The 60,948-nt window shown below is 35.9% G+C and overlaps 2 protein-coding genes across 3 annotated transcripts; one reads left to right on the top strand and one right to left on the bottom strand.

Annotated features, from left to right (window-relative positions):
- Positions 1 to 4,330: 4,330 nt before the first annotated feature.
- LOC131927501 (haloacid dehalogenase-like hydrolase domain-containing 5) lies at positions 4,331 to 33,119 on the top strand. The gene is made up of 10 exons (XM_059283183.1): positions 4,331 to 4,346; positions 6,573 to 6,669; positions 20,870 to 20,916; positions 27,148 to 27,342; positions 27,465 to 27,577; positions 28,912 to 29,002; positions 29,197 to 29,242; positions 29,331 to 29,554; positions 30,103 to 30,245; positions 30,963 to 33,119. The coding sequence occupies exons 2-10, from the start codon at positions 6,585 to 6,587 to the stop codon at positions 31,303 to 31,305; spliced, it is 1,287 nt and encodes a 428-aa protein (XP_059139166.1). The 5' UTR covers positions 4,331 to 4,346; positions 6,573 to 6,584; the 3' UTR covers positions 31,306 to 33,119.
- An 8,563-nt stretch (positions 33,120 to 41,682) lies between these two features.
- LOC131927505 (RNA-binding protein spenito) lies at positions 41,683 to 51,718 on the bottom strand. 2 transcript variants are annotated; one of them, XM_059283187.1, is made up of 4 exons: positions 48,197 to 51,718; positions 47,250 to 47,300; positions 45,376 to 45,499; positions 41,683 to 44,573 (listed from the first exon to the last, which is right to left on the bottom strand). In XM_059283187.1, exon 1 carries the CDS (start codon positions 51,613 to 51,615, stop codon positions 49,363 to 49,365), a length of 2,253 nt encoding a protein of 750 aa, XP_059139170.1. In that variant the 5' UTR covers positions 51,616 to 51,718; the 3' UTR covers positions 41,683 to 44,573; positions 45,376 to 45,499; positions 47,250 to 47,300; positions 48,197 to 49,362. The 2 variants fall into 2 exon arrangements, with proteins under 2 accessions (XP_059139170.1, XP_059139169.1); XM_059283186.1 differs by lacking the exon at positions 45,376 to 45,499.
- Positions 51,719 to 60,948: the final 9,230 nt, after the last annotated feature.

Genomic DNA, 60,948 nt, shown 5'->3' with positions numbered 1-60,948 from the left:
TATATACGTAGTATAGAGAAAGTATTGTAATCGTGCAAAAAAAATCGAGATTTTTACAAATCTCGACGTTTTACACCTCACTGATACGGAAAAACATAATTTTGCAATCTTGTCCGTATGTCTGTGTGTCTGTGTGTGTGTCTGTGTGTGTGTGTGTGTGTGTAAACACGATTACTTGAGTACCGTTACAGCTAGGTTGATGAAATTTCATATATAAGTATTTTATCAAAATCGTAGATCCGTATCACCTTTTGAGCGATTTCCGATAACCGGAAGTGGTACTTTTTCTACTTTGAATTTTTCAAAAGCCTATAACTTGAGTACTATTTCAGATAGATAAATGAAATTTCACATGTAAGTAAAAGATCTAATTCTCTACATTCTGTTAAATTTTGAGTAATTTCCGTTGACGGGAAGTACTAATTTACGCTATTTCCGATTTCTCAAAAACGCATCTAAATTTATAAAGTACTAATAATATTGCGCACCATTATGAACATCTTTATTCGGCGTTCACTTGGTGTGCAATACTTTTTTCTATGAGATTCTATTTTATTTTAAAAAGTTTATGTATTTAAAATGGATTAAAAATAATAACTATATCCCGAGTTCCCATCCCCTGTTGTTTTATATAAGAATATTCGAGAAAGTTTAGGGAGATCACTCCCGGTTTATTTATCCTTTATATGTGCTATGTATTTCCAAGTAATCTACATTATTTATTTGTAGTCAAATAAGTAATACTAATATGGTTAACTAAATAACAGATGTGCTATAGTACGCAAATATGTCAGTACATCTGTTTGACCATAAGTCTGAACAGCGCTTGTGATCAAACGTCTGAACAGCGCTTGTGATCAAACGTCTGAACAGCGCTTGTGATCAAACACCCCTTGACAAACCACCTGTTATCACAGACCCTGCGCTGAGAAAACACATGTGGTCAAACACCCTATGGTCAATGCCCTATGGTCAATGCCCTATGGTCAATGCCCTATGGTCAAAGCCCCTATGGTCAAAGCCCCTCTGTGTTCAAAGGCCCGTTATGGTCAAAGCCCCTCTGTGGTCAAATTACCTATGATCAACCCCCTATGGTCAAAGCACATGTGGTCAAAGATTCGCGCACCGCTTTTATGTAATAATGCACTAAACAATGTAAAATAAATTTATACGCTACTATTTTAGTATATAACTATAAAGAAAAGCGTTTAGGAAGAGACCCACGCTTTCCTTTATAGTAATTTTTTCCACTTTTTAGTACATTATTACATAAAAGCTTATTATTAAAACATTTTTTTATGAAATTTTTCCCCAGTACTTTACATTTTTACTTTCTCACTGATACGGAAAAACATAATTTTGCAATCTTGTCCGTATGTCTGTGTGTCTGTGTGTGTGTCTGTGTGTGTGTGTGTGTGTGTAAACACGATTACTTGAGTACCGTTACAGCTAGGTTGATGAAATTTCATATATAAGTATTTTATCAAAATCGTAGATCCGTATCAACTTTTGAGCGATTTCCGATAACCGGAAGTGGTACTTTTTCTACTTTGAATTTTTCAAAAGCCTATAACTTGAGTACTATTTCAGATAGATAAATGAAATTTCACATGTAAGTAAAAGATCTAATTCTCTACATTCTGTTAAATTTTGAGTAATTTCCGTTGACGGGAAGTACTAATTTACGCTATTTCCGATTTCTCAAAAACGCATCTAAATTTATAAAGTACTAATAATATTGCGCACCATTATGAACATCTTTATTCGGCGTTCGCTTGGTGTGCAATACTTTTTTCTATGAGATTCTATTTTATTTTAAAAAGTTTATGTATTTAAAATGGATTAAAAATCATAACTATATCCCGAGTTCCCATCCCCTGTTGTTTAATATAAGAATATTCGAGAAAGTTTAGGGGAGATCACTCCCGGTATATTTAAATTTTACAATAGAGTTGCATGACTAAAAACCATTGCGCAACTAACGAACGTGATAACGCGTGTATAATAGTGCGGAATAGTTGGGTAAGACTGCCTACTAATTTGGTCAAAATTTTAATTAATTCATAAAAAATTAATTAGGCAACCAATTAAGTCAAATTTAATGTCATGTTGCATTGTTTTCATGTTTTCACGTACCAGCGATGAACCGAATCTATCACTATCAGTCAGAAGTGCATAAAATTTCGCTCGGGCTTTTCGATCTAGACTGACGACAGAGACAGTGAGTTAAATAGAAGCTAAAAATAGGGGGAAAACGCGCATTCAGGAAAGTATTTATATAGCTTCAATACTACGTTTATTATTTTTCGTTAAGTTTGCCGAGGGCTTTATGGAAACTAATAGCGCTAACTTATAGATCGATACGTTTTTATTTTTAACAATTATGCCGATGTTTCTTTAATAGTTTCAATGCGATGGTAGATAGATTTAACGGGTCAGTATATTATCGTTTGGATACAGGATAAAGGCCATTTAGGCGACCTCAATTCCGCCATTTTAGATCTCATAATTTAAATATTCTGTGCTGCGTTCAAAGCCGGTGTTATTTAGTTGCTTATTATACACTTCTGTATTTACCTATTTGGTATTTGTGTAACATTCTGAAATAATAAACGGGTATGCGGATATGATAAAATTAGATATTTCCATAATTTAAATTATCATGTTTTATATAATTTTCGCCATTTTTGTTCTTCTTAAGTTTATATTAAGCGCAGCATTCAGCGATGGGGCTATTTAGTCTCTTATTTATTCATCTTTTTAGTTTTTATTTATCATTTTGAATAATAATAAACCGGGAGTGATCTCCCCAAAACTTTCTCAAATATTCTTGTATAAAATAACAGGGGATGGGAACTCGGGCTATAGACATGATGTTTAATCCATTTTAAATACTTAAAGTTTTAAAAATAGAATAAAATCTCGTAGACAAAAGAATTGCACACCAAGTGAACGCCGAATAAAGATGTTCATAATGGTGCGCAATATTATTAGTACTTTATAAATTTAGATGCGTTTTTGAGAAATCGGAAATAGCGTAAATTAGTACTTCCCGTCAACCGAAATTACTCAAAATTTAACAGAATGTAGAAAATTAGATCTTTTACTTACATGTGAAATTTCATTTATCTATCTGAAATAGTACTCAAGTTATAGGCTTTTGAAAAATTCAAAGTAGGAAAAGTACCACTTCCGGTTATCAGAAATCGCTCAAAAGTTGATACGGATCTACGATTTTGATAAAATACTTATATATGAAATATATATAAATATATACTCCGCCTCCAGGTCTGTCTTGGGCGCCCTCTCTTCCGCTTTCCCTGGGGGTTCCACTCAAGCGCTTGGCGTGTAACATTTGTGTGAGCCTTTCGCAGTGTGTGACCCACCCAGCGCCACTTCCTCCTCCTTATTTGCACGCCTATAGGCTCCTGCCTAGCTTTCCTCCATAGTTCCAAGTTCGGCACTTTGTCCTGCCATCTCAATTTCAGTATCTGTCTAAGGCATCTTTTCATGAAGGTCTGTATCTTTGCTGTGCTTGCCTTGGATACTCTACATGTCTCTGCTCCATACAGCAGTACTGCCTTGACATTAGATAAATATCCTAATTTTTGTGGTAATGGAGATGGCCGAACTTTTCCATATGGGTCGCAGGACTGTGAAGGCGCAGCGGGCTCTATTAACTCTAGCGCGTTTTGGAGTTAGGTTTAGGGTTAAATATATTTTCTATATTTGCATATATGTATATATTAATTGGAAATTTAATGTATCCCGAAACCCAGGCTGAATAAATGATGCTGAATAAACACACAAGTCCCTGTCTTTTACAGATAGGTTTTTCACAAAAGCTAGCGCACAGCTTGGTCGAGAAGATATATATATATATATATATATATATATATATATATATATATATATATATATATATATATATAACAAGGAGAAATTTTGAGACGCTTTTGTCAACACCAATTAATAAGATGGTTTAGTAAATTTCAATTTTTGTCAAAACCAATTCTAAGAATGGTTTTATCAAAACCAGGACGGGTTTTTTTAGAACCAATTCCATTGCTTGAGTCATCATATTTGAGTTCACCACCCATTGAAAACAATTATTAATAGAACACTACTGTGACGTGCTAAGTTCCGGAACCCCCACCAAGGTTCGCTAATCGTCCATTCGCTTATCATGCCCAGTCTGTATGCACGTGATGTCATCCTTTCGAGGTCAAGTCAGTTTAACCTAAATAAACGACCGATAAAACAGACAGCGGGGCCTATCAGCTGGAACACAGACAGTAGAGCTCAAGGAATTACCTGTCGTCTGCCAGAAGTGCTAACTTGACCAGGTACCATGTTTGTTTGTTGCACAGATACAATTTCATATCATATTGCCTTGGGACATTGTGACATTCTTCTTTGATTCTATGATATTGTAGTTTTACAGAAAATAAACTAATTTGCACAAATTATTTGTTTGATTTAATAAGCTTCAAACTAAATACATTCAAGTCCAATACAGAAGTGTATGGTAAAGTCACGTGGTAATTATCTAACCCTTATCTAATGTTACTAATCTAATCCTCACCTAAAGGTCGTAATCTATTCCTTACCTTAAGGTAGTAATTTCACCATTGGCTTACGATAATCTGCTAAACCTACCCAGACGGCAATAGTCAAACTCTTAGCGTACGGTTTAAACATAACCGTATCGTAATCAGTTATTTTAGAAGGTCAGTGTGGCATTCATTAGTTAATTAAACACTAACCCAAAACTTGTATCGATCTAACGCAACGAATTAGGTTATTTTTAGTATCGTTTACGTCGATTATCATCACCATTGTCACTTAACCCGTTAGCTGGATCACTGGGATACCACAGTTTACGTCTCCACCACCATCCAACTTTGTTCACTACCTCTCTGATTAGTTCATTTCATTTATGTATTCATTTATTCAATTACGATAACAATAGTAGGCACGAAGGCCTTTTTTCACATTGGCCGTTTTAAAATAAACAAAAAAAAAACAATTTAATAACAGCATTTTAAAAAAAGCAATGGCAGAGTAACGACATAGCAGTAACATAGCACTAAAAATGTGGGATAGCTATAATACAAAATGAGATAAAATAATATTATAATAGATGAATGAGAAATGTTTCAATGAGTCAGTTAGAGAGGTCATTAAATAATTGTTGTTTTAGTTTAGTTTTGAATATATTTTCATATCTAGATAGTTTTATTTTATTAGGAAGATTGTTCCACAAATTAGAACCAGAGTAGGCGAAGCTATGCTTTTGGAAAAAAGTTGTATGTGGGATCGTTAAATTAAGACGACGATTTAATTTTATGTTAAAAGAAAATAGGTCTTATAAGTAAGAGGAGGCTGTTTCGTGGAACATTTTATATTTAAAAATGTATTTAGTATATATTATCTTTTTATTTAATTGAAGTATATTAGTTGTAATAAAAGAATCAAGACTACTAGACAAGCCAGTAACCAGTTTTATAGCCTTTTTTTGTAATGTCCTTAATCTCACCCATCCAGCCCCGTCCCATCCTTGATGTCATCCATCCAGTGGCGGCCCTTCCTTTCCCTTATCCCCATTCTTGCAGTATTGTTTTGGATAGCAATAAGCTGTTTCATCTTATGACATGCCCAAACCAACACACACACAAATTTCTAGATTTGACTTTTGACTATGCTCAGTATACTCTCCACGGGACCAGTCGCATTAGTTTCCCTGTACGTCGAGATTCTTTACATTTCTTGTAATACAACCTTTCAGCGGGTGACAATGAAGCATTCTATTTTTATTAGTTGCCCCTTAGTTCACTATGTCTGTCTTTCTCTTAGTTTGTGGCAAATCTTATATCTAAATTTTGCAGTAATTTCTTTAACCTTTCCAGATTCTTCGTAAAAATAAAGTTAAAGAAAGCTTTATTTCATAAGAAAAGGGTATATTAGTGTTAGTTTTGGAGTTAGGTTTAGGATTACATCCTAGTGACAGGTCTAGAGAGTGCGCTGTAGCTAACGGATGGTCGGACACCTGGGATCCCAAAAGTAGGGGTAGATAATTTTTTTTCGAAATTCATAGCAAACGCTACTGATCGAGGTCTAAAGCAAATATTTTAGTCGTATGCGATGTCGACTTCATTCAGAACAAGTTGAATGCATAAAGAAAGTAATGCTTATTTTGTTTTTAAATACCAAAATATCGACTTACTGTGTCAACTTTTTTTTTAATCAGAAATACTAAACCGTAGAAAATAAAGCAAATATAAAAAAAAATTAATTATTCAACGTTTAAATACACTGAAATTCAAAACATTTAAATTCATAAATTGCACTCATATTACTTTTCAAAATTAGACGTCTTGTTATGTGCATAAGTAAACCATTTTCTATACCTACATGTGATGAAAAAGTATTTCTATTGTAAATCTAAAACCGTCGTTACCAAACTCAAATTGGCAAGGCAAACTGACGCTGTCAATTGTAAGAACAAAAACAATCCAAAACGTACTATTGTTATTGTTTGTATATTTGTTTTATGTATGTATCATCACCAGAATCTTGTTGACATGGAAACTAGCCGTTCTTGTGAGAACTTCATCAAACTTGAGGTCAATCATCTAACCTCTTGGTCAAGCAACGAGTCATCTTTAGGTGAGTTCAGGGGTGCTCATGAACTTAGAGCCACGTTTAGAGCTGTTTACCTCGGATGGTTAGGATTTTTAGAGCTGTTTACCTCGGATGGTTACGATTTTTAGAGCTGTTTTACCTCGGATGGTTAAGATTTTTAGAGCTGTTTTACCTCGGATAGTTAAGATTTTTAGAGCTCTTTACCTCGGATGGTTAAGATTTTTAGAGCTGTTTTTCTCTGATGGTTAGGATTTAGTATGATTTGTGTCAAACGTGTTCAGGCATTTAGATACCAATCTCCAAGTACATGCCTTATATTCGACTACCATGTACATGCCTTATATTCCACTACCATATATAGACCTTATATTCCACTACCATATATAGGCCTTATATTCCACTAACATATATAGGCCTTATATTCCACTACCATATATAGGCCTTATATTCATCTACCATGTATATGCCTTATATTCCACTACCATATATAAACCTTATATAATATAAGGTTTATATATGGTAGTGGAATATAAGGCATATACATGATAGTGGAATATAAGTTATATTCCACTATCATGTATATTCCTTATATTCCACTACCATATATAGGCCTTATATCCCACTACCATGTATATACCTTATATTCCACTACCATGTATAGGCCTTATATTCCACTACCATGTATATAACTTATATTCCACTACCATATATAGGCCTTATATACCACCACCAGGTACTAGCATATCCTAAATACCCAAGGCTGAAATGCTCCTTTAACGTTTTTAGCTTTGAACTATCGTTTATTTGTTCATAAAATTTCTGTTCTTTATGTTTCTTTTTGTGTATTTGTATAGCTATAGGTAGATCCGGGGAATGAAAATCGAACTTAGCCCCCCCCCCCCCTCACTGACAGAAACTTATCTCCCAAGAGTTGGAATTGTTTGCTTTGTTGAATTTTTTAAAAATGGGTTTCTGTGCTTTTAATTCAGCAATACAAAAATAAAAATGTGACTGTGACCTTACAATGTGGATGTGACAGTGGCGTAGGCAGGGGGTGGGGGTTAAGGGGGTTTTAAGGGGGTTACAGGCTCTGTAAAAAAATGTATTGTCATAATTCCGATAATACCACTGTTACTTATTTAAATCTATTTCTAAATCAGTATATATATATATATATATATATATATATATATATATATATATATATATATATATATATATATATATATATATATATATGTATAATTGTATATGAATGTTTAGAACAGTCGTCTAAAAACGGACGCTGCGTTCAATCTGAAATGGTTTATCCCCCCACCCCACCTCACCGCCACAATTGTGTAGAGCGACATTAATGTCACACCTAGGTATACGCTGGGTAGGATAATTCACCGAAAGTGGCTGGACAGTTGTGAATGAAGTTGACCCCCCCCCCCCCCCCCCCCCCCCAAAAAAAACCCAACCCGAACTTATCTGTTAAGTACCAAAGTACCATGCCGCCAGAAACATAGCTTTTGAAACAAGTAAAACTCTGTGAATATTGTTTTTGCAATTACCAGTAAAAAGGTGTGTGATCAATAGACTGATCTAACCCATACCTTATCATTATGTTAAAAAAAATTATCTTTAAAGAACACAGTATCTAATTATAAAAAATGAGTGATCGGAAGTGCAAGGCCAATAATTTAGTTATATATCAGCTATTTTTTTTTTTTGCCTCAGACACGTAATTTATAGCGTCAGTTGTGTGTTCGCTTTAGTATTACAGTTTTCATCATCGGCTTGTGAGGACTGATACAGATTTACAATAGTAATATTTATTTCTTACTTGTAGCCTGCTTTCATTCATTTAAGATGGTTTACTTAAACATAGATCTAATATAAAACGTCTAAATATAAAGAAAAAATTAAAATTAAAAACCAACCTGAAACTGAAAATGCAAATGTGTAATTAAATGATGATTCAAGGGATTTTTTTTTCCTCGGCGTGCGTGGTGTGCTGAGGGGAAGGGGGGTGGGGTGGAATTTGGGTTTTTAAGTAGAGCTGAAAAAAAATTGGGATTACCGAGAATTAAAATTATACAAATTTTAAGCAATCGGAAAAGTTATGTTATTACAATGAGACACATCAAAGCAAACATTCTTCCCTTTCAAACATCCATATCTATACAGTCCTCAAACAGTTTTTTTTTTATTTTATTATTAATTCAATTGTTTTAAACATTTAAATCAGTAATAATAATATATTTGATAGATTTTACACAGCATCAAAGACATGAACAATGAACATCAGCGTATATAATAATCTTTTTTTTTTTTTTTTTTTTTTTTTTTTTTTTTTTTTTAGCATATATTTATAATAATCGAAGGGAGAGAATAAAATGGCATTAAATTCGAAAAGTGTTTTAAATAGAAATATTTGATTTTATACCACCTCTGATTTCAAAAAAGTTCACTATGCTGTTATTTTAGCATTTATGATAACAATATATATATATATATATATATATATATATATATATATATATATATATATATATATATATATATATATATATGTCGGCCTACAAAGGCCTATTTTTTTAATATATGCCACATACGTTTGTATTGTATAAGCTCTAATCACTGCAGATTTTATAGTATCGATGTTTATCTAAAGTATGTTAAGAATATAGTTGATGTAGCACTGTTTTCTCTATAGTAAATACGTTTACGTCATGGTGGCATCCCCACCCTTTTGTAATAATTGTCAATTTTACGTAAAAGACTATTTAACTTTAATTAATCATTAGTGGAACTGGCAAAAGAATATTTTTCTTGTTTACATTTTGCTATTTTTTGCCTAGGTGTCGGGGTTAGGGTTAGGGTTGTCACGCCCACGCCCTCGCTACGCCTCTGATTAGTGTAGTTGTAGGCCTACATTCGTAGTAATAGTAGTAGGCCTAGATTAGTAGTAGTAGTAGTAGTAGTAATAGTAATAGTAGTAATAATAGTAGTAGTCGTAATAGTAGGCCTGCATTAGTAATAATAGTAGTAAGCCTAGATTAGTAGTAACTGAACGCCTAATTTTGTAGAAGTAGTGGGCCTACTTTAGTAGTATGCCCACGCTAGTGGTAGTAGTAGTAGTAATAGTAGTAGTAGTAGTAGTAGTAGTAGTAGTAGAAGTAGTAGTAGTCCTACTTTAGTAGTAGTTGAAAGTCAACTTAAAGATATGTATCATTGAGGACTTCAAATAGTCTGGTCATATGTGATTGAAGGATGTATCTATAGCCTGCTAAGAATGTTATTTCTACTATTCCATTGCCCCCCCCCCCCCTCCTAACTCTCCTTTCCCAAGGATAAAATCTTTAAAAATAACAATCAGCTACACTGGGATCTCACGTGATCAGCATGATTTTTGCCCTAGGAGTGAACTCCCTTAGATCAGCATGGGTGCCGAACCAATCGCCGTCACGCTGTCTCGTTTAATTCATAGGATTAAATCTGGTCGTTTGAATCTAGGTCACATAAGGAGCTGATCACGTGAAGAGTATGTGAACCATGCGCAGACAAAGAATGAGTTCCCTACGTGGGTATTGGCAGACAATTTCCACCGCAGTGGCGTGCAGAGGGGGGGGGCGGAGGGGGCCCAGGCCCCGGGCAGCCACATCAAGGGGGCATCCAAAGGGGGTAAAAAAATGATTTTTTTTTTTAATTTATATTTTTTTTTTTTTTTTTTTTTTTTTTTTTTTTTAGGAAATCTGTCTACTAAGGTTTGTCTACCTAGGCAGAATTATCACAATATGCCGAATTCACCGAAATGTGTATATACAATCAACACATGGCACTGCTATAGTCATCGTACTGTCCGTGTCGTACAACCTTCAGGGAGAAAGGGGCATCGGTGAAGGGTAGTGGTGTAGTAGTCATTGATATTCCCCGAATAAATATATGCAGTCTTTCAATTAATAGAGTATCTGATACTTGTGTAGGTAGGGGCATCTTTTAGAGAACACGCCCATAATCATTTTATACACTTGTGGTCATCCATAGAGTATTAAAGCCCATGATTATAATTTACACACTGTAGGGGCATCTTTTAGAGAACACGCCCATAATCATTTTATACTTTGTGGTCATCCATAGAGTATTAAAGCCCATGATTATAATTTACACACTGTAGGGGCATCTTTAATGTAATTTGCTTATATTCATCATAATACTTTTGAAGGGCATCCAAACACTAATTATGCCCGCATACATTTTATATATCATCAGGGCATCTTTAAAGTAATTTACTTGTATTCACGTTTGTATTTATATAATTATAGCAATTATGCCCATATTCGTTTATATATTATCGGATATTTATTATGCTTATATTCATTATTGAATGTCTGAAGGGCATCCCTACAGTAATTATGTCCTTGTTCGCTTCATATTTTATCGGGCATCTTTATTATGTTTCTATTCATTGCATAATGTTTGTAGGGCATCCTTATTTATTATGATGGACGTAACGGCATTCGTAGACTGATTAAGCACACAGCCTATTGTTTTTTTTTATTCTAATGATATTCTTTATTCATGGCCATTTGGATTTTTGTGTATGGTTAAATACAAACTTTCAAGTCCGTACTGTTTTGATACACTGGGCCGGGCCGAGTTAACTTCATTCTAAAGTTGTCCTTAAGTCTCACACTTCTTAATTAGGAGTCATCCATTTATGACGTCCACAATGGGTGGGGGGGGGGTCCGAAAAAAATTGACTTTTGTGGACGCGTGTGGACAGGGGGAGGGGGGGGGGTTGGCCCAATGTGGACGTCCACACATTAAATCTAACATTATTTTTGGTAGGCGGGGTTATCCCAGTTCAGTTGTGAGACGGGAGAGGGGTGGAGAGGGGGGGGGGCATAGCACGCTGTCCTTGTTCAGGTGTGGGACAGGAGGGGGGGGGGGTTAATACACACTAGCATCAACGTTGGACTCAGCAATATAACAGTGTCAATGCGACTACAAGTGTGCGAAATAATGGCTAGTCAAAACACCGCGAAATATGCTAAATTAAATGATTTGTATCAAAAGGCGTATCCTTCCAAATTGAAATATCAACTTCAAAAAGAGGTTAATAGCCTATGGCTTAATTTAAAGAGGCAGCCAGAAGAACAATTTAATTTACAGCTAAATTAAGGGTCTGACATAGCATAGTAGATTTTTAAACACAGTCCGATGTAGAAGCAGGGGCGTAGCGAGGGGGGGGGGGCGGGGTGTGCGGACCGCACAGGGTGACACCATTTAGGGGGGTGACACCAAGGCAAAAAAATAGCAATATATATATATATACTTGAGGGGGGGGGTGCAAATCGAAAGTTTGAGGGGGGGGGGGGTTGCAAATCGAAAACTTGAGGGGGGGGGGGGTGCAAATCGAAAGTTTGAGGGGGGGGGGTGCAAATCGAAAACTTGAAAGTTTGTCCCCGGGAAGGGTCGCGACGCCTCCGGGGGGGGTGACACCATTAAGTGCCGCACCGGGTGACACCCGACCTCCCAACGCCACTGTGTAGAAGTGTTGTTTTTTTAGGGCTGGCAGCTTTAGCCAAACAATGTACACTTCTGTTATATTCAAGGTTCAGATACTTTGAGAGTATCTAGCATCACCCATCTCTTTAAAGAGTTGACGTTTTGACCAAGTGGTTTAGAGAAAAAATCTGAAACATCTCTAGTTCAATGCACACTCTCACCTGTATTGGTTACACTATAGGAATTCCTAAACAGGCCAAGAGAGAAACATCCCATTAATAAAGGCGTGTCTGACGCCCTAATTGTAGACACGGACAACGTTTTTGTCCCTTCGGTCCCGGGTGGTAATACAATACCGGATGAGACTCTTTTGTAGTGCATCACAGCCCCCCCCCTCCCCACCACGACACGTCCGCAATTGTCTCCCCCCTTTCCAACCCCCTCCCCCCCCCCCCCCAAGTTCCAACCATTTACTCCATTTGGATTTAGCTGGCTGTAGTCAACGTTTTCATCTCAATTAAGATAAGTACAATTTTTTAAATAAAGTATATATATATATATATATATATATATATATATATATATATATATATATATATATATATATATATATATATATATATATATATATATATATATATATATATATATATATGTATTTATGGGGGGCATCTTCCGCTTGAGTTTGCCCCGGGCATCTACATAGGTCTGCACGCCACTGTTCCACCGTGAATGGATACCAACCAGTTGTCGAGTCCTGTCGCCCTTTTTTTGTTGCCATGGATGAAAATCGTGGGATTTGTTTATTAGGCCTATTTATTTTTGGCGATTTTGCCTTCATAACGGCCGCAAAGTTTTTTTGTTTTTGTTTTTCAAATCCGTACTTTTAAATCTTAAAAGTAGGCCTATTTTTTTTATTTTTTTTATTTCTCTGTTGTCACTTTTCTTATTAAATAGGTCACTACATTAATAAAGCATGAGTTATCTCCCCTAAAATTTCTCGAATATTCTAGACTTCGAGGTATGGCAATTTGAGATATAGAAATGATTTTAAATCAATTTTTAAATATTTTTTTTTTAATAGAATAGAATCTCGTAGATAATAAACCGGGAGTGATTTCCCCTAAACCTTCTCGAATATTCTTGTATAACACTACGGGGAATGGGAATTCGGGATATAGACGATATTTAAAATCTATTTTTAATTACTTTAACTTTTTTTTTAAATTTCAAAAAACATTTTAATAACAAGCTTTTATGTACTAACTAGACTACCCGTCATCCGTTGGATAACTGTGGGGTTCGGGGGTCATCCATAAAAAAACATCACGTCTGTCACTTATCGTCACAAAAAACCAGACCCCACATTCAAAAAGAGGATTTTTATCTTTTAAAAACACCGAAAACACCGATTTCGGACTATCCCTTCATATACTGACGTCACAGGTGACCTACTCAACTCTACTTCACCTGCCCAGTGCCCTGTCAAGTCTCAGACAACGTGTTTTTATCGTTTAAAAAAAACGATTCCAGTCAGCCGGGCATGTCTCTGACCACACTATCCCTTCATATGCTTAGGACAAAGAAACAGATTAACTCTACTTCACCTGCCCTGTATCCCGCCAAGTTCAGATAGGCAACTTTATCATTCACATCTAAAAAATAAAATAAAAATTGAAAAAAAAAATTATCATTGACGTATTGGTCTAGAACCTGTGCCATCCGCATGCAAGCCAATTACATTAACAACTTAGCTATTTGACTCGTGACGTCACAGATGAATTTTTATACTATACTTTAATACTTTGAGTCTCCTTATGCAACTTGATCTTGATCTAAGTCTAGTAGTAGTAACTTTCAAAAATTTTATCTTAAATTAGCTAACCAAAGATTTATATAAAATAATGAAGGTCTGAAATTATCTAGATCTAGATAGAATTATCTAGATTCTACGATTCGTTTACTTAAGTCTTAATTTAAGTCTAGTATTTGCGTAACTCTTGCGAGATCTAGAAGTTCTAGATCTAGAATCAAGATCTAATCATTAGACCTATTCTAGCTAGATAGATCTAAATAGATAAATCACAAAGATTTATATCAACTATTTAAGGACTAAAAAATGTATTCTGATTATAAAATGGATTGTATTTTTATCTAATTAATCTTTGCAGTGGCGGAACTAGAAAAAAGGGCCACCCAGCAAAGAAATTTTTTGGGCCCCATATATATATATATATATATATATATATATATATATATATATATATATATATATATATATATATATATATATATATATATATATATATATATATATATATATATGCGCGTTTCACTGAAGGAATATCTGCCGAAATGCGGGGACCCCCACCCGCGCGCAGCGCGTTGCTCTAAGGTGATAGATATCTATATCCAAACCGCAGTGAAGCACGAGTATAAGTTAGTCTATAATATAATCCTCCAGTGTCGTCTCGCACTCATTTCGCACTTCCGTCTTTCCGTCATCGATATAGCCACTTTGTCTTCGCTAATAGAGCTGGAGTATGTGGCCATCCATCGGGAAGTCTCTCCCTATGAGCGTACGCCCGGATAAACGTGTTGTTTGGTGGCGGTTTAAATTACGCCGCGGGTCTGGGGGACTAGGGCCATCTGCGGACTTTGTGACAGTGTTGGCTCAATTATTTTTTTACCGTAGTTTAATTTTCGTGAATATCCATATTCAAACCAAAATGCCACCAAAGTGCGCTGAAGTAATATCCATATCCACACCGCAGCGAAGCACGGGTATAAGCTAGTTCTTTCAGACGTTTTGAGCAGGGTTTCTTTCAGACACTTTTTTTGCACATTGATAGATTAGTGGTATTGTTTTTTTGTTTTTTTTTATGATGATGTAAGCTTGGTAACTGTAGAGAATCGAACGCTACACCCAGTTGTATTAATAACCGACTATAGATAAACATCGTTACTATTAACTAAGCACACTTTAAATCTATCTTCCGGGGGTATGGGTGACACCAACCTTAAAATTTACAGAGACAAAAAGGATGTAGCTAATTTTTTTACTAAGCAAATTAAAAAGCAGTTTCTTCTCGTAATCTAATATATAAAGCTTAATTCTGTGTGTAACATGTAATAAGTTTGTCGTGGACATACTTCCATGGATTTAAGTGTTAGATTATTATCGTGCTCATAGTCTAAATTTATGAGTTAAAAAATTACTATTGAAAGTGTTGGGAAATAATTTTCATTTTTCAAACTGATAGTAATAATTGTCGGCATGTTCATTAAACACAATTTTTAAAAAATATCATCTTTTACAAAAATTCTAATTATGTCTGTAAATTATTTATACTTAGTCCTTTAGCACTTACTTCTCTTTGATAAATTAGGAAAACACAATTACTTCCCTTTATAAAACATTGCATTAGTGGAAAAGAATTTACTTTTTATTACTTTGTTTTGGTGTTGGGAAAAAAATAATTACATAATTAGCGGGGATTGATCAAGTGCAAATGTTGTAGGTATTTTACGGTTAAGCTTGGAGTATTATAATTGTTCATTTGGTTTGGTTTGGCACCTACGTTCGTTTAAGTGAGTGCAAAAGACTATGAATAAGTTGGGGTACTATAGTCGTTTATTAAGCTGAAACAGGCGATTCTGCCCCGGGCTAGACTGTGAGTACTTTGCGTTTATGTTCGCGTTTGTGTTTTCATTGTGTTTAGGTTGGGTTTGCGTTAGTGGTTGCGTTTTGATTTGATTCGTTTTTGTTCTTTCTTTTTTCGTTTTCGTTTGTGTTTTTTTTTCTTTGGGTTTGTGTTTGTATTTGTGTTTGTGGTTGGTTTTGCGTTTGGATTTGGTTTGTTTTCGTTTGCTTTTTTGTTTGTGTTTTTTTCTTTGGGTTTGTGTTTGTGGTTGGTTTTGCGTTTGGATTTGGTTTGTTTTCGTTTTCTTTTTCTTTTTCGTTTGTTTTTTTCTTTGTGTTCGTATTGGTGTTTGTGCTTGTGGTTGGGTTTGTTGTTAGGTTTTTGTTTTCGTTTGTATTTGTAATTGTGTTAGCGTTATGTTTGCGTTTTGTTGTTTTGGTTTTGGTTGGTTGTGGTTTGGGTGGGCAATGCCGGGTTTATGATGATTACTAAACACACAGGTAATGGTCTTTAACAGAAAGGTTTATCACAGAAGCCAGAGCAGGTCCTGGCCGGGACGGCTAGTTATTACTAAAATAACGCGTACCAAAAAAAATGACACGCCTATAAAAAGGAATTTATAAGCGTGGGTCGCTTACTAAATATTAGTAAAAGTATCCAATACATAATATAGGGACCTACAGTTTTCTTTAAAGTTATGTAAGTGGTTGTGGACTAGCCGTACCTGCCAGGCCCTGCACTTGGCCTGAAAAACCTATCTGTAAAGGACCATGACTTGTGTGTTTAGTAATCAACATATACTCGGCATTACCCGGGTTTAGGAAATATTATTACTTTTCAAATTAACCCTAACCACAACCAACCAAAACAAAAACAAAAATGCAAACATAATACAAACGCAAACACAAATACAAATACAAACCCAAAAACAAACACAAAGAAAACACAAACGCAATAAAAAAAGCAAACGAAAACAAACCCAAATCCAAACGCAAACACAAACCTAACAACAAACGCAAACACAAAGAAAACACAAAGGCAAACAAAAAAGCAAACACAAACGCAAATACAAATAGAAACACAAACGCGAACTTAAACACAAACAATAACTCAAAATAATGCAAATAAACGCAAACATCAACACAAACTTAAATGCAAACATAAACGCAAAGTGCTCACAGTCTAGCCCGTGGCGCCATATAAGAATTCCAATCGTGCTCATTTTTAGCCCTCATCAAGGGCTTTGAGTAGGACCAACAGTTTGTCCATAAGGCCTAGTCATCTATAGAGGTGCATGCCAAAAATTAGCAAGATGTACAGAGGTTTAGTACCCAAAAATTAGTATTGAAATTACGCTGTTTTTGACATAAAATACAAAGATTATATATGGGGAAATACGATTGGTCAGTTTTTACCACTTGCAGAATTTTCCAGGATATGACGAGTTCTTTCTGACACCCCTAGGTGTTTTTCTACCACCTCACAAAATATGAAGGGGGGGTCGTTCGGCAAAAGTTTTTTTTCGAAATATAGCTCATATAAGGCGCCGGTCAGTCGAGGTCAGTTTTGACCCCCTCTATGTGGACTTTACGGCCAACCGGCACAGGCCCCCGTGTTCTATTGCCCCAAGGCAGGAGCCTGTCAAATTTCAAGGCGCCTGCTGCGCTGGTAAGTGACCACAACGTTGAGTTCATGTTATTTCCCCACTCCCCCACGGCGATTGGTTTAAACTGTGCTCAGATATAATACTAACGATTTTTATCTATAATCGGTTATGAATACAGCTCGACCACTTTGCTTTATATATATATATATATATATATATATATATATATATATATATATATATATATATATATATATTCCCCCCTCCCATTCATGGATTAACACATAGGTTATTACGATTCTCAACCAAGCCGTTTACCTCAGGCATATTTTGCAACGATGAGTTAATGTAACTTCCCCTTCCCCCCCCCCCCCCTCCCCCCCCCCTTCCCCCCACCCCACCCCCCACGGCGATTGCTTTAAACTTTGCTCAGATAATACTAACGATTTTGATCTATAATCGGTTATAAATACAGCTTGATGTAGCGTGTTTTCTCTATCATTAGCACGTTTAGTTCATGGCGTAACCCCCTCTTTCCACCCCCCCCCCCCATCCACCCTTGTCGGGATTTGTCAACTTTGCTCTTAAAAGACTTTTTAACTCACTCAAATTAAAATCACTTAATTAAGTGGAATTATTATTTTTCTGTATATATTTTTGCTATTTGTTTGCCTTGGTGTCCCCCGGTGCGGTCTGCACCCCCCCCCCCCCACCCCCTCGCTAAGGCTCTGGAACAACTATTGAAAAAATCTATAAAGAAAAGCGTGGGTCGCTATAATATGTATCGAATACGTTTACTAGAAATTAAGAAGCTATTCTTTGTAGTTATTTAAACCGAAGTGTATTATTATATATTTAAAGAAAATTATTTATTTTCTCCTTTTTAGCTTCTTATAAAACGTTTCTTATGTATTTTTATTAAATTTTCTAGATTAATATAATTTATTTAATTTTTCATTTCGTCCGGGCGGAGGGTGGTAGACTTGCCTGTGTTACCCTAACCCTAGTATCAGACGTCATCAAGGTTTTCTGCCGAACACTAACCGAAGTAGATACGTCCAGAATCCAGTCAATGAGCTTTACCCAGTAGTCGATACATGCACACGTCACGTGATCTGTGTCATTGTTACTATTTTTACCTGTAGTAACAGTCGGGTCAAGGAACACAATACTGTGAACTTTGACCTCTGATAATCCGAATATTATCACACTAATTCACACTAATTCACACTAATTCGCAGTCTGATACGCTAGATCATTTTTTACTGTGATTATATCTAGACATTAACTTCCTTCTTGATGTAGTCATTGACAGAGTTTCTTCCAGGCGGAGACCCCCCCCAAGAAAGTCTACCCCCCCCCTTCCCCCCCCCTCAGTGTTTCTTCCAGACTTTTTTCTCCGGGGGGGCACTTGAAATCTTCGGGGGGGGGGGGGGGGGGGCGGTAAACTTTCTTCGGGGGGGCGGACACTGTTAAAAGTATATATTTTCTATATAAATTATATAAATTTCATTTCGTTCGGGGGGGCGGTAAAAATTTTTCGGGGGGGCGAATGTACTTGTAATTGTTTTTAATGGTGTGAGGAATACTAAAACTACATGTTTTATTACTACTTACATAAACCTCAGTGCAACTATTATTTTCACGTACAATTATGGTGAGAGTTGCTTTGAGGACAATAACAATTTTATTTCTGGGAAAGTGACATACAATGTACACTGACCACCAAAATCCTAACGGGAAACTGTCGCGTACATCTGGGCATCTATGGGGGGGGGGGGGGGGAGGAGTATAGTTCTCCAATCTAAAATCCCACTGAATACACCCCTGTAGATCTAACATTTCTATGGAGGTTTTTTTTGTTGTTGTTTTTTAATCAACCAGTACGTACCAGATTTATTAGTGTTTTTAAAACGCGCTTTGTATTCCGTAGTCCACAACATACTGTAGGCCCGTATTAGTTAAAAGACAAAAGTATAGTGTAAACAAACTTGATGTGTTTTTGTTTTTTGACCCCGTCGCTATTTTGGGTAGTAATGATGTGATAGTGCTAAAATAACTACAACAAAAGAATGTGGAAATGTCAAGGACACAAAGCAGCGCGTGGTGTACGCCGCCACAAGGCCATCTTTTTCGCGTAGCGTGTGCATGCTAGGCTGGCGTGATCATTGAGTGCCGTCTTGTTTCCCTTCCCTCCCCCCCCCTCCCCCCCCCCCCTCCAACCTCTTTTTACATTGCGTTTAAACATTGTTACAAACTATATCAAGAACAAAGAATGCTCTCGTCAGTCTAATCAAACTATAAGATAAAAACAATGTATCAAATTAATAATAATATTATTCAAATTATTGTTTCATAGTTAGCATAATTTTATGTAAGGCATTTGGGTTTTTTTTTTTTTATTTATTTCTTATCTATTAGGTATCAAAAGAGTAGGCTATGTACCGATTAAAAGTAATTATATTTATTTTCAAAATGCGTAACTATATGTTTTATAGGCCTAAATGAACTAAATGTATATATGAAACAAAACATCTTTTTTTGTTTTTTTTACCAGTACTAAAATTTGTTGTAAACAGCTGAGTGTATTCAATGTTTATGTGAATCAGCTGATTTTCCCAGCTGTTGTATGTGTACACTTAGCACTTGCCGTTTTGTTCCTCTCTGCGAAGTTGATTATCTAACCTCACATTTAGGACAGGTTGTTTTAAAAACTAAATCAGTTCGTCATGATTTAGCCTTCACCGAAATTATCTGCGATATACTATCTTGACCAATAAAATATTTTTAAAAACTAAAATGAAGGTTCAAAAGCAGGTCAGCCGGGAAACTTTAGACCGACTTAGAAGCCTAGCGCAGCACTTGCTGTGAACTTTGTGCGCATGACTGTTAGCCCTGGCTTCCTTAACAGCCAATAAAAAAAGGTATGCAAATGTAGAACACATAAACAGCCGCAAAAAAAATCAGTATAAAACCAGCCCTCTTCTTCGATGTTTAGACACAAATATTAATGCTAACCTTTCCAAAATAATTTGAAGCTTCATAGAATTTATATCAATCTATTGTGAATTAAATTGAGTGAAAATAAATGTGTTTCAAAAATATTTTCTTTGAAATTCACAATCATATATAGATCTGATCTAGATTAGATCTAGAAAATCTTGTATAGATCTAACCTTACCGTTGATTTCTAGTAGTTTATTAGTCCAAGTAGCTTTCTTGGCGATTGGAGAGATATTTTTAAAATTAATATTTAGTTTCTAAAAGACTTGTAATTATTCTACTTATACAGTGTATCAAAAATACGCATTATAAAATGAGACATATTAGATCTAGGTTCCAAAATGCAGGGAGTGAAGAATCGGATGGATATTCCCACCGGTAAGATCATCTTAATGCAGGGTCTGCAGGTTACTCCCCACAATTTTATCTGGCGTGTCTTGATCTTCCTAAAAAATGGTAACAATTTTTTTTCCAGATAACTCTGATGTATCAATGGGATCAGATTTCAATGAAAATACAACAGTAAGTAGACCTATTGTGTTCTTAATTTTTTTCTAACTTTGAGCAATTTTCCGGAGTGGGAAGTGGGGTTTGTTGTAATTTGCAGTGAGTAAGGCCCATCCCCTGTCATTGAAATTTCCCCACGTGAAGTTAAACCCCGCCCACCCTCGTTGTAAACAACCTGTCACGTGAGTTCGTAAGTTTCCTGTCTTGAAAATGTTACTCCTTACTACAGTCCTACTAATTAAAATTAAATACGACAATAGACTTCTATAGATCTAGATCTAGTAGATCAAATCTAGTATATAGAATCTTGAATCTAGATCTAGGCCTACCATATAGTCTACTAGTAGGGTAAAACTCCATTTTAGCGTATTTTATTCCCTGCTTCACGTTCACCTCCAGTTGAGCGTATTTTATTATATTATTATAAATACTAGATCTAGATTAGATCTTCTAGATCTAGACTCTAGATCTAAATAGTAAATAGTACGAGCCGACCCGCAGCGTATCATACGCCGCTATTTAGTTGTTTTATTTTCTACTTTTCAGTAATTCATAATTTGTAAATTCGACAGTACCAATGCTGCCACTGAAAATATTTGCTTTAAAACACTAACCCCCCCCCCCCCACACTTTCCCCTAACCCCGACCCTACAGCCCCCCCCCCCCCCCCCCCGTGAAAGCAGCCTCCTCTTAGTTATTTCTTAGTTACCTCCCTGTAAGTTTAAAATCGAACAAAATTATCTGCCCCTAATAGAAACCCGGCTGTACGGCTCTTTGATTTGTAAACATTTAGCTTTGTAAAAAATTTAGAGTGAACACCGCTCACCAGACAATGTTGGGGTGGGTTGGGGGGTGATATTGATAGAGAGAAAGAGAGGGGACTGCAAGGAGGCGCTTGCAGCTTGTTTTCTAACTGATCCCAGAAGAGAATTATATATATAGATAAAACACAACCATAACACACGAAAACGTTAGGAATCATTAGGCTTATTAATAGATCTATATTTGTTTATGAATTTTTGTTTTTATATTTGATATTTTACTGTTGTCAAAACCTTTAGAAAAATCCAAATTTGGAATATTGAATGTGCTATGACTATGCATGTATATTTGTGACAAATGATGATAATTGTTAAATTAAAGTCAACCGGGCAGGGATTTTTTTCACCCTATTCAATTCGAACTGTCCTAATGCTATTTTATGGTTTTTTTTTTTACCTTTTCACATTCATCAAAAAAAAAGTAGATTCTATATCTAGCTCTAATCCTAGTGTTTTTCTAATGTGTTTGTGTGCTTTGGTTGTGTTGATAATAAAAATAGCTCAACCAGATGTGAATGTGAAGCGGCGAATAAAATACAATAAAATATGCTAAAATGGAGTTTTACCCTTAACTTTACTAGATCTAGATCTATATAATATAGTATATACTATTACTATATATATATATAGTCTAGATCCTAGTGGTAATCTATCGTTTTAGGTACATAAAATCGCCCGCAGCTGGTAATGTGCGAAAAAGTTACCTCATCGAAAAAGTTACTCATCGTCAAGGCTTTAATAGAAGGTATATTGTGATATATTTGTGTCAAATATTATAGATAAATGAATAATAAACATAAATCAATGGCTAAATATATCAAACATTTTTTTATAGGCAAGTTAAACAGCAGTGTTTGCGAGCAGGATTTGCTATATAAAAAGCGGTCATCTGAAAGTTAGAGTGGCTTCCCCTGAATCTTGCGCTATAAGTTTACAGTAAAAAGAAAAAAAACAAGATGGCTGCTATAGTAAATGAGCAATGTTGCATCTGTTGGAAACATCGCTAGTCTTCATTTATTACTGAAAAGTTTTAATTCAATTGTTTAAAAACAGGTACATAAATGAAACAGGGGAACATTTTTGTATTTTTCAAAAAATAAATCCTCCTCAAAATGTTAAATAATTATTAAAATTTAAGGAGTCACCTGTTTTTCACATTACTAATCGCGGGCGATTTTACGTACCTAAAACGATAGATTACCGATCTAGTATATACTACTACTAATAATAACTATTAATTAGTAACTAGATCTACCTACTTCACTAAATCTAGATCTAGAACTATAGGTGATAACTAGACTACTGTACTACTAGATCTAAATCTAGATTTGACTAATGCCAAGGCTGTACTATAATAATAATATGTTCAAGTTAAAGAAGTGTTTAACTTTAACAAAATATCAAGGAGTGTTTAATCAGCTACGTTTTTTACACTTACAACGGACTGAAGAACAAAGATAACAGTGACAGAAAAAATAGTCTTGATTTAGGACTCATACTCATTAGATCTAGATCTGCAAGCACCTTTGATTACAAAAGGGGTTGTTTGCAAACTTTAAAAACACAAAAATTACGAAGTTTTCAATCAGATCTAGATCTAATAACATTTTCATCAAAGAACGCTTTTTGGGCTAGACAGGTTTCTCAAGATTTAAAACAGGTTCAACATCATCTAGACTAGATATAGATTTTTTAATATTTTAAAAATAGATTCTGCTGTCCAGTGGCGTAGCGAGGTCGGGTGTCACCCAGTGCGGCACTTAATGGTGTCACCCTTCCCCCAGAGGCGTAGTGACCCTTCCCGGGGACAAACTTTCAAATTTTCGTTCGATTTGCACCTCTTCTCCCCCCCCCCCCCTCAAACTTTCGATTTGCACCCCCTCCCCTCAAGTTTTTCTCTATACATTTTGCTATTTTTTGCCTTGGTGTCACCCCCCTAAATGGTGTCACCCGGTGCGGTCCGCACTCCCCCCCCCCCCCCCCCTCGCTACGCCCCTGCTGCTGTCTAATTCTGCTGTAGAATAATAATAAATTCTATATAAACCTAGATTGAACACTTTTTACAAGAGTTTACTTAGTCCGCAACGTCTACGTATGTTTGTTTGTTGGTTGGTTTGTGGCAAATCTTGTAGCTCAATTTTGACCCACTTCTAATATATTATTATGTAGCAATTTCATTCAAACTTTCTAGACACATTCCACTTTGATGACAATACAAGTCCATCAATTTTTTAATTTAATTAGATGTTTAGGGGTTGGCATGGTCGAGTTGCTAAACCAAAAAGTCTCAAGTTCGAATCCTCTGGCAGATAAGGCTCGTTAGCTGGGGACAGCCACTCTTCTAGGAGAGACAACTCCAAAATCAAATAACTGCTGCCTTGTAGTTTGTTCTTGGTTGTTCTTCTATGGAAGCAAATCCAAAAAGAAAAGCAGGCCTCAGTGGCACATAACCAGTTGACATGTATACTTAATTGTGTTGGAGGGGATACCTTCCAACACTAAAATTAAGAACGAAGAAGAAGAAAGAATATGTTTAATTAGTCATTCAAAATTAATACAACGGTTTTCAAAACTAAGTGGAGATAACAAAACTAAATCTCTCGACAGATTAATAAATTTAATAACAGAAGGGAAGATAATTAGCTGATGCGATCAATCTTAAATTCTGGTGAGCTGTGAATGTTTACAATTGTAGAAACGGTAGATCTAGTGAAGGCTATTAGGGTTAGATAATAAAGTTTAAAAAAAATTTGAAACCAAGTGGAGGTAACAAGATTAAGAGCTTGTTACCTGTGAAATATGGTCAAGGACAGCTGCTTTCACAGGGCAGATCTTTTAGATATCGCAAGTTACTGACAGTGTTTTAAAACACGTTTTTAGTTGTGTCTACTTTATAAATTAGAAATCACTAAAAACGAGAAAATAAAACTAATATAGAACCTTTGCAGCAACAAGCTTTTAAATGCACTGAATATCTATATATATATATATATATAATTCTCTTCGTAGAGACATTAGAAAACACAACGCAGCTTATCCAAAACCCCCACCCCTACATGGTCTGGTGAGCTATGGTTCACCCCGAATGTTTACAATCGTAGAGCCGGGTTAGTGACGGCTATTAGGGGCAGATAGTTTAGTATTAAACGATTTGAAATGAAGGGGAGGTAACAATTTCTGATTGATCTTTTCTTTGTGAACGGCTGCTTTTACTGGGGGGGGGGGGGGGTGTAGTGTTGGATTCACAAATTATGAATTGCTGATAAGCAGAAAATAAAACAACAAGATGGCGGCGTATACTACGTCGCGGGTCAGCTCGTATGAAAATAGAACTTATCTGCTTTCGTTCATAAAAGCTTTGGTCACTCCTGAGATCTTTTACATATTTTTGCGACAAAAAGCTTTAATTAAAGTAAGCAGATAAGTTTTATTTTCTCATTGTCGGTACATTTAAAAGCTTGTTGTATTTTTATATTCGGTTTTTTTTTAAACAATTCTACGCCTGGGTTTGGGAGCTAGATCTTTAACTCAGTTAATATGAATAGTAGATCTATTGCATTTCTCTCCTGGTGTTGGACTAGATTCATATTTTTGTACATTGACTGAATGATTAGGTTAGTGAAAAAAGTGAAATTTTAGCATCATTTTGTAAAATAGGCCTAGCTATGAAGAAATAAATTTCACAACCGCCAGATCCTATGATAAGCTGGTATAAAAACTAAATATTTCTCATTCTAGTCACTCGAATGAAGTAGCCTTTTTTCTAGAGCTACATGATTAGTTAGGGGGAAAGTAAGTAAACTGAGGATATGACTAAATAAAACTCCCAGACAGTCCATGGAGTTATCCACTTCTCTAGTCCTGGCTTATATAGGGATAATATGGTCAACACTATGTCCAGTTGTCTTCATTTTCCCAGATTAAAGTTAGGTACCCATCACAGTTGGATGAACCTTGTGACGTACGGTAGAGTTGTGTGCCCAAAACACACTTTTTAGTCTTTAGTTAATAATCATGCTCTGTGCTGCTCAACCACATTATTTAGCTGAATGTGAATAGGATATATGCACAGAAACCATGATACTATTGTCATCCCTCAGTTATTGTAATTTATAAGTACCAGAATCGGCCACAATAAGTGAAAAACCACAAAGTAGTGTTACCCTCTCATTTTTGAACATTGGTGCATTTGTTGTGTAAAAATGTATGAATGATATAAACATGTGTGTAATATACGTAGATGTAACTAAAGTTTATTTCTGCTGGCTTGCCACAATTCAACTTTGAATTTTTTTGTGAACATTTTTGAATAGTTGGTGATGTACTTAAGCCAGGATAAATGAGCAGCAAATTAGCCAGGGATGGCTATAGTGCTATTTGGTGAATATTCTGATTGCTGTGGTAGAAATTCATTTCTGTAATATATTCAAGTTTGTATATTATACAAAATTGTGGACAAATAGCTTGTATTCAAATAGCTTGTATTCAAATAGCTTGTATTCAAATAGCTTGTATTCAAATAGCTTGTATTCAAATAGCTTGTATTCAAATAGCTTGTATTTATTCATGGGAACTTTTCTTCATTGCACTTGGTGGCTTTCACAGCTAGAAATCACCATAGATTATCTATTAAAGATTGTGTATTGCTTTAATTGACTTAAGAGATTTTCTATGGTTTTAATTAGAAACTGGTACCCATCTGTTCATTGGGAATTGGTACCCGTCTGTTCATTGGGAAGTGGTACCCGTCTGTTAATTGGGAATTGGTACCCGTCTGTTAATTGGGAATTGGTACCCGTCTGTTAATTGGGAATTGGTACCCGTCTGTTAATTGGGAATTGGTACCCGTCTGTTAATTGAAAACCAATAACAAGTGTTTTCCGGGGTGCTTGCATAGAGATTCCTTGTGAAATATTCCGATCACAAACATTGTACCACTTGCTAAAATGTCCTCATCTCAATCATTTTACCACTCATATGAAATATCCTCATCTCAATCATTTTACCACTCATATGAAATATCCTCATCTCAATCATTTTACCACTCATATGAAATATCCTCATCTCAATCATTTTACCACTCATATGAAATATCCTCATCTCAATCATTTTACCACTCATATGAAATATCCTCATCTCAATCATTTTACCACTCATATGAAATATCCTCATCTCAATCATTTTACCACTCATATGAAATATCCTCATCTCAATCATTTTACCACTCATATGAAATGTCCTCATCTCAATCAGCGTATCACATCCCTTTTTACCACTGAGAAAGAGCTATTTAAAAATAGCTTTTAAGATAAGTCTAAATTCTTCATGCAATGAATATCAATTTTTTTTTTAAAAATCCGTGATTTATTTTCCACCAAAAAAATGTGAGCTAGACTTGATATATAAAATGTTTGACATATTTTAGGTGAGTTTTGGAATTCTCTTTGATGTGGATGGTGTTCTTGCCAGGGGAAGCGCACCCCTAGATCCTGCCAAAAAAGCAATGGAGAAGCTGAAAGATTCTAATGGAAACCTGAAAGTTCCAGTTGCCTTTGTAACCAATGCCTGTAACAGAAGTGCTGATAAAGCAAGACAAATCAGCAAATGGTTTGATATCAATGTAAGTACTTGAAACAATATTTACTACTTTTATTCAGTGTTTCTTTCAGGTATCAATCCTGCTAATTTTGAAATAATACTGTTACATTTGTATGGAATTAATATTATCCAATCTATTTTTAGGTGACACCTGAGCAAGTGATTCATGCTCCAACCCCAGCTAAACTTCTCAGTGAATTTCATGGAAAACATACTTTAGTCATTGGCCAGGAACATAAGCGAGAAATAGCAGAAGAGTATCCTTTTAAACTTATCTAGCAATAGGTATTTTAACCCGTCACAGTCCGGGAATAAAAATTATGTTACTTCCCATATATTCTGAAGAGAACGCATTTTTCAACCATGGCACTTTTTTTTTAAAACATTCACATTAAAAAATTAAAATTAGAACTAAAAGCGTTTTACACGATAATTGTCCAAGTTTACTATGTATAATATAATAGCTTAATCATTTACTTTAATAAATAAAAATAGCATTATTACCAGAAAACATAAACAAAATACATTCTCTAATATTTCAATGGAAATTTATTTTAAACGCTAAACATAAAAATCAAGCTACTGGAACTTAATTTTTTTTCATTGTAGATGTTACATTATGAATAAAGTCTGATTCAATAGAAGGAAAAGCCATTTTAATTAGTTTCAGTTTCACTCATCAAACTGCCTTTAGTTTAGAGAGAAAAAAATTATTAACATTGTAGAAAATGAACTGCTAGTTATAGAAGAAAAAAACAATCCAAATCAAAGCATTATTGCCCACATCTGCTGTTGCCAGTGTTGTTTACTGCTGGTAAAGAAATGTACTATACCTAGTTCAAGCATCTAATGACACATCAGACTGTGTTACTACTGGTAAAGAAATGTACTATACCTAGTTCAAGCATGTAATGACGCATCAGACTGTGTTACTACTGGTAAAGAAATGTACTATACCTAGTTCAAGCATGTAATGACGCATCAGACTGTGCCTCAAAAGAAAATTCTCAGGCGAATATGAATACTTATAGAACACTAAAACATCACTTAGCAGGTTATTTAAGCCTAATGAATGTCTAATAGGCGGAGTAGTTTCTTTAACTGAAACTAAACACCCAATTTGTTTTAATACCCTAACCCAACTCCTAGCAATAATGACTTTATACTCTATTCCTACACAATCATTGCTTTATTTATATACTGACCGAATGCTGGGAAGATATGTATTAAATTTTATTTATTTTAAAGACTTATTTGTTAAATATTAGCTAAATGGTGGTTCTTAACCATTTTTGAAAATCCGAGCCCAATCAGTTTCACATGTGCAGTCACCAAACCCTTCTTACTAGTTCAATCGTCAGCATTGACAAAATCTGATCATGAGTCGAGGTGTATGTCTTGAACTCCACAAAACCTCTGAGACTGACTCGCGAAAACCCCTGAGACTGACTCGCCAAAACCCCTGAGACTGACTCGCCAAAACCCCTGAGACTGACTCGCCAAAATCCCTGGGTTCCATAGAACCACTGAGTTAAATGCTAATTTCCTTCTGCTGGAAAAAAAAGTATTTTTTCCTTTAACTGTAAAATAGTCTTGGTTTCAAAAATGTTTGTACAATTGAAGATGTAAAAAAGGCCTACCCACTGTTAGACATGGTTGATCATGAAAACAGGGGCAGAGTGGTAAGTATTTTTCTTTGCAATCATCAATTTGTATGAGTATGACAGTTGCGGTTTACTAATATATAAAATGTATAAAGACTTTTCACTTAATTGGTAGTGAGCATTATTTTGAACACATAGTGAAACTGAAAAAAGTCATATAAAATTGTAAGTGTGCCAAACCTTACAAATACTACAAACTTTTTACTCTACAGGCAAGAGGGGATTACATTGAAAATCCTGACTTCCCCAGAGTCGATGGTGAGGCTTCTTAGATTTTAAAAAATTATAGTCTATGTTTTTATTGATGTTTTTGATGAATATTATTATTTATTTTAAAATGTTGCAGTCATTCTACTGATTGGAGAGCCTTGTCGCTGGGAAACTGACCTTCAGTTGATCATTGACCTTCTATTGACAGAGGGCAAACCACTACATGCCCCTGAAGATCCTCATAATGTTCCACAAATTCCACTCATAGCATGCAACATGGACCTTGTCTTCATGGCTGAGGCTTGCATGCCTCGCTTTGGCCATGGTGCCTTCCTTCTTTGTCTTGAAGCACTTTACAAGGTAAATTATTGTCCAACAAGATATTTGACTAAATCTCTGTTCAAGTGCAAGATTGAAGGAATGGAGAAATTAGTGGAATAATTTCTTATAGATATTTTAATCTTCTACTGAAATAAGCATTATGCATGTAAATTGGTTAGGGTAAACAGCAGTATGCATGTAAATTGGTTAGGGTAAACGGCAGTATGCATGTAAATTGGTTAGGGTAAATAGCAGTATGCATGTAAATTGGTTAGGGTAAACAGCAGTATGCATGTAAATTGGTTATAGTGTAAACAGATAACAACTGAAGTTGGGGAAATATTTTTCTCCGTTATTGTTAATTAAATTTTATTTAGTTTTATAGCTTGATTTCAAAGCTTTTAGTTTTAGACTGTTTATTGCTGGGTTTTTTTTTCTGAATTTGGTTATTTCTTAATATCCTGGAAGTTGAAAATATTTTTTTCAACATGTACAATTTAATTTAGTAGATCTAATGGGGACTACTACTATAGTTGATTGTTTAAAATCTTTCCTAGTTTAATGGAGCCATTGCATTACTTTTTCAGAAAATTACAGGCAAGGATCTTCTTTACAAAAATCTGGTAGGCAAACCCTGTGAAATAACTTATAGATTTGCTGAACATATGGTGTCTAAAATAGCGCAACAAATGGGAATCAGCAAGCCTATCAAGCGCCTATACTTTTTTGGGTATGTTGTAAACAATGAAATAATGATATTAATCAAATTAATGTTTTCCGTTCTCATTAGACCAAATGATAATGAGCATACATTTTTTTTTAAATATTCAAAATCTAAAAATATCAGTATGAATTTTCTGAGCAACAATTCTCCAAAAGGTAACTGCCTAATTTTCCAAAAAATATTAAGGATCATTATGTTGTCGTTTTTTTTTAATATATTAGAATTTTCAATTTTTGCAAGCGATAATTGATATTAACAAAGTCAACAAAAGTATTTATATTTCTAAAACTGCCTAATTTCTTTTGACTTCTGATTTTAAATTCAATTATTGGACTTGAGTGAATACATTGTTTAAGTATACACTAAGAATAAAAGGAAAGCTCTTTCTATTCAATGAGTGCCTATACCATACCATTATTTTTTCAAACTTCCACCATAACAGCTTGGCTAGAGAAGTCTTTTCAACCTCCAGTAGAAATAATAGTCTTTTCAGCCATCACTAGTACTAAAATTAAACCTGTACTATTAGTAGTTTTTCTAATCCTTTTCTAAATTTGTTCTAGTCATTTCTAATGTTTTTCAAATCCTTTTCTAAAACTTTTCTTATCCATTTCTAAACCATTTCTAACCCTTTCTAAAGTTTTTCAAATCCTTTTCTGAAGTTTTTCTAACACTTTCTTATTCCTTTTAAAAAATGTCTTTCCTTTCTTTTTCTCATATCAGGGACAACCCAAATGTGGACATAGTGGGGGCTAACTTGTATGACCGCTTCATTAAGAGAAAAGATAGCAACGCCAATGCTGTAGATGTTCCAGTTTCTAGATTGATCCCACAGAGTGACGAGCTTCACAAGCAGACAGTGGAGGACTGTTTTAGTATGTTGGTTGGTACAGGTGTCTACAAACACACAGCAGATGAGGAGACAACTGTCAAGTCCACTGATGTTTACCATGGCCACAGAGATATTGCACATGAACCAGAGCTCAGCAAGCCACACAAATTTGTTCATGATGTCAATGATGGCATTGATTATATTTTTAGGAAAGAAGGCATTGAGGTTAATTGAGTTGCTTAATATCAGGCTGTAAATATGAGTTAAGTGTGTGTTGCTGTTGCTCAGTGAATAAGGGCATACTGTCTCCTGGCTGTCCTGTAAATATTGTGTAATTAGCTGGTATGTGCTCTATAGTGAGCTGTCTTCGTGTCAGCTACTTGGGCTGTGCTCTATAGTGAGCTGTCTTCATGTCAGCTACTTGGGCTGTGCTCTATAGTGAGCTGTCTTCATGTCAGCTACTTGGGCTGTGCTCTATAGTGAGCTGTCTTCATGTCAGCTACTTGGGCTGTGCTCTATAGTGAGCTGTCTTCATGTCAGCTACTTGGGCTGTGCTCTATAGTGAGCTGTCTTCATGTCAGCTACTTGGGCTGTGCTCTATAGTGAGCTGTCTTCATGTCAGCTACTTGGGCTGTGCTCTATAGTGAGCGGTCTTCATGTCAGCTACTTGGGCTGTGCTCTATAGTGAGCTGTCTTCATGTCAGCTACTTGGGCTGTGCTCTATAGTGAGCTGTCTTCATGTCAGCTACTTGGGCTGTGCTCTATAGTGAGCTGTCTTCATGTCAGCTACTTAGGCTGTGCTCTATAGTGAGCTGTCTTCATGTCAGCTACTTGGGCTGTGCTCTATAGTGAGCTGTCTTCATGTCAGCTACTTGGGCTGTGCTCTATAGTGATTTGTCTTCATGTCAGCTACTTGGGCTGTGCTCTATAGTGAGCTGTCTTCATGTCAGCTACTTGAGCTGTGCTCTATAGTGAGCTGTCTTCATGTCAGCTACTTGGGCTGTGCTCTATAGTGAGCTGTCTTCATGTCAGCTACTTGGGCTGTGCTCTATAGTGAGCTGTCTTCATGTCAGCTACTTGGGCTGTGCTCTATAGTGAGCTGTCTTCATGTCAGCTACTTGGGCTGTGCTCTATAGTGAGCTGTCTTCATGTCAGCTGTCTTCATTTCAGCTACTGGAGCTGTGCTCTATAGTGAGCTGTCTTCGTGTCAGCTACTGGAGCTGTGCTCTATAGTGAGCTGTCTTCATGTCAGCTGTCTTCATGTCAGCTACTTGGGCTGTGCTCTATAGTGAGCTGTCTTCGTGTCAGCTACTGGGGCTGAACCATTGAGCTGTTATGTTAGAGCTATTGTATGATAAAAAGTTGAGTTTTTCAAAAGATCTAAATAATTTTTTACTTTGTAACTTTGTTCATATGAAAATAATGGCATATCTAAGACAAGCAATTCAGCTTGCCAATCATGTACAACGAAAAAGTGTGCAAGTTGGTTGTGTACTTTTCACCCCTTTTGTAAAGTTCATAAGTCTTTCATTTTTTACAAACTATTCCTAAAAAATATTACATTTTTATACTAATCATTAGCCCTTATTTTGTCAATTTTTTTTATTGTGTATTTATTTGCATTCATATATCATTAGAGCCTATAAGTATAAAGATCTTCTCAACAAAAATGTCAGTTTAAGACCACTAAAGTTATGCATTCCATTTATTGGATTTACACCTAGGCTCTGTCTTTTTAAATTATAATTATATAAATGTATATATGTCAAACAGCTACTTTAATGTATAACCTTGTGAAATTTGTCATAAATGGCTACAAATTGTTCTCTCCACGAGGCTCTTCTTGTAAATTTTGAGAATCAAATTTTTTATTTGATGCTATGCTTTTGTGAGAAATTAAAAGTTAATGATAATTAAGAAGTTTTTTTGTATCAAAAATCAATGTTCCTTGTGTCAAAGAGTTGCTAATAGTAACGTGGAGATCTGTTGGACTGATATGCTGCTGTGGATTAACCTATACATTCTATGCTGCAGGCCAGGCCATTCTACTGCATTAATAATGTTTGTTAGGTCAATTCTGCTAATTAAAAACTTGTAGTCAAAATTTGCTAAAGCATACTATACGATGGTACAAGACTTAATAGTGATAGACACTATACTATCAATAAGATGCTGTTTGTGTTTAAGCTAGTTTTATACAAGTCTAACCCCTCCTATTTCCATCTATTTATTTCAATTGTGTTACGCTTTTTAAAAACTAATTAATTAATATTATAATAATATTAACAATTATAACATTTGTAAATACTAAATAGATCTAGAATCTAGTACTACTAGTAGCCTCCTCGGGTTCACTGCCTCAATCTCTGTGTACTTTATTTCTCGGTTTTTACCAAAATAAATAATAAAACGAGAGATAAAGTGCAAAGTCTGGAAAATGTCTAGAAAAGTAAATGTTAGACTTTTAGAAGTCTGGAAAATCACTAGTTTTTGGACTGGCTTTTTTAAAAGTCTGGAAAATGTTAGACATAAAACTTTTCCATGATGTTAGTTAGTCTAGTCCAGAGGTCTCCAAACTTTTCAGCCTGAGGGCCGCATTAACTATCAAATATCAGTTCGGGGGCCAGAGTTTCTTCCATGCATCTCTTTGGGGTGGCGGTGTCCCCGTGACACCCCCCCCCCCACCGAAATATAATTTATATAGAAATATATACATATTCATTTTAAATGCCACCCACCCTGTACTTGTTCCAAAAACAAGAAACAGCTGTCCAGCGACTCATCCATTGCAATTGAAAAATTGCGAAACTTGTTAGCAGTTTTCACTATTTCAGTCACAATTTTTTGATCAATTTCTCAACACGGAAGGCAATGGTGTTTGCGCCCAAAGCTACATTTTCAAATTGGTTTGAATTTTCTGGGCAAGTTCCTCAGCCACCTTTAACAAACATTTTTTTTCGTGAACCAAAAGATTTCCGCGGGCCGTAGTTTGGAGACCCCTGGTCTAGTCTACTCTAAACTCTAATCTACATCGTGTCAACTTAGGGGTCATCCATAAATGACGTCACGCTTTTTTGACGATTTTACCTCCCCCTCCCCCCCCCCCCCCCCCCCCCCGTCACACATCGTCACAAAAAGCCAGACCCCCACCCCTAAAATGACGGCACACCTCAACCTACAACCCTTCTCAAAATTGCAGTTGAATTTTTCTTAAAACATCGACATTTTTCCAAAATCTTGTCTGAACTCAGTCAATATAGAATATTTTAATCAATTCCTATTGCAATTTATTAAAAACAGTTTTTTAGCAATTTCCATTCTGGAGAATTGCATTTATTAACCCGTCATTTCTGAATGTATGAATGAATGGATGGATGGATGGATGTGTGTCCGCAGCTTTAAGGGCAGGTTAAACCCCCCCCCCCCCCCCCAAATACATATTTAAGTCAGAAATGTTGATTTTTGAAAATCTATTGTTTCTGAAAGTACATTCAATTCTGAACATTTTTGTATAATCATTTTGCAAAATTTCGTATTTCTAGTATTTTTTATAATTTTTTTAATTAATGAGACTGACGTAATTCACCTATATTAAGCAACATTTAGCAACATAAAAATTAAAAACTAACTAAAGTAGATGTTCTTATTGCTGAGTAAGAGGCTCCAGATGCAATTTATGTAACTGGGAGGTTTTAAAAATTACTTCTTTGGTATAGTTTTCGCTTTTTCACGTTTTTTTTTTCAAATTTAGTATATTTTTAACTATTTAGCGATTTTCTCAAAATGGTACTTTTCAACAAAATTGTACCAGTTAAATCACTATAACTCAAAAACTACTTGAGATATTTAGCTGAAATTTTGCACACATGTTTACTAAACACTGCTTGTAAAGTTGAACTAAAAGAATTTCTATTTCTTTGAAACTTCTCATTTTATAAAAAAAAAAAGCTAAGTCTACTCCCTACTTTTTGGAAAAAATTTAGGTCTCACTTTTAAAAAATTTGACTAAAATCCATTTTTTATTATTTTCTAATTGTTTTAGTTCAACTTTTTTGTAATTGCGTATATTACACTATATTAAAGATTTGTGTTATTCTGACAAACAGAAGCTTTGTTATTTTGATTTCAATGAGAGCTAATTTTGAGCTATTTTACCCCAAAAATGACACTTTTTAGAAAATATTTCCACAAAACCATAACTTTTTAGTGATTTTTTTTGCATTTTTTTCATATACTATGCTAGTTACAACTTCCTTATCACTCAAAAAAGTCCTAACACCTAAATTTCAATTTGGGGTTTTAACCTGCCCTTAAGTCGTATCTCCTCCTCAACGAAGCAATATCGAGGACTAGTTCCAAAAGCAATTATGTTAAGCAATTTACGAGGATGAACATAGGCCAAAAAAATTCCGGGTTTCTTTCATAGATTTCCCGGAAAAGCCAAAAAACCTCGAAGAATGCAGTTTTTGGTCCATAACTCGGCAACCAGACCACTTAGCGACTTGAAACATGTACCTATCGATTCCTGCGATAATTTAGAACAATATTGCCGAAGAAAGTTTTCAAAAATATCCTTTCGTTCGGTCACAAAAAATTTTTGAATTAATTAAAATTTGGACCGAATTAGTAGGCATTTTTATCCAACCACACCACACGCGTCATCACGTTCAATAACTGCGCCATCACGTTCAATGGCTGCGACTTCACGTTCGGTAGCTAGGCGCGAAATGGTTTTTAGTCATGTAACTCTATTGTAAATAAAACATGTAAAATACTGGGAAAAAAATTTAATAAAAAACGTTTTAATAACTAACCAATGGTTTTACTAACCCTGCTCTTGATTTACGCTACGACAGAGCTATTTTTAGATAACATAAGGAAATTGCGCTAAAATTGTCACTAGACTTTTTAATTACCTTGTTTATAAAACGCGAAATAACGTCTTAAATTAGTTTTTAACATTGCTTTTTTATAATGCAAAAGTGTGACGTCGTACCATCTGAACCCCCACCCCCTCATCACACACCGTCACAAAATTACGGACCTCACCCCTTCGAGTTTGTCGTCATTTATGGACGACCCTTTACCGGTGAATGGACTAAGGCTATCTAAAATTGTTTTTTATTGAAAGAGTGATCGCACATCGACGCTGTGTATCTCTCGATTTTAGTACACACTATCTATCTATATACTACTAAAACTCAACTTTGTTTACATGTTTGAATATTTATTTGTTTGCCTGATCGAAAATTGTGATATGTTCGACTCTATCTGGAGAGCTGTAAAATAGTATGTAGGTAGAGAATAATTTTTTAATGCAGACAGACTGTTAATCACAAATTTATTTAAAGACGTTAATTAATTTATTGATTTATTCATAGTTAAATTAACCGTATTTTTTTAAAAATGTTAATACTTTGAATAAACTTTGTGGGGATAGTGACGTCCCTTGATGTGTTTACTTTTTGGTTCAATAAAAATGGCGGACCCCATCATAGACTTTGTGGCCCATTCAAAAGTTTAACGCGTTACAAAGCTAATTTTCTGCCGGCTATAACTTAAACAATACGTCCGTTTGCTGTATTTATTACGTTCCAACACTTATATCAATTTTCAACTGTCTTTTTCATTTAGTTTTACGATAAATTTCTCTAGATCTAAAGATCAGATGTCGAAGGAAAGTTATGAATCTAGCTAGCCTAGATCTAGCCTAGATCTAGGTCACTACTAGACTTAATGTAAATTCTACATCTAGAATCTATTTCAGGCCTTAATACATCTAGAATCCATTTCAGGCCTTAATTATTTTATATAAATCTTTGTTTGGCTAATTTAAGATTAAATTTAACTAGACTTAGATCTAGATCTATGCGCGGAGACTCAAAAGTATAGTATAAAAATTCATTTGTGACGTCACGAGTGAATAGCTAAGTTGGTAGCGTAGCCCGCTCTCATGTGGGTGGCACAGGTTCTAGACCAATATGTCAATGATATTTTTTTTCAATTTTTTTTTTTTTAGATGTGAATGATAAAGTTGCCTATCTGAACTTGGCAGGATACAGGGCAGGTGAAGTAGAGTTCATCTGTTTCTTTGTCCTAAGCATATGAAAAGATAGTGTGGTCAAAGACATGCTCGGCTGGAATCGTTTTTTAAACGATAAAAATATGTTGTCTGAGACTTGGCGGGACACTGGGCAGGTGAAGTAGAGTTGAGTAGGTCACATGTGACGTCAGTATATGAAGGGATAGTCCGAAATCGGTGTTTTCGGTGTTTTTAAAAGATAAGAAACATATTTTTGAATGTGGGGTCTGTTTTTTGTGACGATAAGTGACACTGCAGTAGCGTAGCGAGGAGGGGGGGGGGGGGGCGGGAGGGGAGGCGGGGGGGGGGGGGGGGGAAGGGGAGGCGGGGGGACGTGGAGGGGGGAAGGGGGGGCGGGGGGAGGTGGAGGGGGGAAGGGGGGGGCGGGGGGACATATGTTGGGGCGCCAAAATGGTTTGGAAAAATAAATTGAAAGGTTGAGGGGGGTTCAAATCGAAAGTTTGAGTGGGGGGGGGGTGCACATCAAAAGTTTGAGGGGGGGGTTGAAAATCGAAATCTTGGGGGGGGGGGGGGTTAAAATCGAAAAGTTTGTCCCCGGGCGCCGGGAAGGGTCGCTATGCCTCTGAGTGACAGACGTGATGTTTTTTTATGGATGACCCCCGAAACCCACAGTTATCCAACGGATGACGGGTATTCTAGTTTTCCCTAAAGGTAATCAGAGGTTGGAGGCAGTCATAAAATATTTCTTACTCATTTGACACAAATACGACCGAACGCAACATGGCGCGACCACTTTATTTTCATGCTAAAAGCGCTTCTACGCTATTTACGCTTATTAAATATAGAACACTGAAAGATTCGTTTCAAAGTTGGCACGCGGATCAAGACTTTACTTGAAGACCATGCAATATGCCATTAAATTTTACTTAATTGGATGCCTAATTATTTTTTATGCGCAATGAGAAATGTAATGTGTAATTTTCTGTGTGTGCACATGTTCTATTTTAGTCCTGTTCTTTTCTGCGCAATTGTTCTTTCTCTTTGATACAGTGTCACATTCATCATTGCTGAGGGATCTGTGTACTATGTTCTGTGTGCGTCATTTTTTTATTAGCGCATTTTTCAGTTTTGCGCAAATTTCTGTTAGCGCATCACTCTGGTCGGCCTAAAAGAAGAAATAGCTGCCGAACAAGATGGCTGCACACATTGTTTCATTAGAGGGTGTTCTCTGTGCAACTTTTAGGAGCATTGATGAACTGGTCGTAGTGGCAGATTTCATATTCATACTGGAACCGTATTGACAAGGGTCCAGTTGTCGGGAGCCAAAATGACCGGGCCGTTGGCAAAATATTTCCACCTACCTGTTTAACTTTTATGCTAGTCGCATGGAGCCAACTGATCACCTCTTGAGGTTAGCAACAAACATTGTCGCACAAGGGCGGGTCATGCAGACGAGATTTGACGTCGTACTGTGAACGTTGACTTGTGGGTGGGGGAGTATGAGTTTCACCATATTTTATGGCTCCGGCTATTCGTACTTTACTACAAATAGCCCTATGAAGGCTATTCGTACTCTGACCAATCAGCGTGAGGCATTTTTTCTGTTATTCTTGAATTCCCTTTTTCATGCTGTAGGCCTATAGATCGAGAACTAATTCTTTTTTAGATCTAACCTTTTCACTTACCCTAAACCTAACGCCTCGAAAACAAACTAGCCAATGCACAACACTTCGACCACAGGAACAGTTACAACGAGCTTCAAAATTGGAATCTCAACACAAGCTAATAAAAACAATTATGCACGCATGCGCAGGACAATGAATTTTAAAATTAACTTGATTGGTCGGCTAAAAATAGCGAAGTACGAATAGCCTTCTGAGGGCTATTTGTAGTAAAGTACCAAATAGACACTCTTTTATATTTTTTTTAGAATTTTTACCAATGTCGGCCTTATGGCTGTCTTCCCTTTTTAGTCAGTCGGTCTTCAGTCTTCCACCACCCCTTATACACATGCTTCAAGTGGCGCCCAGCACTCTACTTAATTACAGTACGCATTTTTAAACATTCACACAGAGAAGACATAACTATGAATAACAGATTCAATTCTTTATTGGTCTTTTATAGGTCTTAACTATTAGACATAAATGATTACACCAAAGATTCAATTACCATAGGCTAGTATTGCACACTGCATCAACTAACAATACACACGAAAACCTACAGCTAACTTACTATGTAGCTCTTACTACGATTCAATATTATTAAAACATTATTAGATATAAAATGTAACTATATTTAAAGGCTAATTAACTAGACGCGTACAATATAGAGTCTATCGTCGACCGGCTAAGCAAATAATTCCTCAACAGTATGGGGTGGATCTAGTGGTCGATAAACTAAAGGTACTAATTGTAGCCTATATCAAAGGCTTAGTAGATATTAGAGGTTACAAATTTAAATTAGAGCTGCATTACAGAATTTTAAACATTTGATAAGAAAATAAATGGCTGAGTTGTTTTATATATATTGTTTTCCTGTCTATATCGATTGTAAGTAAACGGTAGCTCCCCCACCCCATTAGAATTGGGTCAAAATTAATTACCAAATTTGCCTCTAACGTACATTGTTAACTATAATTTATTTTAAAAAATTAAGTGGTCAAGCTGAATGATCTTGTTAGGTCTACTGTCTTAATGCTAGAGCCTCTAGTAGAGGACTGTTGTGTCTACCGTCTTAAGTTGCCGCACCGGATGATCCCGACCTAGCGATGCCACTGGCTTGGAGTGATAAAAATAATTAAGTAGCCTTAAAGCTAAAACAATTATTTTAACGTTCTCTGGATTTGCAACCTCTCTTCTGAAGTTCTTATAACATTGATTTAAAAATATCAAATTTATGAATTATTTTCAAGTTGTTTTTTTTTTGTTTACGGTCGTTTTGGTTGCAAAACCTAAAAAAAAAATGTAAAAAAAAATGTGATGTCAACAATGATAAAAGGAAAGATTCTGGTCAACTCTGCAATGTCTAGTACCGGATCTAGACTTAAGTATAATAAATTTAACAATACGGTTTCTATTGCTGCTAAATTTCAATAGAAATATTGAAATCAAGTTATATATTAAATTATTATCATATTTAAATTCGTTAATATTGCAGTATATGAAAGTGTGGTAATATGTACAGTGGAAAAGAAACGGCTGGGCTATAAGGGTTAAATACTAGATCTAGAATAATAATATACTCACCAATATGACGCCATTTTTTATACGATGACACTAGGTTTGAGCTCTAGTAGGAAGTCTTTGTATTGTAGAGAATCAGTTACTCCTTTGTCTATGTAGTAATAATGTACACAATGTATTTACTGAACCATTCGGTCACCAAAGCTGTTACTATAACATTCTTTTTTTTCTCCGTTTGTAAAGCCGAAATATGCACACAGAGCAACACATACGATTGCCTCGTAAACTCACAAAAATTAAAGGATAGCACTCCGGTCATTCACATTACAACTTTGGACTTAGGTTACCCTGTAACTGTAACTTTGAGAAAGAGGCACAATTTCAGCATTTAAAATTTTATCAGGTTTAAATTTTAACTGAAAACGATTCAGTCCTGACTAATAGGGGAGGGGTGTCATTCATAAATGACGTCACACCTCAGCCTACAACCCCCCTCAACATTGCTGTTGGATTTATTTTTTTTAAATATCGATATTTTTCCAAAATCTTGTCAGAACTCCGTCAACATAGTATTTTAATACATTCCTATTAGAATTTATTAAAACAGTTTTCTAAAACGCGAAATAACGGCTAAAACTCGTTTTCTAACATTGCTTTTTTATAATGCAAAAGTCTGACGTCCCATCATCTGAACCCCCCTCCCCCCTACGAGTGTGACGTCATTTATGGATGACCCCCTAGCCTATATTAATATATATATTGTAGGTTTACAAGCCTATAAAGTATATAGTTTCTCGTTTACGGTGGAGTGGGAGCATTTATTAGAAGTTTTTATTTACTTTTTTTCCGTTTCTTTTAATTTACAGATCAACACATTCACACGTATTATAGTAATTGTACTATTTGTAAACATTAGGTTTTTTTTTTAATGAATAATTCGAGGTAACTGATGGAACTTGCAATAATTTTATTACAAACAGTGCTGCGAATTGCGAATATTTAAAACAAACATTTAAAATACGTTATTTACCCGTTGATTAAGTCTATAGCAGCACGGCTCGTAATGTATAAATTATTCAATTTATTGAGCAATCTCAAAGTGCAAAGCGACAATGTAGATCTAAGGAAGCGAAAGGCATGAGTGTAACTAACAGCAAGTGCATAGGTTTTGGGTACAGAGGCGTAGTGAGGGGGGGGGACATATGTCCCCGGGCGCCGAACTTAGGGGGGGGGGCGCCAAATTGAAAGTTTGAGGGGGGGGGGGGTGGGTGCAAATGAAAAGTTCAAGGGGGGGGGGGTGTGCAAATCGAAAATTTGAGGGGGGGTGCAAATCGAAAGTTTGAGGGGGGGGGGGTGCAAATGAAAAGTTCAAGGGGGGGGGGATGTGCAAATCGAAAATTTGCTCCCGAGGGGGGCGCCAAATTGAAAGTATGTCCCCGGGCGCCGGGAAGGGTCGCTACGCCTCTGTTTGGGTATCTAATCTATTTAAGATTTTCATGTTCGAGCCCATGTGGACAGACATCCACACCAGTAGACTTGGTTGTCGTACATAAATAATATTTGTATGAATATGATGCATACAATTAATGTTCGATGGGAACATCGGTCACTGAAACAGGTGAACTCTACTTCTCCCGCCCTAAGGACCGTAGGGCAAGGGGGAGATAAATAAAGCTGGGACAGACTACCATTTGCTTCGTAAAAAATTTTGTAATCACGTATTTAGGGCTGCCTACAACCCAAAAACAATTTAAGAAAAAGAAACAAATGCATATATTTCCCCCAAAAGATGATCTTGTCAGTTACTAAAGTTACTTTCAATATTTATGACCAAAAAAAAATCAGATAAATATAAAATCGACTGAAGTTAAATTTTACATCATCGCTACACTTTCATTTTCAATAATGATGGTAATCGGTTACATTCTCACTCCACGATTTATTTTAAAGAACTTGACTAGATCTAGATGTAATTGAGATTTGTGCCTAGATCTAGATCTTCGTAGGCTGCTTGGAGAACAAATGTATAGATTAGATTACTTGTTCTAGATTAGATATAGACCATGAACCTGAGTTGCCACAAGCAAAATTTTAAAAAGGAACTGCAACAACCCCTTCCCTTTAATTTGCGAAGACATTTAATTTTTTTTGGAGGGCATTATCACCCTAATTAGTGGACAGCCCTGCTGTAAACATACATTTAGTTTACTGCCTACCTGAACTACAGAATAAATCAAGTTGTTCCACCCAACTAATTCAAATATACATTTAGTTTACTGCCTACCTGAACTACAGAATAAATCAAGTTGTTCCACCCAACTAATTCAAATATACATTTAGTTTACTGCCTACCTGAACTACAGAATAAATCAAGTTGTTCCACCCAACTAATTCAAATATACATTTAGTTTACTGCCTACCTGAACCACAGAATAAATCCTTGTTACAAACAATTCTGCAGGCACAAACGACCAATATATTTATGACTTAAAACGTTTAATTTAGTTCAACTGTCTTGGTACCTAAAAACAACTTCCATCCACAGAAGTCAAAACCAAGTAGATCTACATTATATGCCATTAATTTTCATTAAATATAATGCTACGGAAACAAATCCTTAATTTTTTGTTCTCCATTTTGGTACTCTGGAACAAAATACAAACAAGGTTGTCCACTTTTAATATCACCTGCAGAAAACAGATGACTTAGAAACCTGGACTAGATGCCATTTAGCAGGCCTACCCTTGATCAAGTCCAAATTAGCAGTGGAGTATCACAGTCATAGCTATTAACAATTATTTACAGATATAAATACTTAATACTGTTAAGTTTGATTATTTAACCCTTTCTTTTAAATTGTATAACCAAGCTTTAGTTAAACGTAAATTCCTTGATTTGGAATTCATAGGTTTATAGTTTTAGACCTGAAAACTATTTGCAGTAGGCTATGATCTTAACATAAAAATATAATTGCCACCTTTAAATTTTTTAAGCGAATCTCACTTTTACTTTACTGATTGCACGCTTTTTGCCATACACAAGTTGTGTACTACCATATACCTAGAGTTACCTTACACCACAATGTTTTGTATTACTCACTATAATGCATGGTCCACGTTACACCACAATGTTTTGTATTACTCACTATAATGCATGTTCCACGTTACACCACAATGTTTTGTATTACTCACTATAATGCATGGTCCACGTTACACCACAATGTTTTGTATTACTCACTATAAAATGCATGGGCCACCTTACACCACAAGGTTTTCTAATATCATTAAACACACCATACACCACAAAATTTTGTATTACTAACCATAACACTAGTAGTCACCACAAGGCTGGATTAAACTAAAGGAATTCACATCCAGATGCGTCTAGCTACAAGTTGAAACAACTTTAATGTTTCCACTTATATCCCCATCACTTAGTGTTTTTATGCTTGCCAGTTTACAGAACAATTTGCATAGTAACCAAAAACACATTTTCATTTTTAACAGTACTGACCGCAGATTAAAATTAACCACAACACACTCAGATTATTAGAGCTGTCTGATCACATCTTACACAAAATTCCATACTGTATTCAAGTAGAGTAATATGTTTATTGATCTATTAGTTCTAAGGATACACAAACCACCGCATACTAATATGGGCTCTATAAAAAATAATAGGGGGGAAAACAAATGACAACATTGAAAAATGAACTTTTATAGAAATAAAAAGTGGGATCATCCTTGAGAAATTATAGTATGCACAATGATTCACTTTGGTCTCAAATGAAGAAAAGAACATGTATATACACACCACTATCTCCACAAATGGAAAAAAGCATTAAATATTCACATGCACATCATTGCAGTTCAACAAACCTATTATTTTAAAATGGCAATCATGAAATCTTGCACATTACCCTTACTATACTTCTTCTCAGCTAGTCATTATAAATGTATAGCACTATTATTAGATTTGCTTTATGAATAAAACCACAACAATGAAATCACATCATAATATACTTAAAGCACTACAATATAAAGACCACTTCCCAGTAAAGCACAAAATAATCCAATAACACAGTTCACTGGTTCAGTGCCTGTATCAATAAATCATTTTAAGAATTAATATACAATTAAACTGCCTTATTTTGTCCAACAAGATTGATAACACTGCATGTACGAAGATACACCACATTTCCATGAAATGGCCTAATACATGAATTATTAACATTTTCTCCATAAACAGAAGCCTTGACTTGTGTGTACCAGTAGAACCTGTGGGGGGAAAATGTAACACTCTACAATGCAAGCAGTAAATGGCTATAAAAAATAAATATGCTCAATAGTTAAAGTAAACAAAATGTATTTGAATTAAATATTTAAATTAAAATGTATACAAAATTTGACTTACTTCTAGTACTAGTAATGTATAACTGTTACATATATTAAAACTATTAAGGACAAAAAGAAACACCACAATTGCCTTTTATTTTTATAATTCTTTTCATACTTATTTGGTTATCTATTTTTAACTTATGTAACTATATGAATGTGGAAATGTATTTTGGTGTAGGCCTACTATATTGCCATGATTAAAGAACAAGAAATGTATAAATATTTATAACCTATTGACTGAAGTATTCCACTATAATTCTAATATCAACTACGAGCCGGCCCGCGGCATAACATACGCCGCTATTTAGTTGTTTCTAATTTTCAATAATTCATAATTTGTGAATTCGACAGTACCAACGCTGACACTGAAAATATTTCTTTAAAACACTATAAGTAGCTCGTTAAGGACCATAACCCCCCCCCCCCTCCCTACGTTTAAAATCGTTGGCTCTGCTTGTAAACATTTAGAGTGAACACAGCTCACTAAAACCATGTAGGGGTGGGGAGGTAGGGAGAGCGTTTGCAGCTTGTTTTCTAACGGCTCGAAGAGGAGGATTATATATATAGATCTTACTTTCTGTTTAATCAAAAATCATTTCTGAATATTATTAACCCTTGGTTCCAACCACTAATAGTACATTATATGTATAGATATATATGTGTCTTTTAAGCACTACTACACCTTTTATCAGAGTGGCATGAAACTTTGGGAAGTTGTTGAGAATGCTCCTGGGGAGGTTTCAGCGAGAATGGTTTTTCAATTTTCACAGAGGTAGCACTCTGGCAAGGTGCGATTCGATTCTTCACTATACAAGGTATAAAAAAATTTAAGTCGATTGTGGTTTATCACAGTTTATCCAATTGCTATGAAAATTTCTTTGGGGAGTCTATTAAAACACTCCAGGGGAGGTTTCTGCAAAAAAAAAATCTTTTTTTTTTTTAAAATTTCACAAGGGTTGCGCGATTTTTATATATATACGGTATGTAAAAATTAAAAGTCGGATACGGTTTAACACCATTCATCCAAGTGCCATGAAACTTTAGGGAGTTGATGAGAATACTCATGTGAGGTTTCTGAGAAGAAAAACAAATTAAGATTTTTTACAACATATGGTTTGGTGCCCCTAGTTCTCGAGCGGCCATCTTAGCACTTGGTATCCGTTAATTGGGCTTTCTGCATAGTGGGTAAGGGGTACCACTATATTCACAGTAAAAACGCAACAGATGCAGCCTGCTGTGTCCTGGTGATTGTGTGACCAAAAGCGCCCGGGCTCCCCTGATAGCACTATGGCAGCTACCTTTGTTTTAAAAGAAGAATATACACTAAAGACAAGATAGACAATAATCGTTGACTATATCATCTGGATGCGATTTGATGTCCCGGGCTATCTCGTGAGCACTGTAGTGTCTATGTTAATTTTAAATAGCACCTTACAATATTGACATGATGAAACACGACGTGTATACAAATATATACACACACATATACTTAAAGCACAAAAACGAACCGCAAATGACAACACAACAGCAAACAAAAATGTAAACAATATAACGCAGTACATAAACTAGAGGTATCAAAATGATTATTTAAAACGGTCTCAGAGCTTTTTTGAAAGTTGCTATGTCAAGAACTCACGATTCTAAGATAGCTGGTACTAAATTTGTTCATATATTTCAAGTAGTAAAAAAAGTTATGACGTTTTAAAAAGTTGGTTTTTAGCATTTTTTAAACACCCTAAGGGGTGCCATGTTTGAGAGGTTATATCTGTAAAAGTTTATGTCACAAACAGAATCTTTTGAACTCAACACAAACACTCATACAAAGAAAACAGACTCAATTTTTTTCAAACCTCAAAAATAAGTACATTATTGAATTTTAATTCAAAGAACATTTTGAAAACATGTGTGCTTTTGTGTAAGTATAGAAATTATTGGTGATTTCTATCAAACATACACAACTGGTGTTCTTTATGTCCCCTTTTAATTTTATCATTAAGTAAGAGAAGACAATTTAGTAGCAATTAATTCAAAAGGTATTTTATCCTGTTTGAAAACAAATTCAGTTTGCTCTTTAAGAATGTGGTTTGGGTTAAGTTAAAACCAGTAAGCTTGGGACATAGATTTTTACAGATACCTTTCAAACATGTCTTTTTAAAACAACGTTAAAATATTTAAAATATTTTTTAATGGCGTAACTTTTTTACTGTTTAAGAAATCATCAAGCTATCACAAGTTTTTGACATAGCAATATTTAGAAAGCTCTGGGACCATTTTAAAACTGAAGTTTCGGTGGTTTTTGTGTAATATTATTCTAAAGACTTTAACAAGACAGAATCAGAACATATTTTAAACCAATGGGTGACCAAAACATGAGGCTTCCTACTTCTACAGAATGATTTTAAGATTGTGAAACTAAGCAAGCAAGATTGACTTTTGTAAAAACAATCATTATAAACTGATGAGAATATGGATAGTTCATAAATGGACTTAAATAATTGCTAAACTCTAAAAATCTTCAATGAATGAAATTCAATCTTAATCAAGTATAATACTCACAATACTTTTAAAGTCTTGGATCTTGGATTACTGGTTTCTTTATAATTAAATCTGAAATTAAAAATTTAACTTTGAAAAGAAAACGTCAAGTCAAGTACCCTTTCGAACTACCCAGGTGAAGTAGAGTTGACCTGTTTCAGTGAACTCTGCACATGAAGGTATAGTGTGGTCAACACTATGCTTAGCCACTAATACTTTCTCTAAAATGAAGCTGAGTGGACTCAGCAACATGTTCTATGGACAAGAACCCGAGATTCAAACTCAAGTTTTGGGTTAGCAGTTGTATTCGCTCTACCATAGATTCATGCCATACCCTTGTGAAAAGAAATATCCCAATTTAGTATTAGCCCATTATACTCTCAAAAAAAAAAATCTATATATATATAATTCTCTTCATGGGGACCATACGAGACACAGCACAGCTTGGCCGTTCCTACCTCGCTTGCTAGGCATATTGCTACCATCCTCATCCCCACCTGTCAGGCGAGCTATGGTTCACCCCGAACGTTTACAATAGTAGAGCCGGCTTGAACAGGTGACGGCTATTAGGGGCAGATAATTTAGTTTTTAAACTATTTGAAACTATCAAACTAAGGGGAGATAAGTTCATTGTCGACTGTAAACGGCTGCTTTCACTGGGCGGGGCAGTGTCGAATTCACAAATCATGAATTGATAAGTAGAAAATAAAACACCTAAATAGCGGTGTATGCTACATCAGCTCACATGTTTTAGATCTTGGGAGAAGTATTATTTAAAATGTGATAATAAAAATTTGTAAGTGGTTGTTTTTTATTTTAAATTTTGATTTGAAGATTTTTTTTTTTATTTGAAAGGAAAGCCAAAAAAATGAGCTTATCACAAAAATAAATTAGGTGAAAAGGTAGTTTTTGTTTTGGTCAACAATAATGACCAGGTCACAACTAACTCTACAATAGCCACAACTTACATAAAAACGCATATCCAGTCCAGATAAATGAGCCAACTATGTCTAAGTTTGTGTTCCAAATGGTAGATCTAGATGCATCTGGGATTCAAAAACACCTGTAGAACCTTCCACAACTCACAAAAAAAGTATATACAATAATGTATACAGAGGTACTTCTACTTTACATTTATATTTGTAGAAAAATGTACATATTTTTAAGATTATTCCAGAGAAAGAATTATGGTTAGACATTATTGTTTCTACATCAAAATGAATATGGTAAAAATAAAAGCCTTTAAAAATGTACATTTCTACACAGGGCTAAATTGTTTTAGTTTATTAGATTCTACTCCTTATCCTAAGCCTATGATAAAAACAATGATTTTAAGAGGAAATCTCAACAATAAATTACACACCCAGTACATACAATTTAAAACCAAACATTCAAATACCAGTAAATACATTGTCTAGTTAAATCGTTGCTACTTAAAATTAAAAATACCACATTTTGTAATTTAAGTTTTGGGGCTTTTTAAAAAAAAGAAATATAAGTAGAGCTGAGTTGATCTTTTTTATTCCAATATTTGGACTAGCAGTTTAAATTAGTTTAATAATATATGAAATTAGCTCTACAATGGTATGGGTTAAGTTAGAGTTAAATTCATTACAAACTAGTTTTATGGTATGGTTCTATTATTAGACTTCCTATCATACAAATGTAAAATATGTGGACAACTAAGTAGGCCTATTTATAATATTCATAGATAATGATTACTGCTATTTAAAGTAATAATATAACCCAATAAAAATATAGATATTTTAGAAATGAGCGAATTTATCAAGAACATTTTCAATTTTAGCGTGTTTGTAGGTGTGTGGTCCTATCTAGTTTTAAAATCAAACAGTCCAAACTGAAACTACAGCTTAAAGTGCACAACAGGTTAGCATAAATTAAATATAATTTTTGTAATTTCACTAGGTCTACAGCATCACACCCTATGGCTTACTAACTTAATTACAGAGAAGTATAATTTAAGAATAGAAAAATATTTACGTAGCTGCCAAAAATTAAAAGATTAGGTTTTTAATTACAGAAAATTGGAAGTTAAAAATTACAAAACAAACTGTAACAATTTAAAATTTTAGTACACATACAGCATTCATTTAACAATGGGAGATAAAAATACTTAAGCAGCTCCATTGACGACAACAACAACAAGATAATCTTCCTTTGTTGTCTCTGGAGATAATTTTGGTGCTCGATTCCTTAAAAAATTAAATCCAAAATCACATGGAGGAAATGCATGTAAAACCCCAACATCTTTCTTTCCTTGTATTGGAATTGGAGGCAACGAGATGACCCCAGCTGCTTCTTTTTGCTTTAAATATGTTACAAGATTTTTAAGTGGACGCTGCTGAATAGGCGCTGCACTATCTTCATAATTAGTTAGAGAACTCGGCATAGCTAAAAGAATACAATGACCACGAGGCCCAGCAACTTGAATACGGCGACCAACATCATCTAGTTTAGGTTGGTCTAACCGTAAACGCTGAGTTATTTTTAAAACAGGTGATTCAGTTGATGTCGGATCTCGCATAAGTGTATCAACCAATGTAACATCCCCTCCAACAACATGCATACGTGTTGCAAATGCAGAGCTTTTTAAAATAAGAGCACCATTCCAAGCTACTGGTAACATCTTTGCCAAATCCGCTAATGTACGACATTGATTATCGATAAAATCCCCATTAGGACTAGGTGCCCTGTAATCTCTTCTTTCAGATAAATGTCTTTCTTCCTCACGTGATGGGCCTCTGTCATCTCTGTAGTCTCCTCTTGCTCTTTCTGGTGATCGAGGAGCACCTACATGATAAGGACCCTTAACATAATCTGGAGTGCGCTCCCGTCTTCTTTCATAATGATATTCATCATGTCTGCGACCATCATCACGGTAAGCTTCAGGTGGTGGTCCCCTATAATCACGATTTTCACGCTGCCATTCTTCATATCTCTGTCGCTCTGGACCCTCCAAGGGACCACGTGGCGTCTCTCTCCATAGACCTGGTGGGCGCTCTGGTGGGGGACCATAAGTGCGGTCTTTAGGTGGAGGATAATGGTAGTCAGGCAAGCTGTGACTTCTGCTAATATGATCTTTTTCTCCAAAATCCAGCCTTAATCTTCGTTCTGGGCCACCTAGTGGATAACCACGCATTTGCTGACAAGCTGCTTGTGCAGCATCTATACTATCATAAACCACATAAGCAAAGTTTTTATTTCTTGGCCATTCAATATGTACAATAGCACCAAACCTGTCAAATTCTCTTTCTAATGTTTCAACTGTAACCCAAGGTCCAAGACCACCTACCCATACAACTGTTGTGGGTGTCACTTTCCCATAACCAATTTTGCATTGAAATCTACCAATATACTTTCCAGACATTTCTACTTTAGCTCGATGAGCACAGTCCAGATTTATATATTTGATGAAAGCAAAAGCATTTCCTGTATTTCGGATGGGCCTTTTTATGTCAACATCTTCAACCATTCCGAATTTCCCAAAAATATTCCGCAAGTCAAAATCAGTTATGTTTACATCAAGATTACCTACAAAGAGAGTTCTAGTTGCTTTATCATCATATTCTGGATCAACATGATCTAAATGATAAGGAAATTTTTCACTTTTTCTCTCACCTTCAGGTGGTAAACTTCCAGGAGGAGGGGGACCTGTTCGATAGTCATCTCGACCACCATACGGTGGTACATCAGGAGGTGGTGGCCTTCGGTCATAAGGTGGTGGTGAGTGTCGACTGTAAAAACTAGGATCTGTTGGCAGTCTGCCACTGTTGCTACCACCAGGTGGTAAAATATTGCGACTGGGACTAAGATTGCGTCTTTTGTTAAATACCGGATTGATTTTAAGTTCTCTATCAAACAAGAACTTTATGCCATTCATCAGGGCTTCCCTTGCATCTTCTGGATAACGAAAATTAAGATAAGCAACACGCTGATCATTGGACATTGTTATTTTAACATTCATTTCACCAAACCTTTTATAGTTGTCAATTAAACAATCTCTAACAATCTGATCCGGAACTTTGCTAGGTATACCACTAATGTAAAGTGATCTATAATCATTATTTTCTGGTAACCACCGAGTTTGTGCTTGATATGGTGCTCCCTGGGGTGGTGCACGATTTTCAAATTGTCTAGGCGGGGGGCCATCGTGAACTAAAAATTCAGAACGGTAAACAGGACGCGGACCCGGTGGGGCATCGCGTGGATCATACTTTCCTCGGCTTCCTCCGTAACTATCGCGTCTTTCAAAGTCTGAAGGGCTCAATCTATCGCGAATATCATGTTCTGGTCCATACCCGGACCTTGATCTCTTGCTCATAGGTGATCCTTCTCGATCCATGCTGCGTTTAAGAACACTCGACATGTTTGACCAGGCTATAATTTATAATCCTAATTCTAGACTCCAGATATACCTTGGTACAGAAACCCTGAAATGTTGTCATTACACAGGATGCATAGTACCTAGACCTATATTCATACGCTCATAATGAGACTCGCCATTATGCAGGCAGATTTCGCTACAATATGAAGCCAGAAAAATATTTTTAATATGTTAATAATATTTAATCAAACATGTTAAAATAAAATTAATTCTTTGATGTAAAAATGTATTTTCTTATTGTATTGTTTAGAATAAGCGTTTATACTTAACTATACGTGTTATATATTCTGCACCATCTGCCGTTATTCCGTGGTTTTTTTTTTAAACTTGTGCAGGCATATTTTAAATAACTATTGACGAGCAAATAGTTCATTGAATGTAGATAACTTACTTAAAAGTACAATTTTAAATATGTGTGATCATTAAAAGTTTTGCTTAAGCTTCAACAGGTAATCTTTACCTTTTTGGTTAATCCAATCTGGCATTAGGGATTTAACTTAATCTAAACACAAGTTTATGCTTTTATGTAAAAAAAATACTTTTCTTTTCATTGTTTAAACAAATTAGTATTTTTATGTAATAATAATCTGGTATGTATAACTATTAAAGAAAAATAGTAAGTGGAACTAAATAGACTTTTTTGTTGTGCGGATGAGTATGAACAAAAAATTAGCGATTTGCACAATGGGTAATCTCCCCTTTGGTTTTTTTTTTTTTTTTTTTTTTCAGCCAGCCTTGTAGATTCTATGTGTAGCTAGTAGTATGTAGAATGTATAGCGAAGCTTTATTGTTTACGAGCCGACCCGCGGCGTATCATACGCCGCTATTTAGTTGTTTTATTTTCTACGTATCAGTAATTCATAATTTGTGAATTCGACAGTACCACTGCTGTCACTGAAAATATTTGCTTTAAAACACTATCAGTAAGTCGTTAAGGACGATAACCCCCCCCCCCCTCCTTTCCCCTACCCCACCCCCCCCCTCCCGTGAAAGTAAACTCCTCTTAGTTACCTCCCCAAAGTTTAAAATCGTTTTAAACTAAATTATCTGCCCCTAATAGCCGTCACTAAACCCGGCTCTACCAACGTAAACATTTAGCGTGAACCACAGCTCACCAGACTTCCTAGAGAGGAAGAGAGGGGACAGAAAGGCGCGCTTACAGCTTGTTTTCTAACGTCTCCAATAAGAGAATTATATACATAGATAGATAATTGTTATTCATCATTAAATAATAATATTAACTTGAAATAGGCCTAGGTTAGTCCTAATTTAAGTGTGGCATTGGCGGAAATACACCCCCCCCGCATTATTTTTCGAGCCTCCTCCCCCATCTCTCTCTCTCTCTCCATATATATATATATATATATATATATATATATATATATATATATATATATATATATATATATATATATATATATATATATATATATATATATATATATATAATGAACAGTTTAGAAATATTACATAATGGTGGTTTTTTTTTTTTACTACATGCATGTCTCCCAAAAATATGTTACATACTTACAGAGACACATAGTCCACTTCAGCTTAATATAAGATAGACTAATGCTCCGCACTATTATACACATATCAATGGCGTAGGCAGGGGAAGGGGGTGGGGGTTCATTCCTAACCCCCCACCACCATGGACCCCACTGTAAATTAATACCACTGTTACTTATTTAAACAAGGAGGATTGGTGTGAACGAATATCAGTGCGAAAGTTAATGATGAATTGAATAGTTACAATGTGACGTTTTAATCGTTGTTGTCGGGGAAAGAAGTTAAAAAGTACTCTTGTTCTTGTTGTGTTAAGGTGATGTTGTACTGTAGTACAGTCTTAGTATCGTTCGTTCAAGTCGTCCTATGTATTTTTTATAGTGCAATAAATTGTAAAATTAAATAATGTCGTCCTGTCGAATAATTTGTATACCTTGATGTCGTCGTGCTTTAGGATGAACTACTAAATTGCTAGACAGAATATAATGGTAATGTAGACCCTCTCACTGCATAGCTGAGGAACACATAGCCCCAGTTATAACATATAATATATATATATATATATATATATATATATATATATATATATATATATATATATATATATATATATATATATATATATATATATATATATATATTTATTTATATAAATAAATATATATATATATATATATATATATATATATATATATATATATATATATATATATATATATATATATATATATATTTATGGGTAGGTGGGAAAGTGGGTGGGTTGGTGGGTAAGTAGGTTGTTAGGTGGGTATGTGGGTAGTTGTGTGGGTGGGTAGTTAGGTAGGTGGTTGGGTGTTAATGTAAAGTAGATGATATAGAATCTATATTATAGATTATGCACATTTCCATTTTGCTAGCTTAGTAACAGTGTTACAAAACTCGAACTTTCAAACTGGTTTGGCATAAGTTTAGTTCATTGATCCAATTGAGCCATACATTACATAGTTAATCAGTTTAACAATATAGATGCCATTGCAGTAGGTCTAAGTCAAAGCCTGATGTTATAATAAAACTTAATCTCTCTTTGTTTCTTTATTAAAAAAAGGTTATAGAATGTTTTTGAAGGTCTTTTACTGAAATTGTTTACCGGACGAATGAAAAATGATGTCAACATCCATAGCTCTTCTGTTATATAGGCTACATGCTGCCTATTATGCTGTTCAGTACAGGAACAGGGCACCCCCCAACCGTCATAATCCCAGGAGTAATTACCCCCCGCTCAGTAGGACAATACCCCCCCCTCCCCCGGTCATAGCTTAAGGTTCAGCTAGGGTTAGAGCTAGGGTTTGAGTTTGGGTTAGGGCTAAGTCTAGGGTTAGGTTTAGGGCTAGGCTAGGGCTAGGATTAGGGGGTAGGGGTAGGACTAGGGCTAGGGTTAGGCTTAAATCAATTTCTAGAGTTGTGTTTGGTTTTTAGTATTTAGTTATTTTTAGGGTGAGGTGAATTCTTATGATTTTCGTCTTTGTCTTAAGGTTAGGATTATGGTAATATATAGGTATAGAGTTAGATTTACAATCAGAATTCTATCGGTAATTCTCCAGGGAGGTAATTGACGGGGTAATTGACAGGGGGTAATTGCTCCGGGTGGGGGGGAGGGGGGGGGGGTAATGTCATGTAGTCGTTTAGTACATGCTTTGGTTTGTGTTATGATTGTTACATATAAGTATTCCCATAGATTTAGAGTAGCGACCCTTTTGTTTACATGTTTTCATTACCCTTCAAATTATAGTCTATTTTAGTTAGTCTCGTTCATTCTTTCAAACAATAAAGAAGTTAATTATATTCAGACTTCGCTGACTTCGCGTTGGTTTATTGTCGACCCTGCCCTCACCTCACCTCACAACAGTTGGGTGACGCTTACCTTGTCATGTTAAAATAAATAGCATTGAGTTAGTTCGAAGTGAGTTTTCATACAAGCCAAACGCAATAATTAAGGCTGTCGCAAAAGATGTAACATATGTCAATGATGCCAATGAGTTTTCATTAAAAGAAAAAGATGACTAGTGCAGTTTACGAAACTAACGACCGTCGCCGATGTTTTTTCTGTGTGCGGAAATTTCTGTGTGCTTTTTTTCCGTTGCGCTTTTTGTTTTGCGCTTTTTTCCGTTGCGCTTCTTTCTGTGAACCTTGACTTTTATGTAAGCTATTATTAGATTTGGTTCTTCTACTATATACAAAAGTTTTATTTTATACCTACTCTAATTTTAAAAACTTTCATTATGCTGTAATATGTTAGCACTTATGATAACAATATATTTAATTCTGATTGTAGGCAACATATTTTTTTTGTAAAACCGAATAGTGTTAAGCTACTATATTACATGCTAAAGTAATTATTGATATTTTTTTTACATTTACAATTAAATTTGTAGAAATATACACAGTTATATTAAGAGAGTGATTATTTCCCCTAGTTCGCTTGTCTTAATTAATATTCTTGGAATCATTATGTCAAATAGTTTTTTTTTTCCAAGGATTACAAAACAGATTGTGTTGCGTTAATTGTTTTTGGTTGTATTGTGTGTATATTTTGTTTGTTTTCTTGTTTAGAGTAGTACATTAATTTGTTTTGTCGGCCTACATTGTGTGCTTTTTTTTATTTCTTATTTCTTCAGAGTACCATTTTCAATATATTTTGCATCATAGCGAAGCAATGACATACAGCTAATATATATATATATATATATATATATATATATATATATATATATATATATATATATATATATATATATATATATATGTATATATATATATATATATATATACTAGACTACCCGTTATCTAGTTAGATAACTGTGGGTTTCGGGGGTCATCCATAAATGACATCACGTCTGTCAGCACTTAGCATCCCAAAATAACCAGACCCCCACATTCATAAAGAGGTTTTTTTATATTTTAAAAACTCTACTAAACTCTACTTCACCTGCCCAGTGTCCCGCCAAGTCTCATACATGTTTGAATTTAAAAAAAAAACGATTCCGGCCGTGCATGGCTCTGACCACACTATCCCTTCATATGCTGAGAACATAGAAACAGGTGAACTCTACTTCACCTGCCGTGCCCCGCGAGGTCCTGATAGTCAACCTTATCATTCACATATAGGCCTTAAAAAATAATTGAAAACATTGTTGTAAAAAAATATAAATCCTTGTACTATTACTTAATTCATTGTTTTAAACTTTTAGAATTAATGTGGGTAAGCTACCGATGAATATATCAATCAATTAATTAACGGCTTTAAATTAGTTTGTAATTAACAGTGTGTTTAAGAAGGAACAATATTTACCACCCAAAATCCTATTTTATAGCTCTACACATAATGCAAATTCTCCCCAATAATAAATCAGAAAAACAAACAAACAAATGAGTTATCAAACGTCACTATTCAGTCAAAGTTGAGCAGTTGTTCTAAAACTTTAAAATTAATGTGGTTAATCTAACTATGAATAAATCAATAAATTAATTAACGTCTTTAAATAACTTTGTGATTAACAGTCTGTCTGAAAAGAAAAATTGTTCTCTACCTACCTACTATTTTACAGCTCTCTATATAGCGTAGATTTTCTACAGTACGAAATCAGACAAACAAAAAAAAATATTCAAACATGTAAACAAACTTGAGTTTTAGTAGTATACTAGACTACCCGTTATCTAGTTAGATAACTGTGGGTTTCGGGGGGTCATCCATAAATGGCATCACGTCTGCCAGCACTTATCATCCCAAAATAACCAGACCCCACATTCAAAAAGACGTTTTTTATATTTTAAAAACTCTACTAAACTCTACTTCACCTGCCCAGTGCCCCGCCAAGTCTCAGACATGTTTTTATTTTAAAAAAAAGAATTCCGGCCGAGCATGGCTCTGACCACACTATCCCTTCATATGCTGAGAACATAGAAACAGGTGAACGATATTAGGATACGCAGACTTTGACAAACCATTTCGACTAGAAATTGACGCCAGCTCTAAAGGTCTGGGAGCTGTACTATCACAACAACAGGAGCAGGGTTTCAGGGTTATTGCGTATGCCAGTCGAGCTCTGAAGGAATCAGAGAAGAACATGACAAATTACAGCGCCATGAAACTAGAGCTTTTGACATTGAAATGGGCTGTGACTGAAAAATTCAGGGACTATCTATTAGGTGCTAAATGTGTGGTATACACTGACAATAACCCCCTGAGTCACCTACAGACAGCAAAGTTGGGATCCATCGAACAGCGATGGGCAGCAGAATTGGCACTCTTTGACCTGGAGATAAAATATCGCCCAGGGCAGTCCAATGGCAATGCTGACGCTTTATCAAGGAATCCTTACGAGAGACCGGGCGATGAGGAAGAAACGCTGACAGGAATATGTGAGGTCAGAGCGTCAACAGATATCCCTCACGGGGTGCAAGTGATGCAAAACGGGCAGACCGGGGTGGAGCACATATCCACAGAGCCCCGACATATGGACATCAGTGATTTTAATTGCCTTAATCATAAAGAGATAAGAGATGCCCAGAGAACGGATAGTGGGTTACAGCCGCTGTTGAAATACGTCCAGGAACAAAAATTCCCAAGAAGAAGGGAAAGAGAACAGTTTGGTCGGGAAACAAAGAAACTACTGAGTCAGTGGGACCGTCTCAGTATAAAGGATGGTGTTCTCATGCGGAGAATTCATGACCAAATAGACGGGACAATACACCAGGTGGTGGTGCCTGGACAGTTACGAGAAGAAGTGCTAAAGTTGGCACATGACAGGGCGGGACACCAGGGTCAGGACAGGACGCACAAAATATTACGACGGCGGTGCTACTGGCCCAATATGGAGATGGAGGTCAAACGCCATTGTGAGGCTTGTGTGAGGTGTCAGCATGCGAAAATGCCAGTTGTCAAAATGAGACAGCCATCAGGACACTTACTGGTGACAAAACCCCTAGAGATTGTGGCTATGGACTTTACGTCGTTGGAGCAATCATCGGATGGGATGGAACATGTGTTGGTGATGACTGACGTATTCACCAAATGGACTTTTGCGGTGCCCACACGAGATCAGACGGCCAAAACAGTGGCAAAGGTCATAATAGAACACTGGTTCATCAAATATGGCATACCAAGACAATTACACTCTGACCAAGGAAGGGCCTTCGAGTCAGAAGTAATTAACCAACTGTGCAGCCACTACGGGATCAACAAATCTAGAACAACCACATATAATCCTAAAGGAAACGGACAGTGCGAGCGGTTCAACCGCAGCATGCATGATTTGCTGCGTACTCTAGAACCGGAACAGAAAAAACGTTGGCCTGATTTTCTCCCAGAGTTGGTATACCTATACAACTGCACCCCCCATGCCACAACCGGCTTTTCGCCACACATGTTACTGTTCGGACGGGAGGCTCGACTCCCTCTTGACTTGTTCCTAGGAAAAAAGGAAAGCATGACTGGCTCATACACTGCACTGGAATATGTGAATGAACATATGAGACGAATAAGAGAAATGTACAGGGTGGTACAAGGAAGACTAGAACATGAAGCACGGCGAAGAGAACCGCCGGTACAGACAAAAGACCCGCCACTCCAACTAAACGACAAAGTATTACTGCGTAGCCACCCATTAGGCAGAAACAAAATCCACGACCTCTGGGGACAGGAGATATGGCAAGTCGTGGAGATGCCTAAAGTAGCCGGTGGCCCCATTAAAATAAGACCCACCAATCACACCAAACCGGATCGGTGGGCGAATATTACTCAATTAAAGAAATATTGGCATAGTCAAGAAGAGCATTTACACACAAAGAAACCTAAGACAATTAGGGAACCGGAAACTACAACGGAAATTCACATACCCATCCCGGAACCATGTCACCATCAACAGCACAACAGCGATACACAAGTGGAGAATAACTGCAACAATGAGGATCCCGGTCCTCCCAGAAGCAGAGAGACAGTAGAACATCAGATAAGTGGTCCGCGGAGAAGTTTGAGGAACAGAAAGAATACGAAATTTTTCGTCAGCAACCATCAATTCTTTCATGGTCGCGCTGGGATGAGAACAGACTGTCCAAAAGCTATAAAAGTGAACTGGTGAAGACACCAAACGAAAAAAGGCGGGGGTGGATGTGAATTCTAGAACTGCTTTGTGTCTGAGGAATATGATGTAGACACATTTGATATGTTGAAATAGGAATAACTGTCAATCTTATACGAATGTGACGGCATTGACAGTGAGTGGAACAATAAATTTTTTTTTACGGCGGTGTGTTTGACATTGAAGGAGTGCACCTGCCTCACATATACCTGTCAGCGTTTCTTCCTCATCGCCCGGTCTCTCGTAAGGATTCCTTGATAAAGCGTCCGCATTGCCATTGGACCGCCCTGGGCGATATTTTATCTCCAGGTCAAAGAGTGCCAATTCTGCTGCCCATCGCTGTTCGATGGATCCCAACTTTGCTGTCTGTAGGTGACTCAGGGGGTTATTGTCAGTGTATACCACACATTTAGCACCTAATAGATAGTCCCTGAATTTTTCAGTCACAGCCCATTTCAATGTCAAAAGCTCTAGTTTCATGGCGCTGTAATTTGTCATGTTCTTCTCTGATTCCTTCAGAGCTCGACTGGCATACGCAATAACCCTGAAACCTTGCTCCTGTTGTTGTGATAGCACAGCTCCCAGACCTTTAGAGCTGGCGTCAATTTCTAGCCGAAATGGTTTGTCAAAGTCTGCGTATCCTAATATCGGCGCCTCGGTCAAAGCATTTTTCAGTAGCTTAAACGAGTTCAGGCATTACTCAGTCCATAATTCCCCTATCAGTTGTGTTTTGCCTTTCTTTTTCTCCTTACTTTGTTTCTGTGTCATTTTGTTTACCAAGTCATGCAACGGTCCGGCAATTTTTGCAAAACCAGGTACAAATTTTCTATAATAGGAAGCAAAGCCCAAGAATGATCTGACCTCTACTGTGGTTGTTGGCTGTTTCCATTCTTTAACAGCTGCAATTTTATCTGGGTCAGTGGCGATGCCATCCGACGAAATCACATAACCCAAAAAACGTACCGATTTCAGACCGAAGCCGCATTTGTCTGGGTTCAGCTTTACTCCTATCTCTCTAAGACGGAGAAACACTTGTTCTAATCTTTCTAGATGGTCCTCCCAAGTTTTTGAGTAACCTAGTATATCATCCAAGTACACCAACATTATTTGAAATAGAAAGTCACTCATAGCACTTTGCATTACTCGCTGGAATGTAGCAGGCGCATTAGTTAGACCAAACGGCATACGGGTCCACTCGTACAGTCCCAGTGGAGAAATAAATGCAGTCTTATGTTGATCGTTGTGGTGCATGGCCACTTGGTGGTAGCCACTAGCCAAATCCAAGGTAGAAAAAAATCTTGCTCCCCCCAACGCATCAAGACATTCATCAATACGAGGCAAGGGGAATGCATCCCTTCTTGTGATATTGTTCAATTTCCGGTAATCACAACACAGTCTTATCTCCCCTGACTTCTTTTTTACAACTACTATCGGTGCCGCATACGGGCTTGTGCTGGTTGTAATAATTCCCTTTTTTAGTAGATCGTTCAGGTGTGCTTTCACCGCAGAGTAGTGACTTGGTGGTAATCTTCGATAAGGTTGCGCCACAGGCTTGTCTTGTAGTAAGGGTATCTGGTGTTTTATTACTTCCGTGTACCCCAAATCACCCTCGTACGAGGCAAATATATCCCTGTACTTATTCAGTAATTCATTTAATTTTGGGTCCTCAGTTTCCGGGAATGTATATGATCGG

The sequence above is a fragment of the Physella acuta genome, unplaced genomic scaffold (assembly GCF_028476545.2).
Source record: "Physella acuta isolate Inbredline_101_S28 unplaced genomic scaffold, ASM2847654v3 ptg001411l, whole genome shotgun sequence".
NCBI lineage: Eukaryota > Metazoa > Mollusca > Gastropoda > Physidae > Physella > Physella acuta.
Note: the sequence above shows the minus strand (reverse complement) of the source record. Positions and strands in the feature narration are given on the sequence as shown.

What these genes read in the sequence shown, in the direction of transcription:
- LOC131927501 (XM_059283183.1), top strand. Translation starts at nt 6,585, where the DNA reads ATGGAAACTAGCCGTTCTTGTGAGAACTTCATCAAACTTGAGGTCAAT. An exon ending in AAGCAACGAGTCATCTTTAG is followed by an intron (nt 6,670 to 20,869) that starts GTGAGTTCAGGG and finishes TTTTTTTTCCAG; the next exon opens with ATAACTCTGATGTATCAATG. An exon ending in AAGCGCCTATACTTTTTTGG is followed by an intron (nt 30,246 to 30,962) that starts GTATGTTGTAAA and finishes TTCTCATATCAG; the next exon opens with GGACAACCCAAATGTGGACA.
- LOC131927505 (XM_059283187.1), bottom strand. Translation starts at nt 51,615, where the DNA reads ATGTCGAGTGTTCTTAAACGCAGCATGGATCGAGAAGGATCACCTATG.